The sequence below is a fragment of the Spermophilus citellus genome (assembly GCF_964194105.1).
Source record: "Spermophilus citellus genome assembly, chromosome: 16".
Lineage (NCBI taxonomy): Eukaryota > Metazoa > Chordata > Mammalia > Rodentia > Sciuridae > Spermophilus > Spermophilus citellus.
In genome coordinates, this window is record NC_138196.1 from 78,890,926 (window position 1) to 78,963,014 (window position 72,089).

At 38.0% G+C, this 72,089-nt stretch overlaps 2 protein-coding genes across 2 annotated transcripts; one reads left to right on the forward strand and one right to left on the reverse strand.

Annotated features, from left to right (window-relative positions):
• Window positions 1-632: 632 nt before the first annotated feature.
• Window positions 633-28,087, forward strand: ESCO2 (establishment of sister chromatid cohesion N-acetyltransferase 2; the record flags this gene model as incomplete). Its single annotated transcript, XM_081269301.1, has 11 exons — window positions 633-738; window positions 1,806-1,871; window positions 3,177-4,014; window positions 7,231-7,324; window positions 10,185-10,242; window positions 13,318-13,444; window positions 14,110-14,241; window positions 18,111-18,200; window positions 19,103-19,246; window positions 23,577-23,752; window positions 27,955-28,087. The coding sequence occupies exons 2-11, from the start codon at window positions 1,819-1,821 to the stop codon at window positions 28,085-28,087; spliced, it is 1,845 nt and encodes a 614-aa protein (XP_081125427.1). The 5' UTR covers window positions 633-738; window positions 1,806-1,818.
• Window positions 28,088-34,980: 6,893 nt separating this feature from the next.
• Window positions 34,981-53,801, reverse strand: PBK (PDZ binding kinase). Its single transcript, XM_081269872.1, has 8 exons — window positions 53,717-53,801; window positions 51,770-51,847; window positions 47,744-47,837; window positions 42,885-43,027; window positions 42,096-42,265; window positions 39,989-40,118; window positions 35,951-36,127; window positions 34,981-35,215 (listed from the first exon to the last, which is right to left on the reverse strand). Exons 2-8 carry the CDS (start codon window positions 51,825-51,827, stop codon window positions 35,016-35,018), a joined length of 972 nt encoding a protein of 323 aa, XP_081125998.1. The 5' UTR covers window positions 51,828-51,847; window positions 53,717-53,801; the 3' UTR covers window positions 34,981-35,015.
• Window positions 53,802-72,089: the final 18,288 nt, after the last annotated feature.

Genomic DNA, 72,089 nt, shown 5'->3' on the forward strand with positions numbered 1-72,089 from the left:
AAGTAATGATCAAATTTCAAATGCGAAAAAATATGTGCCTGGAAAATCTTGGAGCGATTACAAAAGCTACTTCCACTAAGTGACTCCACAATTTTATTTTTTTAACCTCGTTTTTTAGACCACAACGGGTCTAAAACTACAATTCCCACAATGCATCTCGAAGAGTCCCGAGAATGGAACGCCCCGTTGTCGCAGGAGATTGAGGGAGGCGTGGTTTCCCGGAGGGAAGAGCTCTTTGCCTCCCCAGGGCGGGAGAATCCTGGAGACAGCCTCCTTGGAGGGCGGGGCAAGGGCTAGTGAGCGACCAATCATCGAGCCCATCCTGGAAGCGCTGAGCGGCGACGAATCGGAACGCAGCAGAGACCGCCTGGTCTGGCGCGCGTTAATTTGAATGCGCTCCTGGGACCACTGCGGGACTGAGGAGAGGTCTCCGGACCTGGGTGCGGGCCACCACTGCGAGGGTAGAGGCTGGAGGAGAGCCGGGCGCTCTGTGGAACACCGGGGTGAATGTCGAACAGCTTTTGCTCTGGGCCGGGCGGGTTGGCGGACTGGAGACCGCGTTCGCGGGCACCAGTTTCCATCTTCCGACGCCAGCGTTGTGGGGCAGCGCTGCCCGGGCAAGATGCGGAGAGGGCTCTTTTTGACCTTCCCTCTCTCGGCCCCAGAACGGGGCTCCCCGGAGCGTGCGTCCCACGGATCCCGGTCCTTCTCTCTGTCCAGCTCTAAAGTCTCGCTGGTGTAATTTGGGGGGTGGGCTCTGCATGAGGCAAAGGGAGGGGAGGGAGGGAGGCTCTCTGAGCAGCGTGCCGTCAGTTGCCGAGTTCACCGCAGGAGTTCACCGCAGGACTGCGGGGGTCCCCTCAGCTGGTAGCCTGGGGGAGGGTTAGGCTTCACCACCCCTCCCCCCCTCCCTGGGTAGTGGGCATTGAACCCAGGGGCGCTTTACCACGGAGCCACACCTCCAGCCCTTGTTAAGTTTTAAAAAGTTTGAGACGGGGTCTCAATAAGTGGTGCTGAGGACCTTGCTAATTTGCCCAGGCTGGCCTCCAATCTGAGGCTTCAGCCTCCCGAATTCTTGGGCTGACTTCACTCATTTTCCTGCTGGGCTCTGATGAAAAATGACAGTCGGTCTCTGCCTTCATTGAACGCTTAGGCTGATGAGATGGTTAATAGGAAAATGGGCTAAATGGAATATTAAAGGAGTATACTGTGCAATGGAAACAGAGAACTAGATAAACGGGGGGCGGGGGGGTGGAGTGAGAGCAATGTCAGGGAAGGTCACCTAATTAGGTGAATTAAGGGGGAAAGTGCCATGATTTAGAGTAAAGTCTTTTCTATTTGGTAGGATCATTTTCCAGCGTGAAAAATATTTCTTACTGTCGTGTAATATACTCTTTTTAAAATTTATGGTTTAAAACTTTATTAAAGTAATTTGTCTTTAAATTCATGGTTTAGACGTAATTTGCCTTGGGAAAAAATCTGTTTCTTGGATTTTCTAGACCATCACCTCCCTTTTTTTTTTTTTTTTTTGTTCTGGGGATTGAACTCGGGGACACTGAGCCACATCCCCAGTCCTATTTTTGTATTTTATTTAGAGACAGGGTCTCACTGAGTTGCTTAGTGCCTCCATAAGTTTCTGAGGCTGACTTTGAACTCAAGGTCTTCCTGCCTCAGCCTCTCCAGCCACTGGGATTACAGGCATCACCTCTGACAGCCCTTTTTCAGCCTTTTAAAATTTAATTTTGACGTGATTGTTATACCCATTTGATGAATTTGGTTACTAGCATTGACTTAATTGCTTTTAGGAATTCAATTAAGATGGCAACTATTACTCCAAGGAAGAGGAATCGGCCTTCTGTGAACTGTGACAGGTGAGTCTCATCCTATGCATAGAAATTCTGAAAAAAGAAAACTTGACCTTGTGTTCTCCTATTTCCTAAATTTTTAATTCTGTTATTAAAATGCCTCTTTGGTTACAGTAGTATTTTATATTCTAATTCTAGTTTGAAAATACAGTAAACTTTTAAGTGAATTATTTGGTTCTTTTGGAGAGAATAGAAGAATGCTGTTTTCTGTGGCTAAGACGTATAGTAAATCTCTTATTTCATTGTTCACTTCTATTCAGTTCTTTTTTTTTTTTTTTTTTTTTTTTTTTTTTAGTACAGGGGATTGGACTTAGGGGCCCTCAACCACTAAGCTACATCCCCAGCCCTATTTTGTATTTTACTTAGAGAGAGGGTCTCACTGAGTTGCTTAGGGCAACCTCACAGTTGCTGAGGTTGGCTTTGAACCCGCCATCCCTAGCTGCTGGGATTACAGGCCTGGGGCACTGCAACTGGCCTCCTTTCTATTCACTCGGAACATAATGTTTTGCATAGAGTAGAGAGGCTCATCTGTAAACTGTGCCAGAAAGTCTGTATATAGTGATCCACCCACCCTGCTGTGTCTGGTTTTGCTTTTCAAGATTTTAGTTATCTGTAATCATGTGTTGTCTGAAAATATTAAATGCAAAAGATAAGTACAGTGCAGTAAGATATTTTGAGGAAAAGACCACATTCACATAACTTTTATTATAGTATATTGTTATAATTGTCCTTTTTTATTGTTAATCTCTTATTGTGTCTAATTTATACAATAAATTTTTATAGGTGTGTGTGTATACCAAAAAACATGGTATATACAGAATTTAGTTATGTGTAGTCTCAGGCATCCACTAGGCAACTTGGGATGCATCTCCCTGATATAAGAGGGGAATACTGTAGTTGGTACTCAACTACATGCCATACCAGATACAAATTACTCCCCACAGAAAATGCCAGGGATTGCTTATTACAGAGAAATAATCATTTGGGGAGTCTTTGATCACCAATTAAGTAAAATATATGGGCTATAATTTATATGATCTAAACATAGAAATTGATTTTGGAACATATCAAAGCTTTTTTGGAAACATTTGTTTTCATGAACATTATTAGTACCTTTGGGAAGTTACTTGAATACTTGATAAACACAGAATTTAAGACTCCTACTGTTAAACTAATAGTCTTCATGAGTGGCTTAGAGAGATGTATTATTTTTGATATGACCTATACATAGAAATATTACTTATCAGTAAATTTATATAAGTTTTGAAGCAAAATAATGAACTTACAAATGGACTTTGTTTCTTTTCATAGCTTATTATCTTCATCAAAGAAGTTAATTATGGACTTTACAGAAAATCTGTTGCCATCACCTAGTAAAAAGTATACTTGTCAAAACAGTGATGAAAGTGAAGAAAAGCTATATTTTTCTCAAAAAGGCCATTTCATTTCAAGTCCACTCAAGACAATTAAAAAAAACAGATTGCCATCTGCAAGTCATAGCTCACCATTTAAATCTGCTGTACCCACTGTATCTTTTTACAATAAAGACAATAAAGATAAGTGGTATCTTAATCCACTGGAGAGAAAGCTGGTAAGAGAGAGTAGATCCACTTACCTAAAAACTAATAATGAAGATAAATCTTTTCCCAGAATGACAGAAAAAATACAGGGAAAACCAATCTGCACCAAGAAGAAGAATAAGAAAACACAGAAGAGTTTAACTGCTAAGTATCAACCAAGTTATAAGCACATCAAGCCTATATCAAGAAATGCTAAGCATTCCAAGCAAAATCGGATGTCCTATAAGCCAGTTGTGGAAAAAGAGAATAATTGTTATTTAGCTGAAAATAATCCAAATACTCCTAGGGTTCTAAGCCAAAAAATAAAACCACAAGTTACACTCCAGGGTGGAGCAGCATTTTTTGTTAGTAGAAAAAAACTTTCTCTTAGAAAATTGCCTGTGGAAAATAAGCCATCACTGGAACTCACCCCAAAAAATAAACCAGAAGTGATTAAAAAGTCTGAGGTAGAGACTGTATGTGAAAGAAAAACTTTTGTGAAAAGTCAAGTGCCAAAGTGCTTGTTAATAGAAAAGAAATTGAATGTGGAGCTGAGTGCAAAAAGTAAACATGAAGAGGAATTAATAAAGGTAAAGAAAGCTAAATATATCACTTTTAAAAACTGCCTTTTAAACAAAATTTCATTATAAATAATGACATCATTAAACAAAATTTTATTTATTTTTTTTGAGACAGGGTCTTACTTAAGTTGCTTGGATCCTTGCTAAGTTGCTGAGGCTGGCCTTGTAGTTGAGATCTTCCTGCCTTGGCCTCCTTAGTTGCTGGATGTAAGGCTGCTTTTATGAAGCCAGATAGATAGGGTAAAGAATTTAGAGGCAGGGTGGGAAAGATAAGACATCCCTTATTCTGCTTCAGGGAATGTTTTTCTAAAGTGTAAGTATGTTGGTTTTGTTTATTCGTTTTAGCTCATTATTGATTAAGTAGGTTACTCTAGAAATTTTAAAGTACAGAAAGTATATTTTTTAAGAGCCTTCAATAGTCCTACTAACTAGAAATGATCACTGTTGATCTATAGATGGATTTTGGTTTATCTATTTATTTGGGGAGGGTGGGATATGGGGATTGAACTCAGCAGCACTCAATTGCTGAGTTGCTTAGCGCCTCGCCTTTGCTGAGGCTGGCTTTGAACTCAGGATCCTCCCATGCCTCCTGAGCTGCAGAGATTAAAGGTGTGGGCCACCATGCCCAGCCAATTTTTGTTTATTTTATGTATACTATGTTTTCACAGTTGCCATTCTGTGCCTTTTTGTTTGGTCTTTCTCATATTAACACCGGTAGTATAGATTTGTGCTATCTAATAGGAATATGATGAGCCAAAACTTACAGGCAATAGCCTTCAGAAAGGCTGTCTCCCAATTCAGGGCTTCCATGTCTGCCTTGTCATTTATACTTAGCTCAACCCTTGCAGCTGAAGAAATGATAGGCTTGTATAATGTCCATATGGTGTGAGGATCATATGTTTTACCAGCAATTCAAACTCATAGTCATTTCCTCCCTAATCCATGTCTCATCATTGTCATCTTCACTGCCTCCTCTCAAGTTCAACCTCACTTTTTATCTCCTGTAGTATTCCATAGTTCAAAACTCAGTGGCAAAGATTATAAATTGGTAGCCTGTGGATCAAATCTAGCCCATGGATGTTTTGCTTGGACTATGTAATTAAGAAAATTTCGTTCAAATTTTTTTAAATGCAAGAAAACATTTCTGATTTCTCATTTCTACATGACAATAATCTCTCAGAGCTGAATTTCATCCTCTTTGACAGATAGTGTTTTTTATTTCCCTTCACTGTCAGTGTATGTATTATATATTTAAATCAGTCTAGTTTTCCAGTTGTGTTTTTCTTTTTTTGGTTCTTGGGATTGAACTCAGGGACACTTGACTGCTAAACCCAAGACCTATTTTGTATTTTTTTGAGTGGCTTAGCCCCTTGCTTTTTGCTGACACTGGCTTTGAACTCATGATCCTCCTGCCTCAGCCTCCTGAGCTCCTGGGATTACAGGTGTGCACCATGATGCCTGGCCAGTCAATACAGTTTTGCTATCAATTTCAGTTACCTGCTGCCCTTATAGGCATTTAAATTTGTAATCCCTATTATAAATGTTTCTTCTTGTCAATCTTAAGTATTGTCAAGTTTATTGTTGGGCTGGGGATGTGGCTCAAGCGGTAGCGCGCTCACCTGGCATGCGAGTGGCCCGGGTTCGATCCTCAGCATCATATACAAAGATGTTGTGTCCGCCGAAGACTGAAAAATAAATACTAAAAAAAAAAAAAGTTTATTGTTAAGTGAGATGATATGTTGGCTAAGCCATGACAATCTAATTCCATTAATTCTTCATGTTCTATTTCTACAACAAAATATCCCTGTGTAGATTTTGGTTATATAGATCTGTAAGTTTATCAATATTTGTTGAACTGTACACTTTATACCTATGCATTTCACTATATATAAGTTTGCCTTCATTTTTTTAAAAACTCTGGGTACAACTAATAAGGTCTCAATATAACAAAACAAGTAGAGTGCAGTTTCCTTACCCATCTCCCACTGATTGCTATCTACATTATTATGAAGATTTGACAGTTTTCCTATGATGAACTGATAAAATTTATTTTCTTTCTGAGCTTCACTGTAAGGGACTGGGTATTCAGTTTTCAGAAGTCTGAGAAGCTGGAATATTGTCTATCTTTAATTTGTACAACTGGGCTCTATTGTCTCTTAAGATTTCATTAAATAGCCACTGCTAGGATTCAAATCTGAAAGGGTATAAAGATCTCCTTTCCCCCATCTCATTATGGAGCCTGAAGAAATGGCAAACTAATAGATTTTCTACCTCTGCTGAGATACTATGGTTTTGAGTAAGAGTTCTGCTTTAATCAAGAGTTTTTTCTCCCCTCCACAAGTTTTATGTTCCCTAAGTCTCTCCAAATTAGTATTAGTAAAATTTGTCAGGCTTTTTTCTACTTTACCATATCTGTGCTACTATTCAAAAAGTGGGAACCTTTGTGGGAGAAACCTCTCCAGTGACTCCACAATGTTATTTTCTTTCCTTGGCTATTCATTTTAAAGTCAATAACAAAAAGTTGTACCTTTTCAGTTTAGTGGCTTCTGGAGAAATTTTTGCCATTTTACTAATACTTTTCACTTTATTATTATGGAAGTGTGGTTTATAATTTTTATTCTGCCATCTTTATCTGGGTGGCCAGGAGTAGTGGCACAGCTGTAATCCCAGTGGCTCAGGTGGCTAAGGCAGGAGGATTGCAAGTTCAAAGGCCAGCCTTAGTAACTCAGCAAGGCCCCAAGCAGCTCCTTGAAACCCTGTCTCTAAATAAAATATTTAAAAAGGCTGAAGATATGGCTTAGTGGTTAAGGGCTCCTGGGTTCAATTCCTTGTACCAAAAAAGACATCCATCTTTATCTGAGAGAATATTACATTTTTGACAAGGAAAACAAATTACAATATGTGTACTCTGACTTTTTATTTGTTTTTTTTTTTTGTGTGTGTGTGTGTGTGTGTGTGTGTGTGTGTGTGTGATGTTGGGAATTGATGTTGGACCTTGCATATATTAGGAAAGGGCTCTACTGCTGAACTACATCTTAGCCCTGTACTCTGACTTTTAAAAAGGTGATATGTAGACTGAAAATTGAAGACTTAAAAATCACTTTATGCAATGCAATTCATAATGCACTAATTTTTTTTACAAACATTTGTTAGGATCCATTCACTATAGAAAACAACTAAGAATTATAGATTTTCTTTACTTTTTTACTTGTTTATTATTTTCAGGATTCATTAGGTGAAGTAGTTTCTTCAAAGGAATATAAACTTGATGAAAATAAGCATTTTTCACCAGAAGATTCTCTTGGTGAGAACAAGACAGGTAAGTAAGAAAATTTTTCAGATGAGTTAGATACTTGTATTAACTCTTTATTATATGTGTCAATGTGAAATTCATATAAAAATATTTTCTGGATGTTTTTTTTCCCCTAATGTGCCTCCTATTAGTATCTTTTTATTTTTTCTCTCTGGCTCTATTTTATGTGGTCTAGTAGTACAGTGTTTCTGTGGTCTAGTAGAAACAGTGTGTTTTGAAAAGCAGGAGACGGGAGATTTTAAGTCAAAACTATAGATTTAAAAAAAAATGAATACTAAACAACTGTGGCCAAATTACTTGCGCTCTGCAGGGTGGGGTAATAAAATCATACCCTGTCTTCTACCCAAAATAGTAGAAAGGAGTAAAACAGTTTGGTTTTTGTAACTGGGATCAAGGCCTAGTTGTGTGCAGAACTAAGCCATAGAAATGACCCTGCAATCCTGGGCTCTTATCTAGGTCTAGTGCTTGTTAGCTATGTGATCTGGGAAGGGATCCTTAAAGTAAGAGATTTTAAATTCCTCTTAGTTTTGAAACCCTCTCATTAACTTACAGTGACATTGCTAAACAGTATTTACTAAACTATGAGAATATAAATAAATTAATTAGTCCAGCGTGGTGGTACACACCTGTAATCCCCTGAGTTTTTATTTATTAGAAGTTTTAATTACTTGTCCCTGAGTTCAATCCCCAGTACCAAAAAAAAAAAAAAAAAAAAAGGAAAAGAAAGAGAAATTAATTAGCATTTTTGGTAATTTCATCTCATTGGTTATATCTATAGATTTGAAAGTGAATGAAAATACTAAAAGTAGACATGTTGGATGAGTGAGAAAATGTCTCATAAAAAGAAATAAAATAAAGATATAATCTGTAACAACATCCCTTAGAAGATCTAATATACATAGAATAATTGTTCGTTATAATTCTGAGACATAAAGTTAAAAACTAGTATTTACTGAGTGCTGAATATGTCCTAGACAGTATTTAGTAAAAGTTCTGTGTTCCCCCCTGCCCCAAATTAATAGAAGATATAACAGAAAAATGTCTTCTATTTATAATATTCATACATTTTTCTTTTAAAGTAAACTACTTGCTGGGCATCGTGGTACATGCCTGTAATCCCAGCAGTTCAGGAGGCTGAGGCAGAAGGATTGCAAGTTCAAAGCCAGCTTCAGCAAAAGTGAGGTTCTAAGCAGCTCAGTGAGACCCTGCCTCTAAGAAAGATACAAAATAGGGCTGGTAATGTAGCTCAGTGGTCAAGTGCTCCTGAGTTCAATCCCTGGTTCTCAAAAAATAAATAACTAAATAAATAAATTACTTGTGGTATATTATCTAAGTCAATTTAAAGAAAAATTTTTAGTGAATAAAGATCTTACAGATAGAAAAGGATATGGCAAAAGTCATCAAAGTATTCAACAATTAACTACAGTAACTAGAGTGTAATATTGTATTCTCTTGCAAACCTAGGATATAGATTCTGTTATGCTCATTTTATAAATGAGGAAATGGACTTAGGTTAAGTAACTTACCAGAGTAGGTCAGACTTGCCTATCTTAGCCTTATATGTAGAGCATGAGTGAGCACTGTTTTTCTTTCTCTTTTTTTTTTTTATTGGTTGCTCAAAACATTACAAAGCTCTTGACATATCATATTTCATACATTAGATTCAAGTGGGTTATGAACTCCCATTTTCACCGGAGCACTGTTTTTCAATGCAAGGTTAAAGTTTGCTTTTTACCAGCATATCAGGGGTACATGATAGCCACATGACATCACTGGTGACATTAGTCTTTATCACCAGGTTCAGGTCATGTTTGCCAGGTTTCTCCTCTGTAACATTTTTCTTTTTCATACTCTAGTCTTTGAAAGCTAGTCACTAAGTCTAGGCTCCCCTTTCAGGAAGCAGTGGGGATTAAAATAACTGTATACTATTTGAAATTCTACTGTAAGGAAGCTTATTTTTTCTCAATTTGTATATTCAATCACTTAAATAAACTTGTGGATATATGTCATTATATATTCATGAATATTTTACATTTGGGGTTTAAATCTAGTACATTATTTATTTTAGGGCTCAAATTATTCATCTTTGGCCATTGGGATCTTTTCAGCGTGGTTCTCTTTGGCATGTCTTATATTTTTGTCTTTTGAGCATTTCCTTTTTTCTAAACATTACAAGATACTAGGCTCTTCTTGTATTTTTCCTGCCCACCCCAGCACTGGAATCATCAAGTTCTCACACAGAACCCTGGTTACTTTTATTGGAGAATGGTATTTAGAAACCAAGATCTGAGGGCTAGAGATGCAGCACAGTGGTAGAAACCAAGATCTGGACTCTCGTGTGCTTGTTGCTATTAGAGTGTTGTTGTTTCTAGGCCAGCTGAGCAGACGGAACTAGAAAAGATACATACCCATGATTCTATCATCTCCATCTGTACATATTAGCATGAGTTCATATTGCTATGTCCAACTTTAGTCCAGTGCCATAGGGTTTAGTCTACCCTTTTGTATTTTACATTGAGATCTGTGATCCATTTTGACTTAATTTTTATATAAGATGTGAGTATGTGTGATTTTTTTTGCATACAGACATCCAATTCCAGCACTATTTGTTGAAGACTATCCTTTCTCTATTATTTGCCTCCTTGTCAAAAATCAGTTGAATCTATTTGTGGGTCTATTTCTGGTCTCTCGGTTTTGACCCATCTATTTGTCTCCTTTTGCCAGTACATACTATCTTTATTATGGTTAAGTTTTGAGGTTAAATAACATGAATATTTTGGTTTTATTAACCTTTAAAATTTTAGGGTTTAATGCTTTGATTTTTATTTGGTAATACACATTTTTGCCCTTTTTTTTTCCTTGCCAGTTTCTCTGGAGTCCGATGTTTATCCCATCTTCAGTGTGTCTTCAGTCAATACAAAAAGGTAGAAATTGTTCTTATTTTGATCCAAGTTTTATTAGTTGTACAAGTCTTTTTTTCTTATGCTATTTAATTTGGAGAGTACTTTTTCTTCACTGTTAAGGGGATAGGAGAATAATATCAAGAACAGGAAATGAAATCAGCTTCTTAGAAGTTTCATAAGATTTTAGAGTTTAGAGATGGAAAAGGTCTTTATAGATTTGAATAATAATAATTGTTAATATTATTATATAATATGGGGCCCATAATAAGTTGTTCATATCTATTAGTTTCAGAACAAACTAAAAGGTAAATACTGTTATTAATTCCATTTTTTAGCTGAGGAAATTTCAGCCACAAATTTTAGTACTTAAGCCACAAATTTTAGTGAATAGCACAGTTATTCAGTGCTAGAGCTAGGACTAGAAGACATGTCTGAATCAAAATCCCATTAGCCTATATTGCCTGCCCTAGGTAACAATAGATTAATAGTCACTAAAATTTTAATGTGCATTTACAACCTCATAATATAGGAACCATTATTGTCCCATTTTATAGATGACTGGCCAGAGGAGTAAGTAACTTGAGACCTTACTGCTATTGTAAATCTTAGCTGAAACTTTTACTGTCCTGTTCAGATCTAAAGACTGCAGTGAGGAAAGGCATGCGTGGGTAGAGAGCGTGATAGGGCAAGAGCTCTGAATAAAGAAGTTTCTTATAGTCTGGACATCCTCTTCCTAAGCGGCTTTGATTCTTCTCTCTCGTTTTGATGATGAATAACTAGATGTTAAGGAAGGAAATTCCTAGCTAAGTTCTTCTATCCATAGAGCACCTTACCTTAAATTGCCTCAGATTTGTGTGGGTGGGCAACTTTTCCCCATCAAAGGTCATGTTCTTAGTTTTTCTCACCTTTTCCTTTTCTTACCTGCGTTGTCGTCTTTCATGACTCATTGAAGATGGAAGCTTTATCATAATCAGCTGATAAAAGTAATTTAATCTAGCAAGAAGAGTTACTGGGATACTCTTGGTTGAATCATGTGAAATTACTTTTTTGGTAGGCTCCAAAATGTCAGATTTCAGCAATTACTTATAGATTAATCTATTTTACTTCGGGTAGATTATAGATTCTCCAGGTACATAGTCTCACATTATTGTCTTTTTATTTTTGTTTTATTTGTTCATTTAACAAACACTTAGAAAGATTCTATGTGTCATTGAACTTATTCTGAGTTCTGGAGATGTAAAGATAAATATGGTCCTGCTATCAAGGAAATTATGGTTGTAAGAGAAAAAGTGTTGAAACAAATAAATATAATAAGGTCAATAAATACATACAATAGATATAATACAGTTCCTAAGACAGAAGTGAAGAGATTGCAATCATGCATGAAGGGCCAAGGAGAACTACATAGCAAAGGTTTTATAAGGCACAAAAGCCACTAACCTCGTTGACCTAGCAAATGTTTTTCATACTGTGGGTAGCAACCAATTTAGTCTTTTGTCACACCCTCTTAAGAGTGTCATATCCAGCATTTTTTAACTGGAATGCTGTATCTCTATAGCAAGTGTATTTAGTGAAACTCTTTTAGCTGTGTGTCTGTACTGATTGTAACGTAAAATTAATTTGTTAGTATAGGTTTGTCACAATCAGTTTGAAAACCTTACCTTTTCAAATGATAACAAGATAGCTTGACTTAAATAAGCCTTAAATAGTTGTGTTTTTTTTCCATTTTCTTATTTGTCAATTTTTTTGTTTGAACATTTTTGCTTTGGGCATTTCTTTTTTTTCCCCCTTACAATTTACTTTTACTTTTCTCTGACAATTTCTATACCTTTTGGTCCCTGGGAAACCAGAATCCTTTCATTAAAAGGCAAAGATTACAAACTCAATACCTATAGACCTTGCCAGGCTGGGCAGGAATCTGGACCAACTGGAAAATGCATTCCTCATTTGAAAGTACAAGTGCTATTTGATTCCAACTAGTAGGTTTGTTTGTTTGTTTTCTTTTAATTTTGGGGATTGAACGTAGGAATGCTTTACCGCTAAGCTATATCCCCAACCCTTTTTGTTTTATTGAAATAGGGTCTCCCAAAGTTATTGAGAGCCTCGCTAAATTGCTGAGGTTGACTTTGAAATTGCCGCAGTCTGGCTGGGCACAAAATAACGGAGCCGCCATGAGGCGCTTGCAGGTTCAAAACAGGAACTCCTTTATTGCCCGAACTCCCTCGAACACCCCCCACTCAGCCCTTCCAGCAACCACCAACCGGAAAATCCCTCCTCCTGCACTTCCCCAACCAATGCGAACTCTCCAGGAATCCCCGGGAGAACTCCAAAGTAGCAGGCCTAGGAGGACAGCAGGGGTATAATACACAATTGAATGCACAGCTTAACATAACCATCATCATCTCAGTGGCTCACCTCAGCTTCTTGAGTCACTGGGATTTCAGGCATGTACCATCACACCCAGACTAGTGTATTCTTTAAAGGAATAGAGAACTAGTGATCTTTTAGTATCTTAAATATTGGGAATATACATTTTAAGTGAATTCTCTAGATTTTAAAATACGGGTGGCTAATCCAAAGCTTTGAATACCATATGAAACAACCAAAATGTATCTATCTGGTTGTGGGATTTAGTCTGAGGGCCTTATGAGCCAAATCCCAACATTCTTCCCTAGTGCTTAAAGATAGCTTCATTACATTTATTAAAAATAAAATTTCTTTTTCTTTAAAATTTCCAAGTACTGGGACACTGCTCTCATCATGAGGAAGAGTACCCAAGTAAAAAGTTGTTGGATCCTAATACATTGGTGATTCTGGTTGCTTGTTGGTCCATGAGATTCAGTTTTAGTATCCACTTATTTGCTATGGTACCCCAGGGATTTCTTTATTCTTACATGGGTAAGTATTCGGTTTGATAAAGCAAGGTAAAGTCAATTTCCAAAGTGATTCTCTAATGGCATCTGATACTGGTGAGAAAAGTTCCTTGGGCTTGATGTTAGAAACCAAGATTTAAGTCTTAAAACTTCCACTACTTGTTCTGTTCCCTGGAGTGCATTTCTCATCTTTATGTAATATTTATCAACCTACCATTTGAAGATCTCTCGCTGAAGAACAGTCTTCTGTGGGATCCATCAGCTGTACTGATTTCTTGAAACAGACCAACACACAGAAAAATCTGAATACCAGAGATGCAAATAAAGAAACAAATGCCCAGCTTATCATTGTGAGTAAATTTGAAACAAAGCTTCTCACATGTGGCTTTTGCATGTATAACATAAAGTTATACTTTTATCTTAGCATAGTAAATTGGGTTATAGATATTCTGAATTTTGTAAATGTCAATTTTGTTCTAGTGGTAACATTTATGCTTGTCAATAAACTTGAACTGATAGTGTTGGGCAATGCTAGTATTTTAGTAGAAGGCTGATGAATGAGTTGTTCCCAATTAAGAAAAATTATTGATCAACAAAAAATTTAATTGGAATAGGTACGTTGAGTTAGATCTTGGCTTGGCAAACTGGTCACAGGCCATGACCTGTGAACTAAAAGTAGTTGTTTCATTTTTATAGGTTTGGAAAAAGAGTATGTAATAAACCATGTGTGTCCTGAAAGATCTAAAATATTTACATCTGATGTTGTCATAGAGAAAGTTTGCCAGGAGTGCCCCTATATTTAATCCCCAGTATCAAAAAAAGAAAAAAAAATTCATTGTTCATTTTAGCTATGTTCTGTAACTTAATCTTACTCCTTAGAACTATTGAGTCTAGTAAAGAATCATGTGATTTTTACACTGTCCACTCAAAGAGAAAATTTTGTGACTTTGATGAGATTATTGTGTTTTTAGGTCTCTTCATTCTATTTTGCTTTCTTCCCCTGCTTCTATTGCAGGATGCAGGTCAGAAACATTTTGGTGCTACTATTTGTAAATCTTGTGGCATGATCTATACTGCTTCCAACCCAGAAGATGAAATGCAGCATGTCCAGTATCACCACAGATTTCTGGAGGGAATCAAATATACAGTGAGTCAAAGATAACTCTTTTCAATTTGTTCTGAAAGTAAACTGGTTTGAAAGAGACATTTCTATTCATTAAATATTGAAAGGCCTATATGTCAATAAATATTTCATTGTCTACAGTTTTCTTATCTGTAAAATTTGAGAGACTGGCACTATTAAAAAGTTAGTTTTTTTTTTTTTTTTTTTTCCCCATTGCTAGGAATTGAATCTAGGGCTTTATGTATGGTAGATAGATGTGCTATCACTGAGCTACATCCCACTCTTAAAGTTAGCTTTTAATAGTACAGTTTCAAATTTATAATACCAGTCTAAGGTGAGCATTGTCCTAGGTAGTAAAAGCACTTTGTATCCTTATCCCTGACTACTGAGCAGAGTTCAACAGTCAAGATATAAAACTTGAGGAGAGCCCCTCTCCCTCTTCATGTGGCAATTTCTTCTTTATAGAAAACCTTGGTAAAACAGCCTTCCACAACTTCTCCAGGCTTTTTTCCCTCTTTTTTTTTTTTTTTAAAGAGAGAGAGAGAATTTTTTAATATTTATTTTTTAATTCTCGGCGGACACAACATCTTTGTTTGTATGTGGTGCTGAGGATCGAACCCGGGCTGCATGCATGCCAGGCGAGCGCGCTACCACTTGAGCCACATCCCCAGCCCCTTTTTTCCCTCTTGAGAGGGCAATTTCACCTCTTTATGAAGCATGTTTGTAGTTCAAACATATCCTATCTTTGGCTTCATCTTTGTGATTGTACCCACTACTAGTCAAATACGAGTGCCCCTACCACCCTGACACACAATAGTTCATGCTTTTATAATATTTTTAGGTTATTTGTTGTCATTGGGATTCTGGGCAGGAGGAACTCTGGGGGAGCTGGGTTTATTGAAACAGCTTCCTCCCTGGATTCCATAGTCCTCCTACTGCTCTGTTGCCTTTTTTCCTTTCCCCCCAGAAACCCAGGATTGCTCTACCACTGAGCAACATCCCTTGCCCTTTTTGTTTTTTTGAGATAGTCCTGATAAGTTGCAGAGTTTGGCCTCAAATTTGTGACTCTCCTTCCTTGGTTCCTTGTTGCTGGGTGTACAGGTGTGCACCACCACACTGGCCCAGAATAATTTAATGCATAGATTTATATGATTCTTCATACTTTTAGAAAAAGAAAATTCCCACCAGCAGTTAAGGTGCTCCTTAACCTGGCCTCAGCTTTTCCTATACATGTGTATATAATATATAACGGAGAATGTGTGTAGGTGTGCATCTATATATCTTTCTCTATATATGTTTAAATTCTTGCCCTCTATAATCTGCTCTCTATACATTAGCCAGAGGATTCTTTTCTATAAATAAGTCTCACTGAGTTGCTTAGCACCTTGCTTTTGCTGAGGCTAGCTTTGAATTTTGCAATCCTCCTGCCTCAGCCTCCCAAGCCACTGGGATTACAGGTGTGTGCCACCATGACTAGCTCAACTATGTTTTTGATATAGTAATAATTTCACGTGGTTCAAAATTTACAAGATAAAAAGTCTATTTATTTAACAGTATTTCTTCCTACTCCTTCTAGGTACACTGGTCCCCTATCTGCAGGGGTCCAACATTGACAATTTCATCTGTATATCTTCCAGAGGTATTTTTTGCATATATAAGAAAATATTATTACTTGATTTTATTTTGACCTGCATTTCTTAAGTCAGAAATGTCATTCTCAGCTTGGTGCAGTGGCACATGCCTATAATCCCAGTGGTTTGGAAGGCTGAGGCAGGAGGATTGGGAGTTCAAAGCCAGCCTCAGCAAAAGCAAGGTGCTAAGCAACTCGGTGAGACCCTGTCTCTAAATAAAATATAAAATAGGGCTGGGGATATGGCTCAGTAGCTGAGGGTCCCTGAGTTCAATCCCCAGGGACCAAAAAATAAGGAATGTCATTGTCAGTTCCAAGATTCATGAAAAGATTTTCCTATATTTTCTTACAATACTTCTCTAGCTATAAATTCTATTATTCAGATCTTTAATCCATTGGGAATGTTTAAGACATTGCATTAAAGATGAATCCTAACATACCTTTGTTTCTTAGGATTGCTAAGTGTGCCAACATTATTGTTAGGTTAGTTCATGTTTCCCACTAATTGCCAATGTCTCCTTTAATCTATATATAAATGGTCTGTTAGTAGTGTTCTTGTACTAGTCCTATACTCTTTTAAATGTAGTTTCATACCCTGGATGTCTGGCCAGGTAAGTGTTTTTTTATTCTTTAAAAATGTCATCTTTTCCTACACATTTCCTATTCCAAATTATAAAATGGGCCTATTATCAGGTTATCCCCAAATAAAAAAAATCTTTTGGGATTTTGATTGAAATTGGTAAACTAATGTTGTTTTCTTGTGGTTAATCCTCCACTTTAGGAACTTAATATCCCTTTCTATTGATTTATGTCTTTTATATCTTTCAGGAAGGTTTTGTAGTTTTCTACATGTGGATCTTTAATTAAATTTATCCTAAATATTCTACTTTCAGTCACAACACTGCTGTTTTCTGTTTTACATCTGATGTTGTCATAGAGAAAGTTTGCCAATCACTATATTAGACAATTCAGAGCCTTGGATTTTCAATGACATTAAACAGTACCTTTGTTTATTTGGTTAGTGATCTTACCTTGAAATGGCCACCCTCCCCATTATGCTTACTGAAATCTTAATTAAGGTTCAAAAAAAACTTGTCAAGTGCCTAATAGCTTTAATAATACTGTTGAGATAAACGCTGGGTCCATCTGCTAAAGCACAGCTGGAGATTAAGACTGAAGTGTGTAAGCCTCTGGTCTTGTCAAGTAAAAGGGCAGAAAAAGACATTGTTGTGCATATGTGAGAAAGGAAGATAGGATTCACTGAGGGAATATGTGTAAGACATATGACTAGCACTATGCACCCTGTAATGTTCTACACACTTACAGGGATGGGGGCAGAACCACTTAGGTGGAAATGTAAGGATGGGAAATTCCTGATTTAAAAAGTGGGCCTCTGCAGCTCAGTGAAGTGCTGGTGTCCCTTTCTACAAAGCTAACTAAGATGCATTGGGTGAGATCTGTGCTGAGCTGCTGATAGGAGAAAGCACTTGAACTTGAGCCTCTATTGTCTAGATTTGTCTTTCCTCGGTCCAGTAGACTCTTATTAAACCTTCCCTTAGAAGTCAGCTTGGGGGGGCTGGGGATGTGGCTCAAGCAGTAGTGCGCTCGCCTGGCATGCGTGCGGCCCAGGTTCGATCCTCAGCACCACATACCAACAAAGATGTTGTGTCCGCCGAGAACTAAAAAATAATAAATATTAAAAAATTCTCTCTCTCTCTCTCTCCCCCCTCTCTCACTCTCTCTTTAAAAAAAAAAAAAAAAAAAAAGAACTCAGCTTGGCCTACTGCCCATGTGCCCACCCTGAGTGATTGGGCATTTCTTTCTCTGTGATCCCATCAAGAGCTCTCATTTGGCTTTGCTTTTAGTTCTAACAAATAATATTCATCGGGCTGGGGATGTGGCTCAAGCGGTAGCACGCTCGCCTAGCATGCGTGCGGCCCGGGTTCGATCCTCAGCACCACATACAAACTAAGATGTTGTGTCTGCCGAGAACTAAAAAATAAATATTAAAAATTCTCTCTCTCTCCTCTCTCACTCTCTCTTTAAAAAAAAAAATAATAATAATAATATTCATGGTCTCCCAACAGAGTATCAGCCCATTGAGGTCACTTGTTGTAAGCATCTTTCTTTTGAGTATGTTACTTTTAATTAGATTTAATCCTTTTTTATATCATTTGGTATTTGGCATTCTATCCTCTCTGGGTCAAACTATTTAATATCTTTTGTTTTCACAAATTAACTTTTTTTTTTCTCCCTTTGACAGGGCTGGAAAAAAGAACGGGTAGTAGCAGAGTTTTGGGATGGGAAGATTGTATTGGTCCTGCCACATGATCCAGCTTATGCTCTCAGAAAGGTGTGGAACATTCTTCTTCCCTCACTTCCCACACAGTTAATCTCTGTTGAAGTGTGAACCACTTTGCTGGTGGGTAAGCCTCTTTGGTACATGCTTCACCCATTATGTTCCGTTGTCCCACTTATGGAACTCCTAAAAAACCTGAGTTGAGTGCAAATATACACCTATGGTAACTTTGAAATAAATTTGTTTTTAGAGTTCTATTCCTTTGAGAAAAGTAATAGGTGTGTGATTAGTGATAGTATTCATTAGTATTACTGATATTAATATTATTGTTAATAAATTATATAATAAACTCTAGATTATGATTTCCAACCTATTTTAATGCATTTGTATAATTTTCATTGAAATGGTCACAGAATGAAAACTTGGGACTTCATAGGTTAAAAATGACTTTAATAGGGGTTTATACAAGATAAATAAAGGAATGTCAGTTGGAATTAAAGAAACCACATAAAGTTCTACAACTTATCTCTTATCTTCATCATCTACTTGTGAAAAATTAACTAAGCTTTTCAGTGTTGAAATTAGTGGCCCCAAGTCTGTTTCTTATGTTGTTATTACCAGTTTTTCTTGGGTTGGTGTTGGCCAATACAAAAAATGAATAAAGCTAAAACAAATCTGTTTGGGTGCTTTCTACTCCTTATTTCCCCCAGAATTCTGAACTTCTGCTGAAAGTGTTTTTTAAATAGGTTCTTAAAGCCCTATTGCTGAAGTACCAGACATATGAATTGATAGTAAAATTTTGAGAGGGTATAAATTTAGGAGAGAAGGATAAAATTTAGGAAATAGAGATAAAAAAGGCTAAGATGATAGTAAACATACATTTTATATAGATAAGCATATGTAGTTTATTGTACTTTTTAAAACAAATTCACCTTTTTGATTGTTAACACCATTAGGTAGAAGATGTCCAAGAACTTGCTGATCATGAATTGGGCTTCCAGCAAGTTGTTCCCAAGTGTCCCAACAAAACCAAAACTTTCCTCTTTGTATCTGATGAAAAGAAAGTCGTTGGGTGTTTAGTTGCCGAGCCCATCAAACAGGTATGGTATATCTTAAATTACTGGCATAATTTTTGAGCAAAATAAAGTAGTTGAGAAGTCTCTAAGCCTTTCAACTGCTACCTGATTTTTCCTATTAAAAATTTCCTTGACCATGGGGATAAATGAAGTTATTTACATTATATTTGTCATTTGCCTTATATAAGCAGGGTAAGTAAGTATATCCATGTAGTCATTACCATACTGGATAAAGTATAGTGGTTTTAGATAAGCAAATATGTAGACCCAAGTTATTACCTGGCCCTTAATTAGAATCTTTTTTTTTTTTTTTTTTTTTTTTTTTTTTGTAATTCATTCTTTTTTCTATGGTGCTTAGGATCAAACCTAGTGCCCTACTCCTGCTACCAACTGCTCTACCATTGAGCGACAACCCCAGCCCCTTAATTAGAATCTTTAGATACTGGGTAGCAGTGTTCTAGAAAACATATGGTCTCTCTTTGTGTTAGATATTTTTAGAAAAATGGCTGGTTTATATTTTTTCTTTCCCTTCATCAGCTTTGTTAAGATATATCTAACAAATGAAAAATGTATATATTTATAACATATAATTTGATGTTTTGAGAGATGAACAGTTTACGAAATTGCTAAATCAAGCCAGTTAACTTCATCACCTCACTTATGTTCTCATGAGAGCATTGAGTATCTGCTTACTTTGCTATTTTCAGGTGTACATTAACTACATGCAACATGATATACCATAGATCTTCAGAACTTACCCATCTTGACTAAATCCAACTTTGTGCCCTTTGACTACATTTCCCATCCCCTACCACTTAGCCCCTGGCAACCACCATTCTACTCTGCTTCTGTGAACTTTTTTAGATTTCTACATTAAATTAGATCATACATATCTGTCTTGCTTGACTGATTTTACTCAGCATAATATCCTCTGGATTCACCCATGTTTTCACAAATGACAGGATTTCATCTTGGTTTATGGCTGAGTAGTATTCCAATGTGTGTGTGAGCGCGCCACATTTTCTTTCCTTATTCATTCATTAATGGACACATAGGTTGATTCCATGTCTTGGCCTGGTATGCGTAAAGTTGTGGTTCAGAAATCTCGGAATACAGATATCTCTTGACATATGGTTTTTATTTCATTTAGGTGTGTACCCAGAAATGGGATCACTGTCATGGTAGTCCTTTTTTTTCCTTTTTGAGATCTCTATACTCTTTTCTGTAGTGGCTATAATAGTTTACATTCCCTCCAGCAGTGAACATGTTTTCTTTTGTCTTGTGGCTGTGTGGTACTGAGAGTCAAATTGATGGGTGTATTATCTTTTGTCTTGTGGCTGTGTGGTACTGAGAGTCAAATTGATGGGTGTTCTATTACTAAGCTACATTTGTAGTCCTTTTTTTTTTTTTTTTTTTTTTTTGAAACGGTCTCACTAACTTGATGAGGCCAGCCTTAAACTTGCAATCCTCCTGCTTCAGCTTCCCGAGTAAATGGGGTTACAGGTGTGGGCCACCATGACCAGCATCTTTTTGTCTTTTATCATTCTAACATGTATGAATATGGTTTTAATTTGCATTGCCCTGATGATTAGTGATGTTGAATATTTCTTTATATATCTGCTGGCTATTTGTATGTCTTTTCAGAAATATCTGTTTAGTTCTTGTCCCATTTTATAATCAGTTTATTATCTTGCTATTGAGTTCCTCATTGGATATTAACACCTTATCAGATATATGGCTTGCAAATGTTTTCTTCCAACTGTATGTTTTCTCTTTACTCTGTTTCTTTGCATTGCATAAGCTTTTTAGTTTGAAGTAATCGTCTATACCCAGTTTTACTTTAATTATTTGTGCTTTTGCAGTCATATCCAAAAAATCATTGCCTAGACCAATGTCAGATTTTTTAAGTTTTTAATCCATTTTGAGTTGACTCATACTGTGTAAGAGTCTGGTTTCATTCTACTGCATGTTTGTATCCAGTTTTCCCAGCATCATCTATTGAAGAGACTGTCGTTTCTCCATTGTATGTTCTTGGCACTTTCGTTGAGATCATTTGACTGTGAATGCCTGGATTCATTTTTGGGTACATTGTTGTGTTCCATTAGCATTAGTTTGGGTGCTTTTTTTTTTTTTTTTTTGTATATATTTTAATTGTCAAGGGATCTTTTATTTTATTTATGTGCGGTGCTGAGGATCGAACCCAGGGCCTCAAACAGGCTAGGCAAGTGCTCTACCACTGAGCCACAATTCCAGCCAGCCCTGGGTGCCTTTTTTTTTTTTATGCCAGTATATTATTCTGTTTTGATTACTATAATTTTGTAGTAGTATATATCAAGATCTGGTAGTATGATACCTCTCACTGCCCTTTTTACTCAAAGATTGCTTTGGCTATTCAGGGTCTTTTTTGGTTCCTTGTGAATCTTAGGGTTGCTTTCTCTGTGAAAAATGCTATTGGAAATTTTGATAGGGATTGCACTGAATCTGGATCGCTTTTATCAATATAGATATTTTAATAATTTTCAAATTCATAAACATGAAATAGCTTTCCACTTATGTGCGTCCTCTCTAATTTTTTTCATTAGTGTTTTGTAGTTTCTGGTATATAGTTCTTTTACTCCCATGTTTAAATTTATTCCTAAGTATTATAGTTTTATTGGTATCATTGTATATAGGATTGTTTTCTTTTTTTTAAAATAGTTCATTCTTATTGTAAAAATGAGATGCTACTGATTTTAGCATGTTGATTTTGTGTGTAGTAATTTCATTTTATCAGTGTTTTGGAGAAGTCTTTAAGGTTTTTCTATATAAAAGATCATGTTGTCTGCAAACAGAAATAACTTCTTTTGATTTGGTTGTCTTTATTTTTTCTGCCTAATTGTTCTGCCTAAAACTTCCAGTACTAGGTAGAAAAGAAGTCGAAAAGGCTGGGGATGTGGCTCAAGTGGTAGCGTGCTCGCCTGGCATGCTCAGGGCTCTGGGTTCGATCCTCAGCACCACATAAAAGTAAAATAAAGATGTTGTGTCTGTGAAAAAACTGAAAAATAAATATTAAAAAATTCTCTCTCTCTTAAAAAAAAAAAAAAACAAAAAACCTGTGGTACATCCATACAATGGAATGTTCCTTAGCAATTAAAAAGAGTACACTATTGACATGTGTAACCATGGGTTGGATCTCAAAGGTATTAGGCTGAGTTAAAAAAGCCAATCTCAAAAGGTCACATGCTGTATGATTCCACTTATATGGCATTCTCAAAATAACAGTTATAGAGATGGAGAACAGATTAGTGGATGCTAGGAATGAGTGAGGCATGTGGAAGGGAAAAGTAGATATGATTCTACAGAGTTACAAAGAGGAACAGTTGTGGCGATGCAGTAGTTCTGTGTATTGATTGTGGTGGTGGCTAAATGAATATAATATCTTTGAAATGGAATAGATATTCACACATTGGTATTAGCAAGGATGGTGGAATGTGATACACATCATCATCCAAAGTACATGTATGAAGACAGGAATTATTGTCAACATACTTTATACACAACCAGTGATATGAAAAATTGTGCTGTATACACGTAATAAGAATTGTAATGCATTCTGTCATTTATTTTTTTTAACTCAATAAAAAAAGATACACACATTGTATCACTGTTAATTTCTTGGTTATGGAAGATGTAACCATTGGGGGAAATAGGGTGAAGGATACATAAGTCCTCTTTATACTGCTGTTTCATCTTCTTGTGGATCTCTATTTTCAAATAAAAAGTTTTTCAAAATTTAAATAGTAACCAAATTTCAGAGTTAGCACGTGAAAATCTTCAGTTCTTTAGGCTATCATATATACATTTTAGCATGGAGAGGATTGGGAAATTTTATGTGCTTCAGAAATTTGGATTTTACAGAGCTTTTAATCAAAAAGAAGGAATTTTCATGCAAGTATTGTGACTCAAATGGAGAGGAATTTAACACATTCAAATGATTTAAATATTTTTGATGGAGACATGATTAACTTCATATCATTAGGTTTGTTTTGGTATACTTAGGAATTTTTTTAATTTTAGTTTTATAAAAATGTTTTTGGAACTGAGGATTGAATTCGGGAGTGCTTAACCACTGAGCCACATCCTTGGCCCTTTTTTATATTTTATTTAGAGATGGTCTCACTGGATTGCTAAGTGCCTCACCAAGTTTGCTGAGGCTGGCTTTGAACTCACAATCCTCCTGCCTCAGCCTCCTAAGATGCTGGGGATTACAGTCATGTACCACTATGCCTGGCAGGAGGTTTTTCTTTTTCTTTTTTTTTAAAGAAATGTAAGCTCATCTGTTTTTAATTATAGATGCTTTTGTATATCATTGTAGGCCTTCCGTCTCTTGTCTGAACCAAGTGGCCCAGAATCCTCAAACTCTAAAGAATGTCCCAGAGCTTGGCAATGTTCAAATGTGCCTGAACCTGCAGTCTGTGGGATAAGTAGAATCTGGGTTTTCAAACTGCAGAGAAGAAAGCGCATTGCAAGACGTCTGGTGGATACTGTCAGGTAAGAAAAACATAAATTGAATCTTAACTTTGAACCTTGGATTTTTAGCTTTCCTAGAACTAGGAAATACTGGCTCATGAACCAGAAGGAAGGATGTTGGCAAAACACTTCCTGTTATACTATCAAAGTCAGGTTACATCAAGTAACCTGGGAAAAAATACTAGATACTCAACATTCCAGGCTAGTGCTTTTTAAACTACCTATGATAAAGGACTAGTTTGATATATCACAGACCCAAGACTATATAAAATAAAATAAAAATCGATTGCTAGAAAAATGAAATGGAAAAACAAAATTAGAAAATATGGGCTGGGGTGTAGTTTAGTGTTGAAGAGTACTTGCCTAGCATGCATAGGCCCTGGGTTCAGTCCCTGGTACTGACTGAATAAAGGAAGAAAATACAAGATCAAATTTTTATTAGATTCAATTGATACAAAATCACATTTCAATAAATATAGTTGATATAAACAAAATGGAAATTTTAAAACGTACAGAAGTTGCATATGTTTATTGACTACATGTGTCTAGGTAATTAATAACTATAACTAAACTAATTTATAACTATAATTAATAACTATAACTAAAGTTATAACTAAAAAGGGAATTAGCAAGACAACCCACAAAAATGAGAGGGAAAAAGTTGCAATTCTTTTCTCTACTAAGGATCTATTATCCAGCATATAAAAAGAATTTTTACCATGCAACAATGAAAAGGCAGTTTAAAAACGGGTCAAAGATTCCAACAGACATTTCTTCAAAAAAGAAATACGAATAGTTGATAAGAATGTAAAAAGATACTTAACATCTGAGAAGTCGCAAAATCAAAAGCACTGAAATATCACTGCACACCCTCTAGAAAGGCTCTCTTAAAAAGGAAAATAAGTGTTGGTGACAATGTGGAGGAAGTTGGAACCCTGGTGCCTTGCTGGTAGGAATGTAAGGTAATGCAGCTGCTGTGGAATACAGTGGCAGTTTCTCAAAAAGTTCAATTATTATGACCAAGCATTTCTTCTGGGTATATGCTCAAGAGAAATGAAAGCATATGTCCACACAAAACCATGTATGGGAAGGTTTATAATGGCATTATTCATAATAGCCAAATAAGTATAAACAACGAAATCAGTGGGGAACGAAGCATATCCCATACAATAACAATGCAGTATTTATTAGTCAACCATGGAAAGGAATGAAGTAACTTGTTCATGGTACAACATGGGTGAACCTTGAAAACATCGTGTTGATTGTTTTCTGAACTTTATATTATAGGTACACAAAAGGGCTAGAATAGGCAAATCGATAGAGACATGAAATATTCTTGGTTTATAGGGACTAAGGGAAGAGTGAATGGAGAATGTATACAAATGGATATAGGGGGATAAAAAATGACCTGGAATTATATAGTGGTGATAAATAATTTTGTGACTACAGAAAACCCGAGTTGTCTTTTTGTACTGGGGAGTAAACTTCTGAGCCACATCCTCAGCCCTATTCTGTATTTTTTTAAATTTAGCAACAGAGTCTCACTGAATTGCTTTGTGCCTCACTGTTGCTGAGGCTGGCTTTGAACTTTGAACTTTCAATTCTTCTGTCTCAGTCTCCCAAGCTGCTGGGATTACAGGCATGCGCCACTATGCCCGGCTCATAGTTATATATTTTTAAAGTATGAGACTTAATGGTATATGAATTATACCTCAATAAAAGATTAAATTAGTGATTCTCCATTTTGAATTGTGCAAACCCTTTAACCCTGCAAATTGATATTTAAGGTTTTAACATGACAGACTAGGTTTATTGTTAATTTACCTAATCTGGATAAGAAGGATGAATTTCAAAACATTTTCTTCTACATATATCTCATGGATAGATAGCAGATTAAAAACCAACAACCACACTTTGAAGAGCTCTATTCAAACCTTTTGAGTTTTATGCTGCTTTTTAAATTTAAATTTTTAAATTTTTGGTGTCAGGGATTGAACCCAGGTCCTTTTTATTTTTTATTTTCAGACAGGGTCTTTCTAAGTTGTTGAGCCTTTTCTCAAACTTGCAATCCTCCTGCCTCAGCCTTCCACATTGCTGGGATTACAGGTGTGGGCCAGTGTGCCTGGTCTGAGTACTATGCCACTTTTAAGGAATGAAAAGCAAACCACTATGATGATTCCATCAAGGGCCATAATCCTAGTGAACCACACATTTATAGAAGGATCAGTTAGAAAATTGGGTGTCTATAATAATTTTGATAGTTGCAAACCAATGATTTTCCTTTACAGGTTAAGGAAACCTAATCTAAAATCTGAAATCCTCTAAAATGAGAAACTTTTTAAAGTAAAAAGTAATATCTGAAAAGTTTTAGATTTGGGAGCATTTTAGATTTCAGGTTTTTGGATTAGGGTTGCTCAACAATATCTCTGCAAATATTCTATAATCCAGAAACATGAAATCTGAACTACTTCTGGTCCCAAGCACTTCAGATAAGGGATATTCAACCTGTATTTTATTTTAAGTGATAGATAAATTGGATACGAGGAATACCAAAATCAAACCTGCCTCCACTGCACAATAGTCTAATGCTTTTTAGCTTTCAATATCCATATGAATTGCCTGGGAATGTTAAAATGCAGACTATAATTCAGTAGGTATGTAGTGGGGCCTGAGATTCTGCATTCTTATTAAGCCTTTGGGTGATGCTAAATGTTGCTGGTCTGTAGATCATACTTTGAGTAACAAGGCAATATTGTCTAAGGAATATTTAATAAAAATGAAATGCCCTCACAGGAGCTAGAAAACATTCATTTGGAAAAATATCTTTTCTCATATCTGAATTGAAGGTATAAATAACATATTTGATAGTTTTGCATGTAAAAAGCCTCAGACTGAATTCTCTCATCTATACAGGTGACAATATGTTTGAGTCCTCACAGAAGTTTAGCAATAAATTTTGTGTTCAATTATAGTTAGTGTACTAAATGCTTACATATTCTAATTGAATCTAATTCTTTAATTTTTTTTCATTCTGAAATAAAAGTATCAAGAATAGTGAAAAGAACCCTTGTGTATTTTTAATTTTGTTTTTCATTTTGGTACTGAGGATTGAACCCAGGGACACTATACCATTGAGCTACACCCCCAACCCAACCCTGTTTAGTTTTTTAAATTTTTTAGCTTTGAGACAGGGTCTCCCTAAATTGCTAAGGCTGGTCTAGAACTTGGAATCCCCTGGCTTCAACCTCCTGAGTTGCTGGTATAGGCATCTCCCACCACACCTGGTCCCCCTCATATACCTTTGCTCAGATTTATCAAGTTATTATATTACCACATTTGCTTTTTCAAATGTATCTGGTTGTTTGGTTTTGGCACTGGGAATCAAACCCAGAGCCTGATACATGTTTGATCAGCATTCTACCACTGAACTACTTTCCCAGCTCTTTTTATTTTTAGACAATGTCTTGCTTAGTAACTTGCCCATCCTCCTGCCTCAGCCTGCCACATAACTAGAATTACAGGTTTATACTCCTGCACCTGGCTAGAAGATGTAATGTTGATAGTCCATGTTTCAGTTTCATCGGTTGTTTCAAATGTCCTTCACTGCGGCATATACTTCTTGTCTGGAATCACATTGCATTTGGTTATCATGTTTCTTTAATCATCATCTTTCTTAATCCTGGAAGTTTCTCAGCCCTCCTTTGTCTTTTATGACATTGAAGAATTGTAAAGTATAGGCCAGTTATTTTATAGAACATTCCTCAATGTGGTTGAACTCTTTAATCATTTTTACTTTTAATCTTAGTTGAGCAGGATCCGAAAGAGTTGTACTCAACATGCAGATTTGTTTTTGCTTTCTCAAAGCTCTCTATTGTACATTTTAGTTGAGAAAAATAGTAACTGTTAAAATTGGTGATGTTATTTTTATTTTTTACTTTAATTATATGTGGCTTTTAATTAGCACTAGCAATCTCACATTAGTTGTTCATTGTTAGGGACAGCCAAAAGTCAGCTCTGTTTTTATGTGGTTCCCTTTAATTTTTTCTGGACCTATTTTCTCATCTTTGAAATACGATTAGATTTCCATCTCTGAAATCTAAGGCATTTTCTCGCTTAGCAGAAATAAGGTTGATTTGGTCAAGAGTATTTACTCAAATTATACTAGTGTTTAATCAGAATACTAAGTTGCTTCTATTGTTAAATTATCTTTTTCTCTTTTTTAGGAATTGCTTCATGTTTGGCTGTTTTCTTAGCACCAATGAAATAGCATTTTCTGACCCAACACCAGATGGCAAGTTATTTGCAACCAAGTACTGCAACACCCCTAATTTCCTTGTGTACAATTTTAATAGTTAAGGCCAACTATAAAAGCAGTTACTACATGGATAAATTCACATAGCTTCTTATAATATAAATTAATATCAAAGTAAGAAATGCCCATACATACACACACACACACACACACACCATAGTTTTGTTTCTTATGTGTTGAAAATTCAGGGATAAATTTGGCAAAAATTATCTGGGAATTTAAAGAAAGGAAAAATCTTTGGATAATATACTTAGCACTCTGAGTCTTTAATTATGAAACTTTATAACTGGACCCCATAAGAATATTGACCACCTTATTTTGGTGGTTTTCTGCAGATGTGGGGCCAGTTATCTTTTATAAAGCAGTACTCTTGGGGCTGGGGATGTGGCTCAAGTGGTAGCGTGCTCGCCTGGTGTGTGTGTGGCCCGGGTTCGATCCTTAGTACCACATACAAACAAAGATGTTGTGTCCGCCGAAAACTAAAAAATAAATATTTTTAAAAAATAAAGCAGTACTCTTTTAGTCCAGGATTATATCATACTACATCAGAAGGAAGAAGGCAAATCTAAATCCAGGCAAGTAATTTACATACCCAATTTTTAAAGGTGGAATTTCTGACTTCTCCTCAGAATTCTCACTTTACAAGCATTTATCTGTAGCAACTCATCTAAATAGAGCATTTTTAATTTCTTGTTAGAAAAGATGGTAAGGAATGAGTAAGATATCCTGTACTCATTTATGTAGAACATAATTCCATATCTTAATGTTTTAATCTTTTTGAAAATCAAATGCACATTTTTCATCACACTGAATCAAAATTATACTTAGTGACCACACTATTGTAATTTTTGTTGAATAAAAATGCAGGTACTGCCATACTGCCAGGCATGGTGGTGAATGCCTACAACCTCAGCAGCTCGGGAGGCTGAGCCAGAGGATTGCAAGTTCGAGACCAGGCTCAACAATTTAGTGAGTCCCTAAGCAACTTAGTGAGACCCTGTCTCAATTAAAAAAAGGTTGGGGATGTTGTTCATTGGTTAAGCACCTCTGGGTTCAATCCCTGGTACCAAAAGAAAGAAAATGCGGGTACTGCTACTTAACTTTAGGGAACTTGTTTCTGGTAATTGAAGTTATTAACATAATGGATCCTAGTTGGATTAGATGATTATTTTGGTTTCACTTTTTTTTTTTGTTTATTTTTTGTTTGTTTGTTTCACTTGTCCTCAGATATCTGGCAAAAGCCTCTTCAAAATTTGTGGTAACAGAATCAAGGTTTATAAATATATCTGAGCTGGTGGACCAGAGAACATGTCAACGTTATGAAAATACCACACACTTAAATGTACACACTTTTTTTTTTTTGTGGGGGAGGGGTTACTGACCACTGAGCCACATCCCCAGATCTATTTTGTATCTTATTCAGAGACAGGGTCTCACTTTTGCTGAGGCTGGCTTTGAATTTGCCATCCTCCTGCCTCAACCTCCAGAGCTGCTGGAGATTGCAGGTGTGTGCCACTACCCAGCATGTGCACACATTTTTGTAGTGTTATTCTTGAATACATAAGTGAAAAGCAAAAAACTATTCAGACTGTTTTGATTCTTAAAAATCATTGAACTGGTATCTGACCATAAGAATTTGAGGAAGTACTTTTCCAATTTGTGTAAAACCTGTTAGTCTATAATTTTTATTTGCCTGTAAGTTAACATGGTTCCAAATTCTAAAACCTGGGTTCCAAAAGGAATGTGAAAGTGTTAAAATGTGTGTAATTACAAAAACATTTTAATGCTATTTTCTGCACTGCTGATTTTTTTTAAATTAATATTTTATTTAAAAATTTATATTAACATTATTTTATTTGCTCAATGCTTTTTTCCCCCCCTTCCTTTTGCTGGTGCTGGGGATTGAACCCAGGGCTTTGTGCATGCTAGGCAAGCACTCTATCAGCTTAGCTATATCCCCAGCCCTTCTGCTTGTGTGATAAATCTGATAAAATTCTTAACATTCCATTTGTTCTATTATTCAATTGAATGCTTTGATAAATTGTTTATTATTAAAAGAACAGTAGATGCTCTTTGGGGAAAAAATGATTAGATGATATGGAAATAGATATAACCCTAAAAAGCAGCTTCTCTATAATTCTTTGGGTATGAGTAAAAATATTACTTCAGATTAATTAAATACATACACAGTTCTTTTGCAACTTCATTCACTTGGGTATGTCTTAGACTTGTATTTCAAGGATTCATTTCTACTTTTAATGCATGTCATAATTCTCTGTTGATAATTTTTGCTGGTTTTGTAGTTTTTTAAAAAATATTTTTAAAGTATTAATAGGAGAAACAAGTACAAAGTACACTGAAAGGGCCTCATAGCAATGAGACCCCAACAGCAGTGAGCACTTCTAGCATCCAGATCTTGGTTTCTCTATAAAGAAGAACAAGAGGTCCTTGGAGAAATGGTTCATTCTAGAGTTGGAGCAACGAATGTACGAGATGAGCCTAGAATGTACAAGATGAGGTATGCTATAGAATACCTGACCAGTGTGCCTTAAAACTGTCAAAGTGATTAAGAACAGTGAAAGTCTGAGAAACTATCATAGCCAGAGGGTTATGACTCCTAAATGTAATGGGGTATCCCAAATGGGATGCTGAAATGGAAAAAGTTCAATAAGTGAAAATAAATAAATCTTAATAACAATGTGGATTTTAGTACTGATTCATTGATTATTGCAAAAATACCGTAGTGATGTAAAATGTTATTATGGGAAGTGTGGTATGAGGCATGTGGGAACTCTTTTTTGCAAATTTTCTGCAAATCAGAGTATTTTTTAAAATTTATTTTGAAATTTACAACTCAACAGTGAGTTTCTTACAAAGCAAATACCTTTAATTCCCCAGGTTAAAAAATAAAAAACATTGCCAGCATCTTAGAAGTCATTTTTTTATGCTCTTAATTCTTTAGTTTCCTCAAATTGCAGTTAGCTTTTCACATGACACTTTTTGTATATTTTGAATTTTCTATAAATTGATGCATCCACATTGTGGCATGTAGCTATAATTCATTTTTAGTGTCATATATTTCATCATGAGAACATAAAATTTTTCCATATTGTTGATGTGCAATTTTAGGTTGTGACTATTCAAGCCCTTTTATCTCTTTTATGTCTTTAACTTATTGATGTTTAGTTGTTTACATATTCAAGATATATATTGTCAGTTTGATGGGTTGGAAATATTTTCTTCTATTTTGTGGCTTTTTTTTTTTTTGGTATTAGAGATTGATCTCAGGGGCACTTATCACTGAACTGCATCTCCATTCCTTTTTAATTAATTAATTTATTTAAAATTTATATTGACAGAGTTTTGCTAAATTGCTGAGGCTGGCTTCAAACTTCTGATGCTTCTGCCTCATTCTCCTGAGTTGCTGGGGTTATTGTCATATGCCACAATGCACAGCTATATTTTTAATTTTCTGTTACTAATCTTGAAATTCTTTAGTGTCATTCAATTTATCAGTGTTTTGTTTTTTTTTTTTTTGTTTGTTTGTTTTTCTGACGATTGATGCTTTCTTAAGAAATCTTCCCCCAAGATGATGAGGTTGTTTATATTAACTGTCTTTCTTTTTCCCCTTTGTTCAGGGCCTTACTCAGTAAGATTTTCCCACCCAGGATTAGCAAATTACTAGAGAGAACAATTCTTTACTCTCAGTGCTGGCCAGCTAATCCAGAGCCCATTCTACCAACCAACTTTATCATTGGCCGGTCAAATTCAGGACCATTAACTACCTGACTTAATCACCTCAGGGCCCAGTATCAAACAACTAGGGACAGTCCCTAAATCACAGCTTGTGAAATTATTTACACAAGCCAATCCTGAGACAAGGCTTTGTTGCCCTGGCTGGCCTCATGGTTCTCCTGCCATAGCCTTCCAAGTAACTGGCATTACAAGTGTGTTCCCCCACATCCAGCATGTACATTTTCATATTAAACTTTCCCCAAAAAAGGTGAATTTTTTTTTAATTTTTTTTTTATGCCAATTGCTTTTTTTTTTAAGAGAGAGAGAGAGAGGAGAGAGAGAGAGAGAATTTTTAATATTTATTTTTTAGTTTTCGGCGGGCACAACATCTTTGTTTGTATGTGGTGCTGAGGATCGAACCCGGGCCGCACGCATGCCAGGCGAGCGCGCTACCGCTTGAGCCACATCCCCAGCCCAAAAGGTGAATTTTTTTACTCTTGCCTGCAAACACTTCTAATATTTAGTTTCACAATCATTTTATAGTTTTGTCATACATCACTTAGATTTGATATTTTTAATAGTATATTTTTAAAGTTTCATACTTGCTGATATGACTGACTTCTCTACATTGACTTTGTAATCTTCAAAATCTAAATTTAATTATTTGTGTATACAACTCACCATCTATGAATTAATTATTTCTTTTTAGAATCTTCTTGTTCTTAAAATATTGTCTAAGATCTCCAGTCCATTACAGGGTTTCGTGAGAGATGGTAGTGGGTATCTTTGTTTCATCTCACAGGAAAATCTTTCAAAACTTCTATTAAATATTTTTACAATAGCATCTTTATAGATATGGATACCCTTACAAGAAAGAAATTTTTAAAAAATTTTTAGAAATTTTGATCTTGATGTTTTTGTTGCTTGATTTCACTAGTGTTTTGTTTAGGATTTTCATGTGTTCATGAATGAGAATCTTTGTAGGCTCTGCAGTTTCCTTTTTCTCATTCATTATATGTGTTTTTTTTCCTTTCTAGTTAAGTCTTGCTATAGGTTATCAATTTTATTAGTATTTTTAAACACTCAACTTGGTATTGCTTCTATTAGGCTTGTTTTAAGTTTTCTACGTATGATAGATTGTTTTATACATTTTGGTTAATTTCTTTTCCTAATGGGAGGGAGATAGTAGATGCTGAATGTGCCCTCTGAAAATTCACATGTTGAAACTGTAATCCCCAAGGTGATAGATATTAAGATGTGGGGCTTGGCAGGGGTGTGCTTAGCTCATGAGGATGAAGACCTGAGTGGGATTAGTGCCTTTACAAAGGAAGCTTTAGGGAGTTGCCTTGCCCATTTCTACTATTTAAGGACCAGAGGTGCCATCTATGAGGAAATGGATCCTCACTAAGACACCACCTTGATGTTGGGACTTTCCAGTTTCCAGAATTGAAATTTGTTTTGCAGTATCAGGAACCTAACCCAGGGTCTCAAACACACTAATAAGTGCTGTACTAGTGAGCTCTATCCAAAGTCCAAGAAGTTTGTTTGTAAGCCACCTAGCTTATGATAGTTTGTTACAGCAATCTAAAATAGGAGGCTGTTTTGTTTATCCTATGTACTTGGCTCACCGAATTTCTAGCCTTTTTAATATAGCATTTAAGGCTATAAGCACTTTTTTTTTCCTGAACCCAAGTTTTTACATATAGTATCTTCAATTAAAGATCCTTTTTTGTTTTTATTCTGATAAACAAATTACAGGTCAAATAGAACCAGGAGACATGAAAGAAAAATTAACATTTTCTAGGCAGCTGCTAATTATCTCCATTTTACAGATGCAAACAGACTTCCAGAGGCCTTATACTGGTAGTAAAGGCAAAGGTTCTCTAGGAGGTGAGAAAGCCTCCTGTTTTAATTTGCTAAGTTATTCAGCAAAAAGTCCTGCTGTGTCGACCCAGTCACAGGTTGCTCTTGAAAATGAGGACACATAAACAAAATAAGTTTACATCTGAGACATAGTTCTAGAATAAGAATAATAACCATTTTCTTGAAGTTGGTAGCAAATCGCTATAATCCTGTGTTGACTTACCCAGACTAAAGGCGGGGGTGGGGTGGGGGGGAATCATGCTGGATTATTTTGTTCCAACTATAGGAACTGGAACTTTTCAATGAAAAGTTTCAGTTTGTTTTTTCTTTTTAATCCACTTAATGCTTTATGGCTTATAAACAGGAACTGCTAGTCCTCCTATTGAGAATGGGCACTTTATTAATTTAGCAAAGACACAATATACAAGTCAGAATGAGGATGGTAACACTATTGAGTGTCAGGATACAAAATTATACATTAGATTTCTTAATTAACTTTTCAATTTGCTTTCTTGGCACTTTAATTTTTAACATTACAGCCAAGTGTGAGTACAACAACTAGATTCACAATTACAATTCAGTAATTTTGAAAATTTCAAGGCTGTGGCAGATAGAAACTACTGATACAAATCAACTTTGTTTTACAGATTAACAAAATAAGGTCAAGAAAGGGAAAGTAATATACTTGCATTCACTCAAAAGTTTAACAACAACACTCAATTAAGAGTATAAAGTAAGATAATGCTGAGACTATTCAGTATGAAAATTATCTTTTATTTTGTACTGTCTTACTTGAGTTCTATTATTTTTACAAACCTTGCAATGCAGTGTAGATTAATAAATAAAAACTAAAAAAGGGATCAGAAAATACAAGCCAAAGAATCAAATTACCCAAGGAGCTATTCTATTGAGTCATTTTTTTCTTCAAGTTCTAGTGACCATTTATAAGTACATCAGCCAAAACAGAAGCAAATGCAGGCTTTTGCACTGTATAAAGTGCTAATTTTAATAGATCCATAAAAAGAAAATATGTAAGAACGATCATTAGTAAAAGTTATGGTCATTCAATTCAAATTAATATTAGATAGTTTACAACATTTATAGTTAGTGATTTAACTCTGTATGAGCAACATTTAAGGGCCTGCAGAGCTAGTTTTTTAAACTTCACAGAAAATCCAGTATAATACTGAGTGTTTATCATGCAAATATAAAATATAGCCTTAAAAAGTAATTCAAATGTTAACAATACTATGGTCCTACAGTAGGCCTCTTTCAGAGACTAGTAACTGTAGATCATCATAGTAACTATATAAATGTATCAAATAAACAGAACAGTTACACAAACCATACATGGTGAGGTGGTCATGAACGTGATCACTGGCCATCTAGTTCTAAAGCTTCAACAATGTGTGCAGCAGAGGGACGATCTTTAGGATCTTCATTAGTGCATACAGAGAAGAGTTCAATTACTTTCTGGTAGGATTCATCCAGTTCTTCCATATTAACAGGTGGCCGGGTTCCCAAAGCTGCATAATATGCCTCATCATTGAAGTCATCTTCATCAAAAGTTTTATCTGCTCACAAAGGAATTAGAGATTGAAATAAGCTAAACCATTTGAGGTCATGGAAAAGCATAATAGCTTACCTTCTTGAAGTAAGAACTTATCATCCAATATAGTTTCCATTATACCACAGGCAATCTCTTCAACATGCCATTGAGTAGATTACTAATGTCTTAGATTTTTAGGCTACCAACCCATACTCCTCCTATGACAACTTTTCAGTATTTTCTTCTCAAGCAAGGGGAGTTTTTAAGATAACTTTGTTCCTCTAGATTTAACTCAGGGGCTCTCAACCTCTGAGAGTCCTATTTTGTGTTTTATTTAGAGACATTGATGAGGCTGGCTTTGAACTTACAATCCTCCTGTCTCAGACTCCAGAGCTGCTGGGATTATAGGTATGAGCCATTTTGCCCTTCCTAGACCTAAATTTATTTCCCTATTTTCGATCAATCTAAATCTCAATTATGTGACATTAAACATAACCAAATTAATCACTAGTATTAATGTACTATGTATGTTACAAACTATCTACTAAGTCAAACATCTTGCTTTTTAAGAATTTTATCTTAATGTAATTATATAAATGTATAAGCTAATCCTCAATGTGAAGCAAAGACACTGATTTATGTTCTATTCACACCACTGGTCTGGGGGTGTAGTTCAGTGGTAGAGCATTTACCTAGCATGTGCAAGGCCTTAGGTTGGATTCCTAGAACTGAAAACAACACAATAATAATAAAACTGTACCTTCATCATCATCATCATCATCAAAATTAAAGTGTGGAATAGATAAAGTCATCATTTCCCACAGAGTAAGGCCATATGCAAATATGTCTGCCTTATCAGTAATAATGCCATTTTCCTCCAAAGCTTCCTTGGGCTTCCACGGCTCAGTACCAATGTAACAGGCCTCAGGATCGGTCACTGAAATAAGCAAAATGCAAATAAAAATTATGAGGGCAGGCATTAGAAATCCCTAAGAAGAAAAGCTACACAATAAAAATGGGCAAATGGTTTACAGGCTAATCATATCCAGCAGACATGAAAACACATTCAACTTCATTGATAAGGTACTTTCCCTGTATTAGAATGTTAAATTTCAAAAAGCGATCAGTTGTCAAGACATAGGGAAACAATTCTCTTAGAAAATGGTAGAAATATAAATAGATTGTGGATAACAAGATTTCATACTCTAGAGCAAGACTGCCTCATCAGAATTCAAATACATGCAAGCTGTCAGCCTTGGGCAGATACCTAATGGGCCTCAGGTTCTTTGTTTTGTGAACTTGCTGTCATAGAATGGAGGATGAAATTTCATTTCAATGCTTTCATGATTGCTAAGTCAGAAAATAGGGAAAGGGTCAAATCATACACTGGCTCTGCTTAGGAATGACACAGGTCCACTCACATTTCTATTTAAATTTTAGAGTCAATTCATCAATTTCATCTATAATTCTGACTGGGAATAGACTGAATCTCTGCGTCAATTTGGGAAGAATTAACATCTCAACAGTATTGAGTTTTCCAGTCTATAATTGCAATATTTCTCCACTTAGTTATATATATTACTTAATTCTCTCAGTGATGCTTTATGGTTTTCAATATAGAGACCTTAGACTTGTTAAATTAATTCTTGAATATTTTTTGAGTTTGACACTTAAAAATGGAATTTTTATTATTTATTGATAATATACAGAAATATAATAGCTAACTTTACTTTTTCCTAATGGTTTTATAGATTTCTCTAATGTTCAAAAGAAATCAACAGTAGAAACATTTAGCTCTTGAGTTTTCCTTGTGGGAATGTTTCTTTAATAGATGTAAGGCTATTTAGATTCCCTATTTTCTTCCTATATCAATTTTTGTAATTATATATATATTTTTTTTTGAGAGAGAGTTTTTTAATATTTATTTTTTAGTTTTCGGCAGACACAACATCTTTGTTTGTATGTGGTGCTGAGGATCCAACTCGGGCCGCACGCATGCGTGAGCGTGCTACCGCTTGAGCCACATCCCCAGCCCCTTGTAATTATATTTTTAAGGTAATTGTCCTTTTCATTTTAAGTTATCCAATTTAGTGGTATAAACTGTCTTATTCTTTATATATGTGTAGAATCTATAGCTGTATTTCTTTTGCATTCCTGACATTGTTTTCTCTTTTTTTCCTGATCAGTCTATAGGGACTTATAACTTTTATTATCTTTTCTATGAACCAGCTTTAGGCTTTACTAATATTTTCTAGTGTTTATTTTTTCTTCTGATTTCTGTTCATATATTTCTTATTCCCTTTCTCTGGTCTCCTTTGGATCTGTCTTGCTCTTTTCTAGCTTGCAAGTGAATACAGGTGATTCATTTAGAACTTTTTTTTTTTTTTTTAACTATAGTCACTAATAGCTACAGATTTCCCTCTAGACCCTGCTTTAGCTTTTGCCTCACATATTTTAATGTTGTATTTCCTTATTATTTAATTCAAAATACTCTCCAATTTCCCTTATTGTTTTCTTTGGTCCATAGGTTAAATTTTTGTTGTTAAATTTCCAAATACATCTTAGTGGTTTCTAAATTTTTATTTATATATGACAGAATGCATTACAATTCATATTACACATATAGAGCAAAATTTTTCATATCTCTGGTTGTATACATAGTATATTCACACCAATTCATGTCTTCATAAATGTACTTTGGATAATGATGTCCATCACATTCCACCATCATTTCTAACCCCCTGCCCCTTCCCTTCCCTTCCCACCCGTCTGCCCTATCTAGCATTCATCTATTTCTCCCATGTTCTCCCTCCCAACTATGAATCAGCCTCCTTATATAAGAAAAAACATTCGGCATTTGGTTTTTTGGAATTGAGTGGTTTCTAAATTAATTTTGTAGAATTTATAAATTTTCTATTCATTGCTGTTTTCTGCTTTTCTTAGGGTTTCATTTTTTTGTTTATTTTTCTGTGGTGCCAAGATCCAACCCAATGCCTCACACTTTCGAGGCAAGTACTCTACCACTGAGCCACAACCCAGCCCCTCTTAGGGTTTCATTTTTTAAAAATATTTTTTTAGTTGTAGATGGACACAATATCTTTTTTTTAATGTGGTGCTGAGGATCGAACCCAGTGCCTCACACATGCGAGGCAAGCTCTCTACCTTTGAGCTATAGCCCCGCCCTAGGGTTTCATTTTTTTAAGTATAACTCAATTTTATAATAATGAAAAAGTTTCCCTTTGAATAGTTTTAACTATATTAACTAGGTTTGATTTGTTGTAAATTTGTAATTTTTGAATATTTTCTAACTGGAATTTGATTTTTCCTTTTGGCCAACCAAAAATTATTTACAAGTGTTTTAAATTTATTAAAAATAGTTTTTTATTTCCAATTTTGCTACATATTTCTAGATTTACAGCACTGACATCAACACATGCCAACTACTACACTACTTTTATAATCTGAAGTTTTCTTTTGTGACCTAATAATACATGGCCAATTTTAATATTAATTTCCCCCTACCCCTGTAATAAGGACTGAACCTAGGTGTGGGTGCTCTTTCACTGAGCTCCATCCCCAGCCCTTACTAAGTGTTGAGACAGTGTCTCACCAAGTTGCTGGGGCTGCCCTAGAACTTGCCTCATTCTCCTGAATTGCTGGGATTAGAGGCATTGCTAGGATTATAGGTGTGCGCCATCTGGCATTTTTAATAAATATACTAATACAAAGAGTTTAATCATATTATTCAGATTCCTTACTTAGTTTTGTCTACTTGATTATTAAGTTTTGAGAAAATGACATTAAAAAAATCTCATTTTTAGTATCTTTCAAGAATTTCTTTTTTTCCCAAAGTTTTGACTTTGTTGTAGTTATTTAGCATAAGGATACAGGACAATTCTATTTTTATTAATTATAGATATCATTATAGTCACTATTTATTCTGGCTTTTGCCCTCAATTCAAGTTGTAAACTTGTTTTATTCTAATTACTTATACATGATAGCAGATGCATTTTGATTCATTGTACACAAATGGAGCATAACTTCTCATTTCACTGGTTGTACACAATGTAGAGTTGCACCACATATGCAGTTATACATGTACCTAGGGTAATGATGTTCATCTCATTCCACCATCATTCCTACCCACTCCCGCCCGTAAACTTTTATTTCTGCTAAAAATTAAGGTTTACATAAGACCCATAAAAGCAGTCATGGGCCATCCTTTTAACTTATATTCATATATATATATATATATTTAAAAAGGCCCTTTCTTAAGGCTGGCTCTTGGTTCTCACCAAGAACATCTTAAACTTCTGAGAATGATCAGTATTTATAATGCAGAGGGAAGAATGAGTTGGGCTGGGCCAAAAAGCAAAAAGTAGAAAACTGATTTTTACTAACATTCCTCTTTCCTAGTTCCACTCCAGTTTCTTCGAGCAGTTTCCCAAATTTCATCACATTATTGAAACTAAGTGAGTCCCTTTCAAAAATCTTGTTAAAAATTTTTATTTTCCATTCCAAGATGTTTTATATCGTAAAAATCTCAATCCATATTAGAAATCTTTCCCAAACCTATCTTCAGTTAAAACATAAGCTAATAGTAAAGCTAATAACATATGTGGCAAAGGAGGACCCTAAGTCAAAGTGAGATAGAAAAGTAGGGATACTTTTTATTATATATTTTTCAAAATTTGTTTTAAATCTTTGAAGCATGTGAATTTACTATGTATTTTTACATATAAAAATCAGGAATTTTAAAGTTATATAAAAACAAAAATTTAAAACAGTATTACTTACCAGTCATATTTTCATCCAATGGTAGAGAGACTCCTACATCACAGATTTTAATTGTTTCAAAATCACCTTTAATTACAACATTTGAAGACTTTATATCTCCATGAAGCAGTTTCTTTTCTTGGTGTAAATACTAAAATTGTAAAAAATCAATACCCATGAGCAGAAGTACAACTTAATCGACATATGTAACCTTCAGGACTGGAGATGTACCTTAGTGGTAGAACACTTGCCTAGCATTCACAAGGTCATGGGTTCAATCCTCAGCACCACAAGAAAACAAATTTTAAAAAGAAACCTTCAAATAAAACTGAAGGGGCTGGGGATGTGGCTCAAGCGGTAGCGTGCTCGCCTGGCATGTGTGTGGCCCGGGTTCGATCCTCAGCACCACATACAAAGATGTTGTGTCTGCTGAGAACTGAAAAATAAATATTAAAAAAAAAATTCTCTCTCCCCCTCCCTCTCCTCTTTCTAAAAAAATTAAAAAAAAATAAAACTGAAGTTCAGTGACTTGAACTCCCTTCCTAAAGTATAAACTGATTCAACCATAATTTCAAATTATTTGAAGCCAGAGAAGGGAAAATCTCTCAGATAAATCTGAAAGATGTCTTAAAGATAGATGTCTAAGTATATGTTAACTTCTTTGTATTTTCAAACCCATCCTATGTATTTACATATCAGAAGGCGCTACTGCAATTTTCCAACTTCAATTTTACTTGAGGCTAGTATTTTGGAAATAATTTTGGAATCTTCCTCAAATTGTACTTGACAAGTAATAATAATACATTGTAAAATGACCTGCAAAATGGTTATTTGTTCATTCATCAGTATTTGAACATTTCTCTATGAGCCCAGCTTAGAAATGAGACCGTTTCTTGCCCACGTCCCACAGGGGTGGTGGAATTTGGGTTTCTTCTGTGTGTAATCAGCTGGCTGTGAAATAAAGCTAAGAAAGAAACAGCAAGAAACCACAGGACACAGGAAGTAATTTTAGAAAGGTGGGGTAGCAGGTGGCTCTCCCATCCTAGAGATCAAGCTTCCACACTGGAAAGAGTGAGAGAGCCCATATGTGCTTTATTTATACAGGGGGAAGCATCAAAGGTTTTCTATGGGATGTTCTTTGCCAAATAAGGTAGGAGGTGGGCTGTCCAGTTTCCACCAGGTTACGCCCTACTCTGGAGCTACAAAAGCAGTTTCCCTAGTGGAGGAAAATAGGTCATGTCCATTGTGCAATCCATTGAGTGGGAGGAGCCACAAAATAGTTTGCAAAGTAAAACCTAATGGCTAAAAGCCGAGTGAAGAACTCAAATAATTAATTCATGGGTGGTGTCCCACAACTGTTCTTGGTGTAGATCTGCTGTTTACACAGGTATGTTTACATACTTAATTTAAATGCAATCCATCATAGAGTGAATAGGCCCAAGTATATTTACACTATTAATTTCATTATTCATACACATCAAAAATATTACTAAACAATTCAGATTTTTAAATTTATTCTATTTGAAATTAGGTTCTTTATAAAGGTATTAGAATATTTAGGAACATTGCTTTTTTTTCCTAATCTGTTTATCAATTTGAACTTTAACATGCAACTTTGGCATCAGTATCATCATTACCTGACCCAATTTTGAGTCACCCAATAGTTTTTTGGAGCCAATGTTACTTCTGTGTAAATGATTTATCCAAAATTATAATAATTTCTTTGCATAACACTGACAGAGTTTTCTTCATTGAACCTATATGTGTATACCCATGATACCCAAAACTTAACATCACACAAAGTAATCCATAGGGGGTTTGCTTATATCAACAGGGGTTTAGGCTATGCCCCCAGGAATAATTACTAAATTTGTGTTAACTAAGTCTAACATGTAATCGCTATTGCAAAACTACCTGGTCTTAGATTATTTCAGGCATATGTGGGGGCCCTAAACAATACTTTCCTAATCAAAATTTTTAAAAATGGTTCATTCTGCAATATGAGACTCTATACAGACTTAAGAATTAACTCCCTCCTTTGAAGAAAAAAAAATTGTAATTATGTATAACAAGTATTTAGTATTTTCATAGTCCACAAAAGTTATTTAAAATACAACGGTATAGTTACCTTTAGCCCTCTTGCCATGTTCAAAGCAACTTTTAAAATTACAGCTGCTGGAAAGGCATTCTGGCTGTCTTTATTTCGCTCCTCTATTAAATCATTTAGAGACTTTTCACCTCCATACTCCATAGCAAGGCACAGACTGCCATCACTGGCTTCAGTAAAAGCACGATAACCTCAAGAAAACAGAACATGTCTTTTTTACAGCTCTGTGATTGAAAGCATGAATCTGGACTAATACTAACAAATATACGATGAAACAGCTATTATTTACAAAACTAATTCAGTAGACCAAATTTTAAATGCCTTCAGTGGTCGCCACTAGTAACACAAATTAAAATATTTTTTTATACTCTGTGCCTCCCTGAATAAAATGATTTTACCATTAAATGAAGATCATTTTAAAAGGACAGCACCATAATGACTACATCCCCATGAAGTTTAAATATATACTTAAAAGATTTTTATGAGATTTTTTTTTTCCCCTTCAATCCAGGGTTTCTCTACCACTAAGCTACATCTCCAGTCCTTTTTATTTTAAGACAAGATCTCCCTAAGTTACCAAAGCTGGCCTTGAATATACAATCCTCCTGCCTCAGCCTCCAGAGATCCACAGCATGTGCCGCTGCACTAGGGTAGAATTTTTTTTTTTAGACTGTCCACATTAATTTGATTCCTGACAACCTTCAGCCCCATTCTCTTCATTTTGATTAGTAAAACCAGTTAAAGTATTTATACTATTTCTGGATATAAAGAATAATAATTCCACGTACTGGTAACAAATTTAAAACTTACCTACAATGTTTGGATGATGAAGGCTTTTCAAAATCTTAGCCTCATCAATTAGCCTCTTTTGATATATACTCCGATAATCATCACTACAGATGGGATTAATCTTTTTTACAGCCCAAGGAGAATGAGACAAACCTCTTGGAGATCTAAAATAAGTAAGTAAATATATATGTATATATATATTAATAAAAAATAGTATTTGAATGAATAAAGACCCACAACACATTTTCAAATATTAAATTTTGAAAGACTCGACAGTAATTGTTTTTAAAAAATATTTAAGGGACTGGGACTGTAGCTCAGAGGGAGAGTATTCGCCTCCCATGTGTGAGGCACTGGGTTCGATCCTCAGCATCACATAAAAATAAAGATATTGTGTCCACCTATAACTAAAAAAATAAAAATTAAAAAAATATTTAAAATATTTTAGACTATCAACACCTCTGCTACATTTCTCTTGCAACTAGAACATATGAGAAGATGAGAGAAATCTGTTGATGGAACAACAGAGATGGAATAAAAAAAAGGACAAGGATAGACTGTTATAAACTATCTAAAATTATAAATTTTTAAGATGGACATAAGTCTGTAACCCAGCAATCTGGGAGGACCACAAGTTCAAGGCGAGCTTCAGCAATTTAGCAAGGGCCAAAGCAACTTAGTGAGACCCTGTCTCAAATAAAAACTAGAAAGGGCTGGGGATGTGGCTCAGTGGTAGAGTGCCCCTGGGTTCATTCCTGGTACCAATAATAATAATAATAATAACAAAATATATGTATACATACACATTTTAAAATTGGAAACTACTATTTTCTATTTTTTCTCTTCTAGCATGTCATATAACCAAATGCTTATTAAACATATGAATCAGAGATGAGTTACAGAATGATAACATAATAAATATTAAACCTTAAGAAATTTAACTTAGAGAAGTTAAACAAAAACACTTGGGGGGCTGGGGTTGTGCCTCAGTGGTAGAGTGCTCACCTAGCATGTGTGAGGCCCTGGGTTTGATCCTCAGCAAAGGGGAGGGTATGTAGCCAAACATGGAAGTTTGTGAATAGGCCCAAGTATATTTACACTATTACACCTGTAATCACAGTTTATCAGGAGGCTGAAACAGGTGATGCCCAAGCTCCAGGCCAGCCTGGGCAACTTACCAAGACCCTGTCTCAAAAAATAAAAAGGGCCTGGGAAATAGCACAGGTAGAAGGGCTCTGGTTCCATCCCCAGTACTGAAAAAAGATGTAGACTGAACCAAAGATATAGTTAGCTTTCTACTCTCACAGGCATAGCACTGCATTGCAGAACTTTGTTCAATGGAAAATCCTGTACTCAAAAGAATCATAATATTTTTAAATTCATATATATCTATTATCCATAAGTTTATCTAAATTGTTTTTAAACTTCCAGGTTTGGGGGGTTTTTGTTCGATTGGTTTTGTTTTGTTGGTACCAGGGAATGAACTCAGGGACATTTTACCACTGAGCCACATTCCCAGCCCTTTTATTTTATTTAGAGACAAGGTCTCACTGAGTTGCTTAGGGCCTTGTTAAGTTGCTGAGGCTGGCTTTGAACTTGCAATCCTCCTGCCTTGGCCTCCCAAGCCACTGGGAATGCAGGGATGTGCCACCATGCTCAGCTAAACTTAGTTTTAAATAACAGCAGCATTTGAGGGGAACCTCTTCCATATCATTTTATGGTAAAAAAAGCTATTTCTCAAGTTTCAGTGTTACCCTCATAGCTCTTGAATGTTTAGACTCTAGAGAGAAAGTCCATCCTCTCCTTTTCCATACCTACTCTGATCTACAGAATAACAAGAACAGATTTATAAAATCTGAATAAATACTTGGCTAAGCTAAAAGTTGATTCATTAAGAATAATAAAACTGACAAATTTCTGATGAGATTATGCAAGGAAAAACAAAAGGTAGCATAAATAATACTTCAAATAAAAATGGGGACATGACTACAGGTATAGTAGAAAATTTTTAAAATAAATACTAAAACTTTTTGCCAATAACTTAAGACAAAATGGATATTACTAGAAAAATCTAAGAAAACTGATTAAAGAAAAAATTACTCAGTAGCTTAAAATCTTCCTACGAGAAATATGAAGCTCAGATGATTCTATAAGTGAATTTACTAAACTCTCAAGAAATCTGCCGTTCAATCTCATACAAACTATTCCCCAGAAAATGAAAAGTAAAGGGACTCTAAGTCTAATATAACTTCCCCTTTTAAAAAAATCAAAGAGAGCAGAAAAAGGAAAATCACAACCAACTTCACTTATATATACTTATAGAACAAAAATTCCTAGCAAATATTAATAATCTATCAATTTATTTAATAATAATCAAAATACATTGCGTAGTTTAGGAATTCAAACTTGATTTAACATTTAAAAATATAAACTTCCTGATTAAAACAATAGCTTACATGTATATGCCAGGGATGGTACCACATGGTACCATTTGGTAAAAAAGTGACTCTAATACCAGTGACTCTGGAGGCTGAGGCAGGAGGATCACAAGTTTAAGGCCAGTCTCAGTAATATAGTGAGGCCCTAAGCAAGACCCTTTCTAATAAAAAGGGCTGGGGATGAGGCTCAGTGGTTAAGCATCTATGGGTTCAATCCCCAGTACCAACAAATAAATATATGGCAAATAGCTGTTTTAAGACATACCCACTTACAAATACCAGAAGAGGAGACCAGAGCAACTCAATTTCAGAAGCTAGAAAGTAACTGACTTAAAAGACCTAGTGAAGGGCTTGAAACATGATGTTCAAAGCAGGGGGATTCCTATACACCAGTCCCAGTTCTGTCCCACTGGGCAGTCCCCAGGAGGTAAAACAGAGGGTCTTTAGCCTTTGGTTTACTAGCAGTTGAAAACATGAGACTCAGGTAGGAACAGAGTAGTAACTAATAACATAGGCATACCAAGTGCTCAGTGAGTTTTTACATGTGTATACATCTGTTATTGATATCCAAGATACAGAACACATCTACAACCTCAAAATACTTGGATGTTATTTTTAAGAAAGATAATTGGGGCTGGGGATGTGGCTCAAGCAGTAGCGCGCTCGCCTGGCATGCGTGCGGCCCGGGTTCAATCCTCAGCACCACATACAAACAAAGATGTTGTGTCCGCCGAAAACTAAAAAAATAAATATTAAAAAATTATCTCTCTCTCACTTTAAAAAAAAAAGCAAGTTCACTTGTTTAAAAAAAAAAGAAAGATAATTAAAATCAAGATTTAAAAAATGAAATACTCAACTGAAACCTTGGAAGATAAAGTTGGGGAAATATCCCAGAAAACAGCAAAAAGACAAGATAACCAGATTAAAAAAAAAAGAAGTAAGTTAGAAACCAGTCCAGTTAGTTCAATATCCAAATAATAGGATTTGAGGTAGAGAAGAGTGAAAAACAAGTTGGAAATCATCAACAAAGTAATTTTTTTAATTTAAAATATTTAAGAACAGTTAACTATCAGATTCCAAGCGGGGCACACCCAGACATGTAATTTGTCAAATTTCAGAACACTGGCAACCATCAGATCATACAAAGATCTGGAGAGTGGGGCTGGGGTTGTGGGTCAGTGGTAGAGTGCTTGTCTAGCATGTATGAGGCACTGGGTTCAGTTCTCAGCACCGCATAAAAATAAGTGAATAAAATAAAGGTCCATCAACATCTAAAAATTTCTTTAAAAAAAGATCTGGAGAGTGGGAGAAATAGATAACATAAAACATTACATGAAAAGGAATGAGCAATCAGAAAGGCTTCACAATTCTCAACAGTAACACTGTAAACTAAAATACAATGGTGGTGATAGAGATTCTCAAAATTCTGGAGGAAAATTATTTCCAAACAAGAAATGCTTCAGGAATACTCCACTGTACATAATTGCTAGAATATTCTTAATTCATTAGCTTCTTATTTTAGAAAGCATTTCTGTTTGGAAACAATACAAATCTAGGTAAATGAAGCTAAGATATCCTAAGAAAGATTGGATTAATCAGGCTGATTCCAAGAATTCATTAAGGAATACATATTAACTGAGTATTCTGCTACTTAACAGACATGAAACTAAGAGTAATGATTAAAAGAAATAATTTTAGAAAACAAACCATCACCAGTGCCTGTAATCCCAGTAAATGAGGAGGCTGAGGCAGGAGGATCACAAGTTCAATATCTGCCTAGGCAACTTAGTGAGATCCTGCCTCAAAATTAAAAAAAAAAAAAAAAGAAAAGAAAAGAAAAGAAAAAATGCTGGGGATGTATATGGTACAGCACCCTGTGGGTTTCAATCCCCAGTAACACACATACACACAAAACTGTTGACATCTATATTACTGATAATTAGCACCATACTTATTCAATTACTTCGTTTCTAACACAATTTCGAACTTTAAAATCATGTATTTCCTCCTCTTAGTAACAACGCCATAAGAAAGAAAGCCCTTTTGACTTTTTAGAAGGAAAGATCCTGAGAAGGCAACTCACCAGATAGAGGAAGTTATCAGTCACTATCATTTTCAAGCAATGGCTTCCTCTTTGAGGTTTACTTATTGAAAATCTTATGTTAATACTACAAAGGAATACCTTTCCTCTGTCACTTCCCCTTCTTATAGAAGCCAAGGAAAAATTAAAAGGTAAACTACTTCCTCTTAAATAATTCATCAGGAGTAAGCTACAAGAAAAGTATACCAGGCAAGAGCTGGAAGTTATTGCATTCCAGGGATTGGGATACAGCAGTCAGGCAGGACAAGAAACATAGCCTAAAGCCACATATTTGAATTTTCATATTCCTTTTTTGTTTCTGAGTTCCATATAAAACAGTTAACCTGAAATTTTATACTCACCTCTTCATTAGGTAAACATTTACCCCAGTCCCAAAGCCAAGCTTCTGCATAAATGGAGAGGCAGGGATAGTTACATATGGAGTTGAACATAACACTAAATGTTGGTTGGAAAAAGAAACAAAAATAGAATTAGTATGTGAAAAAGCTAATAAAAGCATCCTAATATTCTAAAAATATTGTCATTAAGACTATTAATTGGCATAATCTTTTTGGAGAGCAATTATAGTTATCTATCCTAATCTTAAATGGATACCCTTTGACCATGCCTACGTTAACCCTGAAGCAGACGTCAGTAAATTGTCTTGTGTTTCTATGGTCCACAGACTAAGAATTTTTTCCAAATTTTTAAAGGGTTGTTAAAAAATAAAGAATATACAACAGAGTTCATGTGTGGCCCTCCAAGTCTAAACTATGTACTAACTGCCCTCTGAGAGAAGGGAAATAAATGAAATATAAATATATATATATTTGAATATTGGTGTTTGCTGCTGCTTTTTTTTTTTTTTTTTTTTTTTTTTTTTTGGCACTGAGGATTGAACCCAAGGATGCTCCACCACTGAGCTATATCCCTAGCCCTTTTTATGTTTTATTTTGACATGGGGTCTCATGAGTTGTTAAGGCTGGCCTTGAACTCAGCAAAAAAAAAAAAACAAAAAAACAAAAACCACAACCCTCAGTGATCACCATCAGAAGCCTAATTAACAATATACATTCCAGAGCGTTATTGTCTTTAAAAAGATGTGATAAAGGAGTTCTACTTCTGCTCATGAACAACAGAACACCTGACACAATACAATGGATTTTACATGTGACGACAGGCAGAGTAGGTCTGCGTACTCTGAGAGAAGAGAAAGAAATGAAGGGAGCCCTATATAACTGCCCTGATTTTATGCATAAAGGCTGTTTCCAGGCTGCAACATAAAGGAAACACAGCCTGGCAGTCTTGTAAAACTATGGAGATAGAGATCAGAGACCTAGGTGACTGGAATTTGTAGAGCAGAGAACCAAAATGGAAGGAGCTAGAAAAAGAGAGTGCTCTGAAGATCTGGCAAGATCTCCCAGTGAGTACTTGGCTAAGTGCTCATCTGCAAACACAATGGGTAGTTACATATGGAAAGCCAGGAAAGAACTGACAAATTACTAGAAATCCCACAATTCTAGGAATGAATTCACTTTACCATAAGTCAGAATGTAGTAACTCTAGTCACAACTTGGTAGCACAGCTACCTTTTAGCCCAACAAGAAAAATCTATTAAAAAACTTAAAAGCAAGTCTCAAAAGGAACAGACTAACATGCAGGTGAGTTAACTTTAGGCCTTAATGAAATCAAACAGTCTAAAAGAATAACAAAGTCCAGCACTAAAAGATGTGAAATATAAAAAATTACCAGCCATGAAAGAAGCAGGAAAATATGTCCCCCAAATATGTTCCATACCAGGGGAAAAATAAACCAATAAAAACATACCATCAAATGACAGGGATGGTGGAATTAATGACAAGAAATCTTAAACATATGTTAAAAATGCACTTAATGATGTAAAGAAAACTTTCAAAAGAATGAAAAATGTAAGAGATAAGAATAACCACCTTAGAGTCTAAGAAAGGTGAACAGAAACTGAAGATACAGCAACAAACACTACCAAAAATGAAGCAGAGGAGAGCAAAAAAATCAGTGAGCTATAGAGCAATAGCAAAATAGATTTAAGTTCCATAATTTATTAAGTATAAATGGTCTAAACAGTATTATCCAATAAACCCTGCCACAAGAAAAATACTCTGTATTTATGCTGTTCAGTACAGAAGTCGCTACCCAAATGTGGTTACTTAGCACTAAAGAGTGTGGCTAATATAAATGAGAAACTAAATTGGTGATTTTATTTAATTATGATTAATCTGAATCCAAATTTTAAATAGCCCCATGTGGCTAGTGGTGAAATTGTCTAACTAAGGGTGGAAGTTGTCAGAATGGATAAAAACAAAACTATATAACATTATTATAAAATAAACTCACTTTTAAATATAAAAACACAAATAAAAGGTTGGAAAGCATATATCATTCAAACAATAATCAAAATAAAGCTGGATGGCTCTGTTATTATCACATAAAATGGGCTTCAAAACAGAGTATCACCTAAGATAAAGAAAGGCATTTCATAATAGTGAAGTGGAAAATTCATCAAAATAAATAACTATCCTAAATGTGTACTGTAATGGTTAATTTGAATTGTCAACTTGATTGGAGTAAGAGATGCCAAAGATTAAGAGGATTGCAGGTGTGTCAGTGAGGGTGTGTCTAGGAATGATGGGCATGTGGGATAGCCAACTGAAATGGAGACCCTGCCTTAAGTGTGGGCAGCACTGGCCAATAAGATGATGGCTTGGATGAAATAAAGTTTGAAGAACAAGGAAGCAGCCACAGATGCAAGCTCCAGTTTTCTAGAATGGGTTCTAGATTTCTGCTGCCATCATCAGAGGATATTGGACTCTTGCTTCTTCACTCTTCCAAAGCAGTCTCTGACAGTGATTCTCCGGAAGCCTTTGGTCTCAGACTAGGGTAACACCATTGATCTCTCTGGGTCTGAGGCTTCAGCCTCTTGGACTGCACAGCTACTGGTTCTTCCAGCTCACCAGCAGATGGCCATTGTGGACTATCCAGCTTCTGGTTACTTAATCCAACCTAATAAGTCTCCCTTTTAGAATTATACTTCCTGTTGATTCTGCTCCTCTAGGGAACCCTGATTAATACATGTGTGTACTTAACAACAAAGCTTAAAAATACATGAAGCAAAAACAAATAGAACTGAAGGGAGGAAAAACAGACAAATCCATAATTGTAGTTGGAGACTTCAATATTCCTCTCTCATTAATTAAGACTAAATACAGAAAAAAATCAATAGGGATATAAAAGACCTGAATAAAACATAACAGTTCATCCAGATTGACCTAAATGACATGAATAGAACACTGCATTCAGCAACAGGTGCAGCATTCACCCAGATAGATGAACCTCAAGTCCAGTTGATTAAGGCAAAAAAGAAAAAATATATAAAATACCAGCATCAGAAACCAAAAAGGGCAGAAGGGTAATCAGTATATCACTAATAACTTTATGCCAATAATCTGACCATTCAGAAGTAACAAATTCCTTGAAAAACACTAATAAAGCTCATAAAGGAAAAAACAGATTACTTGACTAGCACTATATATATTAATTGTGAAATCAGTTAAAATCTTCCTATGAACTGGGAGTAGTTGCACACACACCTATAATCCCAACTACTTGGGAGGCTGAGGCAGGAGCATGAATACAGCAAATATCAGCATATCAAGTCACGTAATAGATAAAATACATCTCAACCAAAGTGATTTTACCCCAGGAATGAAATGCTGATTTAACAATAGAAAATTAATGTAATTTGCCACATATAATGCATTGCAAGCAAGGCAGATATGTCCACTAACACTTTTTTGTTAATTCAGTACTGGGGATTGAATCCAGGGGCACTCTATCACTGAGGTATATCTCTAATCTTTTTTATACTTTGAGACAAGGTATTGTGAAATGACAAGGCTGGCCTCAAATCTTCCTGCCTCAGCCTCCCAATTAGCTAGGATTGCAGGCTTGTGTCACTGTTTCTGGTTGATTTTAATCTTTATGACCTGAGTTAAGGGTCAAGGTTCATTATTTGCATATAGAGACCCAATTGTTTGTTGAAAAGATTTCCCTCTGCCCATTCTTTCCCTCATAAGGACATGTAAGGAAGGGAGAAAGGTAAAGCAATTCCTTAATGGTTTAAGCTAAATTGATTCTTCACCAGCCAAAAAACCTTGATAGCTGTTAGAATGTTAATAAATTAGTCCATAGATAACCAAACCCTGTTCTATTAAATAAGTCTTATTAACATTATAAACAAGACATTCTAGAACCGTGCATGAAAGATAGTAAAAGAACAAACTAAAACAATACTAAGACATTTCTAGTAGCAATAACAATGAAGAAACATCTCATTACATCTGCTGTCTTACCAGATTTCCTTTTTTCAGATAATTTGCTTGGTGTCTTGAAATTATCAGTTCCTTCCATTGTAACAACCTCTCTAGGTCCTATGATAAAAAAGTTACACTGCAGTTACAAAGAGTACAACTTTCATTGATGTAGAAAAATTCCTGTAACATCACTCATTTTATAATATGAACATAAAATCTGAAAACTAAAAAAAACCTCAACAAATATTTAGTCCAATTTTATTTACAATAAGTAAACTGAAAGCCAAAGGTACAGTTGTTACCTGTGTTCACACTATTGGTATTGTGTGTGTGTGATTGGGGGGGGGGGTATTTGTTAATCATAAAATATAAGAACTTGATTAAAGAAACTAATAATGCACTTGATTAAAGAGAACATTAGTTCAAAAAGGTAAAAAGTATGTCTTCCTCTTACATGTCCCAAGTTGTAAACAGTTATCCCATCCAGGAAAACTGTCTATGCAAACAATATTCTTCATAATAGCCACATAGATGATGAATATATAAATGTGGTATATGCACACAAAGGAATATTACTCAGTCATAAAAACAAATAAAGCACTAATATATGCAATATAAATGAACCTTGAAAACATCATGCTTGGGGCTGGGTTTGTGGCTCAGTGGTAGAGCGTGCACCTTGCACATGTGAGGCACTGGGTTCAATCCTCAGCACCACATAAAAATAAAGGTATTGTATCCATCTACAATTAAAAAAAATATTTAAAAACAATCATGCTAAGTGAAAGAAAGTGCACACAAAAGGCCACATATTTGGACATGATGATCCCACGCACAGAAAATATCCTGATTACCCAATGAGCAGACTGTGGTTAAAAATAAGTCCGAAATGGCTCCATTTTCTCCAATGAGCACCTGGAGAAAATAGGAGCACCAGAAATAGAGAATAAAAGCTCACCTTTACATGCCACACTCGACAACTAGGTGAAAATGTGAAATATATGGACATATTTGTGTACATAGGATATATACCTGGAATCCAATAGCTGAAGACAAAACATTTGTGGGATATCAGCACAGAGGTGGCACTAAAGGCAAGAGAGTAGGTAAGACCACCCAGGACATCAGTGTAAGAAAAGGCCACTGGTGCAGGCCCTGGCAAGTCGAGTGACCCGGGAAGTCTCACTGCCAAATAAAAACCACTTGATTTAAATACAAATAATTTCACATTTCATTATTTTCTTGAGACACAGGAGAACTCAGTCACACCTTCCATACTTAAGGCTATTTGCACCTAAATATACTGTGTCTCCTCCATTCACAGTTGTCTGACTAATCCCCGCAGCTGAGGCAGGAGGATCGCGAGTTCACAGCCAGCCTCAGCAAAAGGGAGGCACTAAGCAACTCAGTGAGACCCTGTCTCTAAATAAAACACAAAATAGGGCTGGGGATGGGGCTCAGGGTTCGAGTGCCCTGAGTTCGATCCCACCCCCCAAAAAACCACTGTGGCTCTTTTAGAAGGCGACACCTAGGAAACGGCGGTACCGGGGCAGCGGCGGAACGCGTACTCCGGGGAGTGCTCTGAAGGAGCTGTGCCGGGAAGCCCACAGGGCTCGCTCCACCACAGGCCTGCTGGCCCCGACGCCCGCACCCGTGGGCCCCGCACGGCTGCCGGCGCACCGCCCGCCCAGCTCAGCCGAGGGCGGCAGCAGGAGCGGGAGAGGAGGGAATGGGAGAGGGACTGGCGGTCACGAGAAAAGACGCAAAAGAGAAGGTAGGGGGCGGGAGGCAGCCGGGGTGCGGGCACCTGCGGTCGTCAGCCTGGCTCCCCGCGAGGGGTCCGGGCCGAGGCGCCGAGCGCCCCCGCAGACCCGCCGCCCTGCAGCCGCCGCGCCCACGGTCCTTCCCGCGAACGCGGCCGCCCCGCGCGCTCACGCAGCCAAGTGGAGGGAGAAAGCGCCCACCCGGCAGCCGAGCAGCGCTTACGGGGTAAGGACCGGCGGCGGACGCGCAGGTGGCTCTGCAGTCGGCACCGCGCCGCTCCCCTCGGCCGGACCGGGAACTGCCGTGGCGTTTTGACCGCTCGTCACTTTGAAAAGGCCGCGCGCGGCCCAGAGCTACGGAGGGCGCGAGGGACAAAACGCGCCGGCGTCGCCCGTCCCCGCCTGGCGCCCTTGGGGTGCGCTTCCTGGTGGGACCGACTGAGGAACGGGAGGAAGGGAAACGCAGGAAAGGACAGACTGATGTTAAGCCACTGTCCTTAAGTGTTTGGAAGGTTGCAGCTGTTCCTCAATCGCAAACGTTACGTCTAGACTCAGAGTAACAGCCATTTTGGGCTGAGAATAAAAATAAATATTTAGTAGTTCTGCTAACTCTTGTGATTACCAGATTCAGTTCAGCATTCACTCATGTATTCAACATGTATTTACCCAGGTACTCACTATGTGCCCGGTGTGCATTGACTCTCCATTCCTAGGGTGATTCGTGGTTGTCACTACAAAAGACAGAAAGATGGTGAACTCACAGAATTCTCCCCGTCCTGGAAGGGGTTAAAGTCTATGAGGGTGAAAGATGGGAAGTGTCCTAAGAAAAGAAAACACACACACACACACACACACACACACACACACCACGCCACATTACAGAAGAGATTAGAGTCCTTTTGTAAGGGGAGACCAGTGTGCTCCATGTTCAAAAGAGTGTGACCTCTTAAGTTTGGAAGAAATCAACTCACTTGAGGTCTAGAAAGAGGATTGCTTGTTTCCTAAGATTTTTTCACATAGTGACAAGACATGTATTTATTTGTGTGCTTGTGTACATTTGAACACATGCATGCACACAGCACTACCTTTTTTACTTCTGACCTTCAGAAAGTTCCCCAGTCCACTTTGAGGCATGTTTTATAATTATAGATAGACCATTCTATCTGTAAGTGGGTGAGAGTCTGTAAGAAACAGATGCTCTTCATGTACCTTCATCTATCATCACGAATTACAATTTGTGGGGAGGGTGGCTACTGGGGATTGAACCCAAGGGCGCTCAACCACTGAGCCATATCCCCAGCTTTTTTTTTTTATTTATTTCACAATTTTTTAAGAGGGAAGAGAAGCTTTTCTACGTTTATGTTTAATTTGTGCCAGATCAATCAAGAAGAATTTATTGATTATTCCATGTTCTGTGTTGTTAAACAACTGTTGGGGGTGGAGGGAAGAGAGGCAGCAAGGAGACTAACAGGGTACCCAGTGAATGAGCCCTGGCATTTTTCTTCCCCCACCCACTCCAGCTACTTAAAATAAGTGGAATTCATTCAGAGACTTTTTTTTTAAAGAGAGAGTGAGAGAGGAGAGAGTGAGAGAGGAGAGAGAGAGAGAGAATTTTTAATATTTATTTTTTAGTTCTCGGCGGACACAACATCTTTGTTGGTATGTGGTGCTGAGGATTGAACCCGGGCCACATGCATGCCAGGCGAGCGCCCTACCGCTTGAGCCACATCCCCAGCCCTCATTCAGAGACTCTTGCTCAGCTTCCTCCCTTCAAAGTCATATCCACTGTACCTGTTTTTACCTTCCTTCCCGGCCTCAGGAGAAAAGGTCCTTCCTCCTGCCTAAGGGGATTCTTCAAGACACAGCCCTACCCTTCCCACACTGCATCCAAATCACTCCTGTCACCTAAGACTTTGCCTTCACCCCCTTTAATGATTCTTTTTCTTGTAAATCAAACCACATGTACTTGGGACAGTGGCACATGCCTGAAATCCCAGCAACTCAGGAGGCTGAGGCAGGAGGATTGCACATTCAAAGCCAGAGTCAGCAATTTAGAAAGGCCCTAAGCAACTTAGACCCTGTCCCAAAATAAAAAGTAAAAAGGGCTGGGGATGTGGCTCTGGGTTCAATCCCAATACAAAAAGAAAAAAGAAAAAACTCAAACAACAGTAACTGTCATGAGTGTGCTATGCCATTAACATAAATGAAACACTTTGGTGTCTTTCCACAATGTCAGAATTTATTGAATAATATTATGGTTTGGATGTGAAGTGTCCCTGCAAAAGCTCACGTGTGAGACAATGCAAGAAAGTTCAAAGGAGAAATTATTGGGTTGTGAGAGTCTTAACCCAATCAGGGAATTGCTGTCTGATGGGATTAATTGAGTGGTGACTGGAGGCAGGTGGGGTGTGGCTGGAAGAGGTGGGGGCATTGGAAGTGGCTTTGGGGTATATATTTGTGTCTGGTGAGTCAAGTCTCTTCTCTCCCCACCCTACCCCCTCCTCCCCTGTTCTCCTCTCTCCCTCGCCCTCCCTCCCTCCCTCCCTCCCTCTCTCTCTCTCTCTCCCTCTCCCTCCCCTTTCTGATCATCATATGAGCTGCTTCCCTTTTCCACACTCTTCTGCCATGATGTCCTGCCTCACCTTGAGCCCCAAGGAATGGAGCCTGCTGTCAGTGGATTGAGACCTCTGAAACTGTGAGCCCTCAAATAAACTTTTCCTCCTCTACAGATGTGCTGGTTGGGTCATTTAGTCACAGACTGAAAAAGCTATATTTGAAAACAAATCACAGTAAATTCAGGTCGTAGCATTTCATCAGGCAGGTCACTGAATACTTGTGGGCTTCCTGGTCATCATAAGCTGGGCAAACACGAGTTCCTTTATTCTCATCTTAATTTCTAATATCTGTAACAATCAAGTCACACATACTCCAAATAATGAGATATAAATAGGTCACAGAAAGTCAAAGCAGCCACAGGGTTTCAGGATGCTGTGTCCAAGAGCACAGGCAGAGAGAGATGTGGAGGAAGAGTCAGAGTCACTGTGGGCAGTCAGATAAGGACCTGAACCTACAGAGTTGCCAAAGCAGAGGGTCCAGGTGAGCAGCAGTTTCTGTTTCAGAGCGTCCACTCAGGTTTAAGCTGGGAGTTGGCCTTGTGTGGTCGTCACAGGCGGGAGAACCGCATTTTGCTGAAGCCCAATGGAGACAGGAAATTGGAAGTTCATCACTGCGTCAACTTTCACAGGTGAGGCCCATAATGAGGGACCTGATGACAAGGTCAAGGTACTGAAACTGGACTTGAAAATCAGACTCGGGTCCTTGTTTCCCCAGTGTTGAAGATTAAAACCCAAGAAATACACAGGTGAGAAAACAAGTTTTATTTAAAGGATAGGAGAGAGAGAGGGGGGGGGAGAGAGAGAGACTCCTCCAGGGAAAAGGGGCTCCAGAGCTGGTGCCCAAGGGAGTGAGGGTGTCTTGCCCCTTATTGATATCAAGTTTCCTTTCTTCTCATGCCCCCTCCTCCTACTCTGCCTATGTGACCAAAAGTGACCAAAAGGGCAGGAAGAAAGCCATCTGATGGTGATTGCTTGTGTTAGAGAGTGTGATCCTTCCCATTCCCCAGAGGCTGTTAGCAACCTAACGGGTTATGGGGAGTGCCATCCACCTGTCCTTTGCCCTGGTCTCAGACCATGTTAAGTCTTGGTGGGGGAGGCTTCTTCCTTTATGGGTCTCCAATGAGGGTTCTCATCTGGCAAGGTTGATAAGCTCCTGTGTCTGGCATTCCTGATATGATGTGGGATATCCACATCTCCTTGATTTAGTTGGATAAGTTGGCACATAAATAACTTATATCAGTTTATGCCTTTAGTGGTGCCAAGCAGATGGTAATTGTTTACTTGTAAAAACGAGATATGGAGTCATTCTACTTTGGCACCTGTAGTCAAAATGGAGTAATTTAGGGCAAACTAACGCTTTGCAAAATGGAGTGACTTAGGTTTGGGCATGGACTGAAAGCTGCTGTTCTATACATCCAAGAGTAATTCAGAGGAGAGCATGGGCCGCTCTCCAGAGTAACAGTAACAGCAAACAGTATTTCTAAGTGTCAGGCATTGTTCCAAGTGTTGTATATTGTTGGGGATGCAAATCAAGTCAAGATGGCGCCTGGCACTTTGCCAGGAGGAGTAGTTTGTGAAGTAATGCCAGTGAGCCATTAAGATGATGAGGATTCCTTAATGACTGACTGCTGTGTCTAGATGATGTTAATTAAGTTAATCTGTGTGTAATTAGTTGGGTATATGTACCTCTGCTGTCCCACAGAGAAGCGGCTCCTGTTACCTTGGGTACCCGCTACTTTGAGTTCTCGCTCAGTTCCTGCTGAGTTCACTCGCAATAAAGTAGTTCCTGCTTCAACCTTCAAGTTGCTTGTCACCTCTCGGTTATTTTGCCCAGCCAGACTTAGGCAGCCCAGCCAGACTTAGGCAGTATATGTATTGACATATTTAATCCTCACAACTCTAATTATTATGGTTATTACACCTCATTTTTCAAATGAAGAACTAACTGGGGCACAAAAAATTAAGCAATTTGCCTAAAGCCATAGAACTCATAATTGGTAAACAGGATTCAAATCCATGTTGAGGTTAGACTCCGGCTTTAACAAATGTGCTCACAATGTCTTCCTTCTTAGATGTGTGTGTACCCCCTCCCACCTCAAGCCTCCCATTTTTGGGTCACCCTTTTCTAGACAGAGGAACATAATGTCTCATCTCACCTTCCCTCTAGTCTCATTCTAATTTTTTATGAAGGTATAATATTATAGAACTCGGCATCTTTTCTTTAAATGTCTAAAATGTCCTCTGTGTTTTATTAAGTCTTACATTTTTACAAGCCCTCTATGTTCTGCTCTTACTGGTAGTAAAATCCTGTCTGAAGCCAGAGCCTGAACGCCTCTTAATTAACCATTGCTTGTGAAAAGAAACCCTAGAGACTCGGGCTTATTGATACAGGTATAAGATGAGGCCAAAAGTATGCAGGAGATTGAAGGCCCTTGCATAAGAAGCATAGCCATCCTGTTCTCCATCTTAGAACCCTCCAGAGACAATCCTAGAAATATCTGACCTTCACAAGTTTAATGTTATCACCTGTAAAATGTGACTGTTAATCTCCACATCTTGCACACTACCCAATTGTCATGGGAAATAGCTTCCAACCTGGATTAGTTCTTTCTTTCAGTATACAAAGGCCTATGTTAAAAAAAGCTAATGCTGACCTACCTTCCTTCCTTCCTTCCTTCCTTCCTTCCTTCCTTCCTTCCACAGTATTGGGGATTGAACCCAGGGATGCTTTACCCCTGAGCTACAACCCCTTGCCCTTTCTGTTTTCTATTTTGAGACAGAGTCTTGCTAAATTGCCCAGGATGGCCTTGAACTTGAGATCCTCCTGCCTCAGCCTCTGGAGTTGCTAGAATCACAGACATGGGCCACCACACTCGGCATCTAACTCTGTATTTGACACTTGGCTGATTGGGCCCAAAGGATCATTGGCGTTATCACCTTTGTATGATATAAATTCTAACTTCTGCTCCATTGAGGGCCTTACCTTTTTGAATTTCAAGGGCTTAGTTTGTTGTTGTTGTTGTTGTTACTGGGGATTGAACTCAGGGGTGCTTTGCCACTGAGCCAACATCCCCAGCCCTTTTCACTTTTTATTTTGAGACAGGGCCTCGCTAAGTGGTTGAGGCTGGCCTGGGAAATTGCAATCCTCTTGCCTCAACCTCCGGAGTCACTGGGATTACAGGTATGTGCCACCACGCCTTAGTTTTGGGATTACAGGTATGTGCCACCAAGGATTAGTTCTGAAGTTGTTGTTTTTTTTTTCTTTACTACTATTGCATCCCAATTCTCTTTAAGGTAATATGGATGCTGATTGGCTACAATAATGGTGGGAACATTTAGGAAAGAAATGAAAAATAAAAATTTAACTTTTTTGCCAGGGACTAGAAGGGAGTTCTCCTTCAAAGAATAGCCTGACAGTTACAAGAAACAGCCCCCTGGGAGACATCCTGCCTGGGAGACAACCTGCAGCCATCTATCTCCCTGAGACATCCTGCGGCCATCTGTCTTCCTGAAACATCCTGCGTTATCTCACCTTGTGAAGACATCCAGCAACTGCCGATAAGAGAGCTTCCCCATCCCCAGCACATAAATACCCCTGTGTGAACAATAAAAGTTTGCAGCTTGGTCAGACTCCTGTCTTGCTGTCATCCTTCGTGTCTCTTGTCCCTTCATTCCTCTCCATCTAGGTTCGCTGCCCACGTTGATATGTCCTGCCGGTCGGGACACTTTTTATCTTATAACATCCGTATATCCAACTAGTCAACTTGACATATTCTCTCTGGTGCCACCAGATCCCTGGGCGAGGGCTCCTGAGCCTCCTCATGATGCCGCTCCTCTTGGTGCTGTCCTTGTTTTTGTCCTCTCATCCCCAGCACCTGAGCTGAGGCTTCTCCCACCTCCCCTCATCCCCATCTGACCCTCTTCCTCCTCATCTCTCCCTTGCTCTCCATCCTCCTGCCGTGGACCATGAAGCCTCTTGACTCCCACAGCCTGCACCTGCCTCAGCCCCTCCTCCCCTCCAGGCCAGGTCCACCTGCTGCCTGGTTCACCTCCCTGTTTGTACATCTCATGCTGTCACCCTCCCCCACTGCTTGAAACCCTTCAACTTCCTCATAAACTTCGGGGTAAGATCTCCTCCTTTACGTCCTGAGCCTGAGTGTCTCTAGCCCTGGTCCATCCGGTGTAGACTGGTCTCTGGCTGGACAGGTTCAGGTAGTACTGGAGGGCTCACGTTTCCTCAGATGTCCAGCACAGGCACATACTCTCCCTTCTGCCGAGAGAGCCCTCTGCACGCCCTTCTGCACCGGGTCACCATTCTGTCACCCTTCAATGCTCAGTTCAGGTGCCACCCACTCCTGGGAGCCCTCCGTCCTCCCCCCCCCCCCCCCCCCCCGTCTGGGCAGCTCCTGAGTCCTCTAGAGCGCCTTCCAATGCTCCAGGCCCAGCACACATCCCGAAGCTCTGGAATTATCCTTCTGTCTTCCTGATACAGGGTCAGTTCAGGGTCCCTCTTCTGCATTCCCAGGGGAGTGCTCAGAAATAAATGGGTGAATAAAAAAGATGGGTACCGTGCCAGTTGGCCTGGGAAGAGTTACTGAGCTGAAAATGTAATATCTTATGGTTCCTAAAACCAGTGTTTGCTAACTGCTGTGGACTGAATTATTTCCTCCGCCCTCCAAAAGAAGTTTATATTTTCAATCCCTAACCCTTACTGTGATGGTATTTGGAGATGAGAATTTAGGAAAGTAATTAGGTTTGAATGAGGTCATGAGGGTGGAGCCCTGGCCCAATGGGATTAATGTCCTTCAAAGAAGAAACACCAGCCAATTCTCTGGCACCAGCTGGGTGTCCCATGGTTCAATTCAATCCTGACATCAGTCAGAGTTAGCACAGACCCCGCAGGTGAAGGGCTCAGTCCCCAGGACTGCCCCTCACATCAAAGGACAATCAAAAGTAGGAGGTCCCAGGTTACTCATAACTTGTGCCCAACTTGGGTTCAAATCAGAACTTCCCAGGACTACGTCCAAGGTTTGATGATTGGCTGGAGAGCTCACTGCACATGGAGTTAGGGTGCATCACCCTCCTGGTGTGTGAATGTGTTCACTGACCAGTATGCTTCCCGAACCCCATCTTTTGGAGATTTCTATGGAAGCTTAATCACATGGCATAACCAATTATTAACTCCGTTGCCAGTCGCTCTCTCCTCCCAAAGATGGGGAGTGGGCTGAAAGGTCGATACTTCTAATCATGACTCGATCTTTCTGGTGACCAACTCTCATGCAGTAGCCCACCAAAGGTCACCCCGGGAGAAGAGCAGACACTCCTATCACCCAGGAAGCTCCAAGGGTTAGAACCAGGCATCTGGGAGAGAGAAGCAGCTGGGACGGTGGAGCAGAGCAGACAGGGCTGGAAAATCCTCACACACCCACAAGGCCGCCTGCTGGAAGGCTGGGCTCCATCGCCTTGGCTCGTCCTCAGTGGCTAAAGGTTTCCACTAGCAGCCTTCTGATTTTTCCTACCAAAGTGAAATTAGCTGGTTCTGGGAATATGGGGCTTGAAAAACAAGAAGTGCTTTGGAAAATGTGCTGGGATCTGAGACGCCTGTAATTGATGAGTTCCTGCCTCTACCGTGGTCCAGCAAACCGAAGATACGACAGGGAATCCAAACCCTCCCTGGGGGAGGACGCCTACCTCCTGCCTAACAAAGCCGAGTTCCGTCCCCTGTGATTGTGTAAGACTCTGGGCTGGCCCTTACATCTGGCCACAATCTCAGCACCCTGATGTTGTTTTTGCTCCACAGTGTCCTTTGCTTTCTAACTCAGCCAGGAAAAAAAAAAAGTCTTGATTTTCAACTTTTTAGGGTGAATCAATATTATGATTAATAGGAAAGAATTTGTGGCGGTTTGCATTTTAACTATTCAGTACACTTGGAATATAATGGGTGGCCAGGGGCTTACAGGAGTGGAAGTCCTTCTGTTCACAGGGCACAGTTTGAAATCATGCCGCCATCAGGCAACAGCATACACTGAACATATTGTATGAAGAGAAATAAACAGGGCTCAGTTGGTAGAGTGCTTGCCTTTCATGCATAAGGCCTGGGTTCAAACCCCAGCACCACGAGAGAGAGAGAGAGAGAAATAGACAGAATCTTCTTAGGACATATGAAAACCTTTGCTTTGGACCCTTTTCCCAAGGAAGATGGTGAAATGGAGAAGCTGTTTGGGTCGTATGTACAGATACTGGGACCAGAGGTCAAGAACCGACTGTCCTTGGGCTTTGGGTGTGATGCCTGAGATTAGAGCAGCTACCCCATCACAGAAATGGAATTCAGAGAGGCAGAGAGCAACTAGAGCAAGTTTATCTCAGGGCAAGAGAGGGTGAGGTATGCCCCAGAGAGAGGGGCAGGCAGATTCGCTGGGGACTGGAATGATTAGGCCTTGGGCTTGGGAGTGGGAATTGGCACAATTTTACTGGCTCCTTTGGGGGCCTGGCTTTTTGTGCAGCTGCTGCCTGTTTTGCAAAAGCCATATCCCTGCCCTGTGTGAAAATTGTGGGTATGTGTCTGTGTGCTTGGTTTGATTCGCGTTTTCTGGGCTGATGCCACAGGCAGAAGGTGGCGTAATGGTCAACTGACCCTTTGAGGAACTTACAGGCACATGTGCGACCTTGGGAATATGACATGTGCCCATTAATCTATGGAGAAGGTAGTTTTAGGCCCCCTTTGTGGAATGTGCTGGGAGGGACAGGTGTGCCACTTGGTGGCTCTGAGTACACTGCTTCCCTTCATAAAATGGATTCATTCCATAGGCCAACCCACACAAGGGGAGGGGGAATTTATGTTCTTAGAGTGTTGCCTGTGGGTATTAAGTCCTGGGTCAACTGCTGGTCAGAGCCCCCCTGCCCCACCCCTGCTTTTTTTCTTTTTTAGCACTGGGGTTTGAACCCAGGGATGCTTTACCACTAAGCTACATCCCCAATATTTTGAGACAAGATCTTATAGGCATATGCCATAGCACCCAGCTCCTCCCCTTCCTGCTCATCTCTGCTGACTGTCTACATCAACAGGACCACACACTAGAACCCACGAAGCACAGCCAGAAACAAAAAACCCAGTGCTGGTTGCCACCAGACCTCTTCCAGCAATAGGAACCCAGTCCTTTGAAATGACTCTTCCTCAGGCATTGTGAAGGACTAAGCTATGCTTTGAGTATCCTCACTGAAATTCCTGGTGACATTTAATTCCCACTGTGAGACATTAAGAGAATGGACACTCAGTCCAACCCTAGTGTTCAGAGTAGGGCCTTGTGGGGGGAGATTGGGATTAGATAAGGTGGGGCTCCCATGATTGAGGGCTGGTAGCTTAATAGGAAAGGGAGAGACCAGAACACACATACACTCATTATGTCCCACCAGGTGATGCTTGTGCCACCTCCAGACTTTGCCAGCAAGAAGGCCATCACCAGATCAGCCCCTCCACCATGGGCCAGAACCCTGAGCCCAAATCAGTCTCTTTCCCTTATAACTTACCCAGTCTGTGGTGGTGGTATCAGATGTCAGGTGCAGGCTCAGACCCGGGGAAGCAGATTCGGGATCCCAGCAAGTGGAAGAAGATGCAAGACGCACTTGGGAGAGTAGACGTTCTTTATTCAGAGCGGCACAGCCCCAGCCTCCAGCTCCAGCTTCGTTTACCCCCAGTTAATGCCATTTAGCTCCCCGAGCCCTTCCATTGACCTTTTTTTCCATGCAGGCCAAACAAAGAAGGCACATTAAACCAACAGGTTACATAAGAGGGCGCATGCTTACCAGCAAAAGTTTATGACCTTCAGTACCTACGCTGAATCAGGGTGACTAAAACAGCCCGCCAGAAGCCTCCCTAAGGGAGCCTAACGAGAGCCATTTTGGGCCTACCCAAATCAGCAATGAAAACTAGATTAATACAGAACAGGTGGGGCATTAGAAGGGAGGAATTCCCCAAATCTCAGGGCTTATGCTCCTTCACGTACCTTTAATATTCTCAGCACTAATTCAGTAAACCTCAGTCAAAAATAGACCTAAGTTACAAGAATAGCTTATTAAATGCCTCCTATAGTGAAAGGAAGTTCTTTCTTTTTTTAAATTGCAAACCCAAACTAGGTGGACTTTGATGAGACTCTTCCCTGTGGGGGGGGGGGGGGGGAGGAGGGACGGCATTTCCAGAATTGCTCGTAAAAATTCCAAAAGTGGGTGACCTCATTTGCTCCCTCTGTCAATATCGTATTCATTTACTATTCATTAAACAAACAATCCCGAGCTAGGTGCAGGAGTATTTTGGCAGGGGAGCAGATTTTTTTTTTAAACAAAACCTCTGTCTTTGGGGAACATACAGACACACTAGTTAACAAATAGACACAATACAACGTGGTAAGTACATAGCTTGGGGGTGGAGGAAGATTTCATTAAGTTGGGTCTTGGGACTGAAAACAAGTTTCATGATGGTCCTGACTGTGGGAGGGGACGAGCTCACTAGGCAAGAGGACACACCTGTAGAGGTGTGAGAATGGATGCATAGTCGTAGAACAGTCAAGAGCTGAGAAAAGTGACTTGGGAAACAGGGAGCCTCCAACTCATGGACTTCTCCAGTGGGTTTTGTTTTTGGGGTCTTAGGAAGCCAAAGGATGAACCAGGAGACTGGCACAATCAGAACCAGGTGTTAGATGGAAAAGTCTCCTCTGGATTGTTGGAGAGAACAGGCAGTGGGAAATGGTGATGATCCAGGTGAGTGATCACGAGACCTTGAGCTGGCCAGTGGCATGGGTTGGAAAGGACACAACTCAGCAGAGAAGTTTTTACAGGGTGGACACCACTGTAGGGTGAGGCGACTGAAGGCCCAACATAACAAAAGGAGGTGGATGCCTCAAGAGTCTTGGAACAGGATCAAAATAGAAAGACCCGAAGAGACATTGTTCCCCGTAGCAGGGACGGGCAGAGACCTGGAAGGCAAGGAGGCTAGGAAAAGCACTTGCCAAATGAGAATAGGTCTGAGTTAGCATTGTGGTTTAGCCTAAAAATCTAATGGGACATAGTTTAAAATTTAAGGTTGGATCGTGGCCCAGGGGATGCATTTTTGCATCTTCTGAAAAAAAAATTTTTTTTTCTTTTAAGACCATTTCAAAACATGTGCTACTGTAATCCCACTGGCGTGGGAGACTGAGGCAGGTGGACTGCGAATTCAAAGCCAGCCTCAGCAACTTAGTGAGGCACTAAGCAACTCAGTGAGACCATGTCTCTAAATAAAGTACAAAATAGGGCTGGGGATGTGGCTCAGTGGCCAAGTGCCCCTGAGTTCAATCCCCAGTACCAAAAAAAAAAAAAGTGCCATATTTATTTAATTTGAACATAGCCAAAATTCACATGCAATGAAATGCATGAATTTTGTATGTACCATTGATAAGTTTGATTTACAGGCATAACATACCCATATATACACAGCCCTTTGTATGTACAGCAAATATTTTCTCCTAGTCTGTGAGTTTTCTTGACGAATATAAGTTTTAAATTTTGATGAAATCTAACTTAACAATTTTTCTTGGTTAGTGCTTTTCCAAAGAAACTTTTTCTTAGAGCAGTTTTGGGTTCACAGAAAGTAGTTTCCGGGCTGGGGTTGTGGCTCAGTGGTAGAGCACTCGCCTAGCATGCATGAGGCACTGGGTTCAATCCTTAGCACCACATAAAGTAAAATAAAGACGTTGAGTTCACCTATAACTAAAAATTAAACTAATAAAAAAAGAAAGTAGTTTGTACCTACTTCCTGCCCCCACACATATATAGCCTCCCCCATTATCTACATCCCCCACCAGAGTGATGTGTTTGTCACAACTGAGGAACCTATGTTGACACCTCGTTATCACCCAGAGGCCCTAGTTTACATCAGGGGTCACTCTGTCTTCCACAGTCCATGAGCTTGAACAATGTACTCTGATATGTACACACCATCACAGTATCACACAAAGTATTTTCACTGCCCTAAATGTTCATGTTGCACCTGTTCTTCCCTCCTAATTGCGGGCAACCACTGATCCTTTCACTGTCTCCATGGTTTTGCCATTTCCAGAATAGCATATGGAATCATGCCAGTATGGAGCCTTTCACATAGGCTTCTTTCTCATAGTAATATGCTGTGAGATTCCTCCACGACTTTTCATGGCTTGATAGTGCATTTCTTTTTACTCCTAAATAATATTCATTTTCTGAATGGACTGCAGTTTGTTTATTCATTCACCTTTTGAAGGGCATCTTGATTGCTTCCATGTTTTAGCAAGTATGAATAGAGCAGCTGCAAATTTCACGTGGAGGTTTCTATGTGGACATAAGTTTTTAACTCCTTTGTGTAAATCTAGGGATCTAAAAAGTCATTGCCATACCTGAGGTCATCTGGGTTTCCTCCTATGTTATCTTGTAGGAGTCTTATAGTTTTTGCATTTGACATTGAGGTCTATGATCCATTCTGAGTTAATTTTTGTAAAGGGCATAAGATCTGCATAGGTTAATCTTTTATTTGTTCACATATGGGATGCCCAGGTGGTCTAGCACTGTTGAAAAGCCCATCTTTTCTCTGTTGTATTTCATTTGCTCCTTTGTCAAAGATCAGTTGACATATGTATTTGATCTGCTTCTGCGCTCTGTTCAGCTCCTTTGACTGTTTCTCTGTTTTGCACGGACCCCACACTGTCTGGATGACTGCAGTCTTACAGTAAGTCGTGGAGTTGGTAGAGTCAGCCTTCCAACTTTGTCCTCACCGGTCATGTCATCTGGGATGAAGACAGTCTTATCTTGATTATGTCTTTCCTTCTCCTTGGTTTGGCTTTAATTTGCTTTCTTCCCACTAGCTTCTTAAGGCAGATTTAGATCATTGACTTTAAACCTTTCTATCTTTTTCGTTTTCTCCCCCCCCCCCCCAATATTAGGGATTGAACCCAGGGGTGCTCTTACAACTGAGCTACACCATCAGACCTTTTAAAATTTAAGACAGAGTCTCATTAAGTTGCTGCAGCTGGCCTTGAATCTGCCATGCTCCTGCCTCCGTCTCTCAAGTAACTGGGATGGCAGGAATATGCCACTGTGCCCAGCTTAAACCATTTTTTCTCTTATATATTCAAACCTATACATTCCCTGTATGTATTAGCTTAGCTGCATCATGTATTTTGACATACTTAATTTTTGTTATATTTTAATTCAGATTATTTTCTATTTCTCTTGTGTTTTGGTCTGGCTACTCACAAATATGGTTTTTAATTTTCAAATATTTGGGGTGCTTTTTTTTGTTTTTGGATGCTTTAGTATTGGCAATTTCTTTTTTTCTTTTTCATTTTAAAGTTATTGATGGACCTTTATTTTATTCATTTATTTATATGCTGAGAATCGAACCCAGTGCCTCACACATGCTAAGCAAGTGCTCTACCATTGAGTACAACCCCAGTCCAGTATTGGCGATTTCTAATTTAATCCCATTTGGTCAGAGAACATACTCTTTAAAATTTGTAAACATTGATTTCAAAATTTATTGAGATTTATTTTTATCTTTCAACACTTAGTCTATGTTAGAGAAACTTCTAACATGTGCAAGCATAGAAATGTTATATTCTGCAATTTGGAGTTGATTACCCTATAAATGTCAATCAGATTAAGTTGGTTGATAGTATTGTTCTATATAGAGACTAGCTTAAAGAGTGTCTTCCTTGTCCTTGTTGATTTTTCTACTTGTTTAATTGCTTAGAAAAGTGTTAAAGTCTCTTATTACAATTCTATATTTGTCTATTTCTTTTTGTAGTTCTGTTAGTTTTATGTGTTCTAATGTTCTTAGATAATGTTGTTAGATATATACACAATTATGAATGTTAGGACTTTCTGATTAATTAATTTTTAAGGAATTATTACATAGTTCTCATTGTCTCTAATGATATCCCTTTTTGAAGTTTACTATTGAATTAATAAGGCTATAGCAGTCTTATCACGCTTACTACTCTAACTTCCAAGCTATACATGTCTTTACTTTGCAAGTCCTTTCATTAATTCAGTTTGGTACTCTAATCTTGTGGATTAGAATGTGTGATCCATTTGCAGTTATCATTATTTATTTTTGCTGTGCCAGAGATCAGACCTGTGCATGCTGGGTAAGTGCTCTACCACTGAGTTACATCCCTAGCCCTTCAGTTAAGATTGGAATCTAACATCTGGCTGTGTCCATTTTTGTCCCATATGTTTTTTGTTCCTCCTTTCCATTTTTTGCATTAATCAAATACTTATTAGCATTCCATTTTAAATCCTCCATTGGATTTTTAGCTATTTTTAAAAAGTGGTCGGTAGAGGAATTATAACATGCATCCTTAACTTGTCAGAACTGACTATAGAATTAATATTGTGTTGTCACATAAAATATAAGAACTTATCAATGATGCAATTTCATTTTCTTCCTCATTCACTCCCGCACCCTCAAACCCTCGGTTTTAATAACTGGTTAAGGCCTTTGTTTGCCAATTCCAACATCAGGTTCATCTCAGGACCGTTTCTAGCGACAGCTTTTTCTGTTCATTTTAGACCACATTTCTCTGCCTCTTCACATGTCTAGTAGTTCTGGACCACTGACCCTGGAAAGATACCTTTTAGTGAGTCTGGATTGTATTCCCTCCTTTTAAGTTTTGTTCTGGCAGGCAGTTCCAATTACTGGAGGATCTTCTTTGTGCTGTCAGACTTGGAGTCATGCTATGTGAAGGCAGGTCAGTTTGGTTTTTGCTCTTAAGATGCTGCCCTTACTTTCAGGCATTGTCCTTCTAACTAAAAATAGTTGGAAGATGGGGGATGGGAAGAGCACATGGATACGTTAAGATGAGAGTGTTAGGTACTAATACCACCTTACCGGGAATTATAGTAGATAATGCCTAAAAAGTCAGTAAATAGCAAATAGATGAAGTAGATACAATTCTTGATGTATTTGAATGCTTGAAGGAGGTTTAAGGTAATGGTGAAGGGTTTGGGGTTTAATTATAGTAAGTGTGCAGAACTAAACAGAAGAATTTGATAATTATTAATGTAATAGTAAAAGAATGTGCAGGAAATAAAAAGCAATTATCTTCACCTTTGAATAGTATCAACATAATATTAAGAGTGAGTTAAACATTTTTAATTGAAAACTGTAAATATGCAGAAAAATTGAATGTACAGTGAACTCTGCTGCACACTTCACCTGGATGCATGAATTAAATTATAGTTAAGAGTTATATTTTTCATAAGGAAACAAATGATATCTGAAGTCTGCCTTTTTATGATATTGGTTTTTGATGTTCAGCCCCTAGATTAATTAATTTCTGATGGTTATGAAATGATGATATTTTAATATGTCAGTACTTTTGTATTTATTAACTTCATTGACCATTTTGTGACTTAATCATACCACTTATATAAAAAAATGCTTCATTTTTCTAATTTATTTAAGTTTTCAAGATAATGAATTGATTCCCAATCATCCTCCAAATAAGTTCACTTATTTTTTTAAATATCATTATGAATACAAGGATTTCAACAGTTTTGATGGATTTGAACACATTGCAATTATTATCTTTACTGAACCCTTGTGCTGCAATATCTTTGACTAGTGGGAATGTCTTACGCGGCTTTAATAGTTTTTGTAGCTTCCCTTTAAATTCATTTGACAACACATTTCTGGCTCATCTTGTATGTTTCTCACTTCAGACTTGGAATCAAACATTTCTTCAAAAAGCTCCCATGTTTTTCATTTTAAAGTGGGAAACAGTCTGAATTCTAGGAATAATCATTGCTTTGGGTATGGTCACTGTTCTAGATCTAATCATTTTTTAAATATTGATTTAAAAAAATATCAGCGGAATGCATTACAATTCTTATTACACATATATACCACAATTTTACATATTTCTGTTTGTATACAAAGTATGTTGACACCCAATTTGTGTCTTCGTACATGTACTTTGGATAATGATGTCCATCACATTCCACCATCCTTGCTAATCCCCTGCCCCCTCCCTTTCCCTCCCACCCTAGATCTAATCATTTTTAATGGACTTTCAGCCAATCTCCTGATGTTGGCCGCACCTTCATCCTACTTCCAAACTCAGCTACTACCATAGTCCCAAACATTTTAGGAATTCTGTGGCCTTCCCTCTTCATGCTTAAAATTCAGTCCTCTCATGTTTGCCAAGTCAGTCACTGCTGTCCATCAGCTTACAACTTTCAAAAATGTCATGCTTCTGTCCCTCCTCCTGTTAGCCCATTCTTGTGTTTTTATGCCTGTAAATATGACATTGCCATATTCTTGTTCCACTGTGGGTTTTGGAGGTAGTAAAAAATGGGTGTATGCTCAACCTACCTAGTTCTGACATCTTTCATGTGTCACGCTGTTCATGGTCCAAGTGTAGGCCACATCACTCTATGGCAAGGACTGATGGAGGAGGGTCACCCTCTCCTGGACTTGCTTGTGATGAGATGGGCCATCTCAGGAGGAGTTGTGGCGTAGACAGTTTCTCCCCACCTCAGGGTCTGCTTCTGCCTGGTGCTCCCTGGCAGCACGTGGAGCTTAGCTGGGGGAAGTGGACCACGGGGGAAATGCCCTGGAAGGGCTTAACTTTGCTCTGCCCTCTCCTTGCTCCACAGCTGCCATGGGCTGAGCCACTTTCCTCTGCTATGCCCACCTGCCACGATGTTCTGTCTCTCCTTTGACCCAGAGGGAATGGAGTGGGCCAACCAAGCACTGAGATCTCTGAAACCTTGAGCCAAAATCAACTTTTCTGCCTCTTAGGTGTTCTTGTCGGGTATTTTGGTCAGTGACAAGAAGCTGACCAACCCACAGCCTGTTTGACTGTCTGGGCTTTCTGACTTCACCAGCATCAGAGTCCTGCTAAGGGCTGGTATTGTCTGAGTGTGTCCCCCAAAGGTTTACGCGCTGGGAGGCTGATCTCCAATATGGCTGTGTTAAGATGGCGGAATCTTGGCCTGGTAGAAAGTAAGTAGGTTATGGGACACCATCCTAAGCAGGAATTGATGCAGGACTCTTTGGGGCTAGTTTAGTTTCCATGAGACTATGTTGTCATAAGGGAACCTTGCACCTCTCCTGAATGCCTCTTCTGCAAGTGCCACTAGCTACTTTTGCATAAGTTCCCACCATTGTGATGCTATCTCCTTGAGGCCCTCACCAGAGCTGTACCCTACTTTTCTATCTCCAAAACTATGAGCTCAATACACCTCATTTCTTTGTAGGTTTTCCATCCTCAGGTATTTTGTTGTAGCAACAGACAATGGCCTAACAGGAATCCTGTCTTGGTTACTAACCTTGCTGCAGACTGACTGTCACCAAAACTATACCCAGAACTCTGATTCCCAGGTACTGTTACTGGTCAGCTGTAGGCAGCAACTTAAATCCTGATACTGAGTAAATCCAGAATATGCTGACTTCTATGGCAGGAAGGCCTTTTCAAACAGGAAGAAAACTTCAGGAAAGGACCATTTTAGCCTGTCTATGAAGCATGGAATATCATCAACCTGCATCTCCTTTTGGCTTGATGGAATCTGATCAGGACTTCCCACTCCAAAGTCCAGATGAGGAGACTTTGCCAGAGTTATGATTTATTTCCGAACACTTTACATTCTAAAGAAAAACCTCAAAAAAAGGATATTATTTGTTTTGGAAGATATTTTGCTTTGCCCCATTGATCCTCATATTCCAAATAATTTGTGGGAAGAGTGAATTTCTTGATTCCTCTTGTAAAGAGGAAAAAAAGGAAGAGGAAAATAAAACCTCTTAGAATTCCCTGGAGCAGCAACATGGAATTAAACATGGGAAAGGAGACACCAGTGACACCTCTTATTTACCTCCAGCAGAGGCCACAGAGGGACATTCTGACCACAGAATCTGCAGTGCCAGCAACGAGTGCAGCCTCTTTTCTCAAATGCGACATACTTTCCACAGAACCTGAT

What these genes read in the sequence shown, in the direction of transcription:
- PBK (XM_081269872.1), bottom strand. Translation starts at nt 51,827, where the DNA reads ATGGAAGGAACTGATAATTTCAAGACACCAAGCAAATTATCTGAAAAA. An exon ending in ATCTGAAAAAAGGAAATCTG is followed by an intron (nt 47,838 to 51,769) that starts GTAAGACAGCAG and finishes ACCAACATTTAG; the next exon opens with TGTTATGTTCAACTCCATAT. An exon ending in AATGTTTACCTAATGAAGAG is followed by an intron (nt 43,028 to 47,743) that starts GTGAGTATAAAA and finishes TACTTATTTTAG; the next exon opens with ATCTCCAAGAGGTTTGTCTC.